The sequence below is a fragment of the Pristiophorus japonicus genome, chromosome 9 (genome assembly GCF_044704955.1).
Source record: "Pristiophorus japonicus isolate sPriJap1 chromosome 9, sPriJap1.hap1, whole genome shotgun sequence".
NCBI classification, from domain to species: Eukaryota; Metazoa; Chordata; class Chondrichthyes; family Pristiophoridae; genus Pristiophorus; species Pristiophorus japonicus.
Window position 1 is genome coordinate 7,338,332 of NC_091985.1, and position 72,089 is coordinate 7,410,420.

The following is a 72,089-nucleotide window of genomic DNA, read 5'->3' on the forward strand; positions in this document are numbered from 1 at the left end:
ACCTCCACCACTGTGAAGTACCTTAGAACCATGTTTGCAACGCACGGCATTCCTGACATATTGGTCAGTGATAATGGTCCAAGTTTCACCAGCGCAGAATTTCAAGATTTTATAGTTGACCATGGCATAAATCACGTTAAGACGGCACCTTTCAAGCCGGCCTCCAATGGCCAGGCAGAGCAAGCAGTGCAGATCATTAAACAAGGCATGCTCAGAATCCAAGGTCCCACGCTGCAGAGCCACCTGTCGCGACTGCTGCTGGCATACAGATCTCGTCCGTATTTGTTGACTGGGGTTCCCCCCGCGCAACTATTGATGAAACGAACCTTAAAGACCAGGCTCTCGTTAATCCTCCCAGACATGCATGAAATTGTTGAGGCTAAGCGTCAAAAGCTAACTGAGTACCATGACCGAAATTTGAGGGGGAGGTGGAATGAGATAGGGGACAAAGTGTTTGTACTAAACTATGGCCGGTGTCCCAAATGGCTTGCAGGGACAGTAACAGACAAAGAGGGAAATAGGCTACTGGTTGTACAAATGGACAATGGCCAAACCTGCCGGAGGCATGTAGACCAAGTAAAAAGTAGATTCACTGATAACACTGAAGAACCAGAGGCAGACTACAATGTGGAACTCCCACCACACCTGGTGGACAGACAGGTGGAGCAACCTGAGGAAAGGGCAGTCTCAACAGACAGCCCAGGCGAGATACCAGCAATCATACTGAACGTAACAGACAGTCCAGGCGAGATACCAGCAATCATACTGAACAAAACAGACAGCCCAGGCGAGATACCAGCAATCACACCAAATGAAACACAGGCACCAAGGCAAACAACTGAACCACAACTAAGACGCTCCACGCGAGAGCGCAGACCACTTGAGAGACTGAATCTATAAAGGCAATAAGACCTTGGGGGAGGGTGATGTCATGTATCTCACATTACTGTATATAACTGTATCTTACCATGCTATACATGACTGTAACTGGATATGACCTGTAACAATAAGCATAGCTTACCACCAGGGGTGCACTTGCAGGAGACACTCCATACCTGTCCCACTGATGTATATAAAGGGAGGTCTCAGGCAAGTGCAGCACTGGAGAGCTGGAATTAAAGGTGCAGGTCCTGAGTGACCTTGACTTCAGCATGTGTCTTCTGTCAGTCAGTACATCAGAGTCAGGACTTAACAGATATCGACTGCTGCTGGAGGGGCATCAACTCAGCGAAAGATGCCCTTTGGTCTGCCTGAAACTTGCTGGCCTTCCAGAGCAAGGAGCTGTCCACGGGCGAGGGTTGCAGACTGGCGCATTCCAAGGTGGAGGAGTACGTGCTGAGGGACACACTGAAGTTTGGTGCAGCCGTCACAAAGGCACGATGGGAAAGGGTCATTGTCTAAGGCCCTCCCACCACTGTACACCCGGGGGTTAGAACCCGTATAAAGCACCCCTCGGGCTGTCTGAACATAGTGAACATGTAATCAGTTTGTGTAAGTAGAACTCGGCGCGCTGATTTCACGTGTATCACGCTGTATGTAATGTGATTGCTCCATTGTACTGCAATGTACCTTGAAATGTAATGTAAATGTGTTCTTATTAGTTCCATGTCCTGCTTTCATCTGCATAGTGTTAATGTATCGTGATGTGTGGATTGTATTGCAATGTACCTTGAAAAGCTATGTATTGTATTTTGCCAGAATTCTATCAATAAAGTATACTTTTACATTCAAACAATAAATGAGCATGGATGTGCGATCCCCCCGCCCTGTACATTGCAGGGGGCTGACAGTCCTTCCAGCTGTCCCTCATATCAAAGAATCTATCTCTCAGATCGACAGTCTGCCCCTTGCTGACTAATCCCTTTTTAGAGGTTTCTGAAACTGTGTTGCAAGGATAGTGTCTGATATTCTAATCGACATCACCCCATCCGCCCCACCATTGTGTCCCCTCAGCATGGCTATAGGTAACCCAATCCACTTCACAGGAACGGGAGGAGGTCACAGAGCGACGAGGGGACGCCCTCGTCCCAAAATAAAATGTAAAAGTAAACTCAGTTCTGCTCCGGGCTCCGACCAGCAGAGGGAGCCAGAGATCAGGTGAAAGTGAAAGCAGTGACAATCTAACGTGATTTCCCGGAATACAGAGAGATTCCCGGACCCTCACTGCGGTGAGAAACACACACAGGAAAAGGGGGGCGGTGGGGGAGGGGAGAGAGGGTGTACGGGGGTGAGGGGGGGCCTGGGGGTGAGAGGTGCACAGGGGGGTGGGGGAGGGGCCAGGAGGGGGGATACAGATGGAATAAGAACGAGTCTCAGGAGGTCAGGAGCAGGCTGCCTTGGGCTGGAAAAAATCCATGAGAACAATGATCGTACAGATGTGTGGGTATATTCTGACTGGAAAGCTTTCAAACACCGAGCAAGGAAAGTGGAATCATAGAATCACCGATATTGATGGTACTGAGGCAGGCCATTCAGCACATTGTGTCTGTGCCAATCGAAAAAGAGCTATCCAGCCTAATCCCACTTTCCAGCTCTTGGTCCATAGCCCTGCAGGTTACGGCACTTAAAGAGCATTTCCAAGTTGTTCAGAGAAGGTTCATTAAGTTGATTCCGGAGATGAGGGGGCTGACCTATGAAGAAAGGTTGAGTAGGTTGGGAGTTCATTGGAGTTCAGAAGAATGAGAGGTGATCTTATCAAAACATATAAGATAATGAGGGGCTCCACAAGTGAGATGCAGAGAGGATATTTCCACTCTTCGGGGAAACTAAAACTAGGGGACATAGTCTCAGAATAAGGGGCCACCCATTTAAAACTGAGAGGAGGAACTTCTTCTCAGAGGATTGTGAATCTGTGGAATTCTCTGCCTCAGAGAGCTGTGGAGGCTGGGTCATTGAATACATTTAAGGCTGAAATAGACAGATTTTTGAGCGATAAGGGAATAAAGGGTAATGGGAAGCGGGCGGGGAAGTGGAGCTGAGTCCATGATCAGATCAATCATGATCTTATTAAATGGTGGAGCAGGCCTGAGGAGCCGAATGGCCTACTCCTGCTCCTATTTCTTATGTCCTTGTGTACTTTTTAAATGTGATGAGGGTTTCTGCCTCTACCACCCTTTCAGGCAGCGAGTTCCAGACCTCACCTCCATCTGGGTGAAAAATATTCTCCTCAACTCCCCTCTAATCCGTCTACTAATTACTTTAAATCTCTGGCTCTTGATTCTTGAACCCTCTGCTAAGGGAAAAAGATCTTTTCTATCCATTCCCACGAGATGCCTCATAATTTTGCACACTACAAATAAGTCCCCCATCAGCGTCCAAAGTAAACAACCCCAGCCTCTCCAATCTTTCCTCCGAGCTAAAATTCACCAGTCCAGGCAACATCTTCATAAATCCCTTCTTAGCCTCTCTAATGCAATCATATATTGAGACCCAACTGTGAGAGAGGCCAACATGTCATCAGCCTGATGTATTACTCTGTGCGCCTCACATTGTGTCAGTCTCTCCAGCTGTTGCACGCATCCGTGCAGGAATTGTTACACCTGGAAAGGAGGTAGAGATAGAGTTGGAGCAGGGAGCACGGCAAGAGTGAGGAAGAGGAAGTTCAGGTGCAAGCCTCCTGAAGGAGATCAGTGGGCACGCCCGCGGCCACATGTATTATGGCAGTCGTTTGATACATACAAAGATCCCAATACAGTACTGCTCCAGCTGTTTATGGTGCAGACGAGTGCCGTAGCATCAATGGTACAAGATCGGGGTCCTTGGAGAAGGACAGAGATGTCCCAAATACATATTGATCATCCTGGACACGCCCGCTATACATATTGATAACACTGGACACGCCCGCTATACATATTGATCATCCTGGGTACTCTCCCAGATACCCCCAATTCTGGACAGAAGCCTGGAAGGATCCCAGATGTCTAATACAAGGTCTCAGTGAAATAAATCTGTGGGGTGGAGGCGAAGGGCCCGAGCTCTGTCTGAGTCTCCAACACTCCAGCCGATCACCACCGCACTGCCCCAGACAACGCACCACTGGGCAAACGTGTAACAACAGCACTTAACTTCAGAATAACACACAGCCGCACAGATCCAGTCACTCAGAGTCTCAGTAGTTGAGCAATCGATGACAGCTGTACCTCCGAACAGTTCGAGAAACAAACAGAGAGGCACAGAGAGAGGGATACAGAGTGAGGGAGAGATACGGAGAAAGATGGACAAAGCGAGAGACAGATACAGAGAAACTAATTCAGACAGAGAGACGAATACAGGCAGAGGGACAGAGCGAGGGTGAAATAAAGAGAAAGATGGACAGAGCGAGGGAGAGAAAAAGGGAGAGATGAACAGAAAGAAGAAGAGCGGCAGATAGAGATCTGGGAGAAAAAGACAGAGACAGACGGAGAGAGAGATAGGGTGAGAGGAAGAGCAACACAAACAGTAAGCGAGACATAGAGTTGGACAGACAGAGAGAGAGAGGGAGGGAGTGAACCAGAGACAGGAAGGCAGGGAGTGAAAGAACGATGAAAGAGGAAGAGGGAGTGAAAGTGCAGCGAGGACAGGAAGAGGGAGAGATTCAGAGACACTGAGATGATCCAGACCTTGAGATGCTCTCCGATAAAGTGAAGACAGCTCTGGGACACTCTGCTCTCCTCCGATTCCCGGGATCTTTGCACACCCGCTGCACAGGGCAAGGAATCTCCCCGGCTTTGTGAAACCAGGATAATAGGGAAAATCCCGGGACGTACAACAACAGGAAATGTTGATCAAAATGCAAAACTGGAATGCCTCTGTTGTGGAAATGGATTTTATTTTTGTGTCAGAGACTGAACCAGACTGAATCAGAGTTTTTGCAATTTTACATGACTGAGAGAAGGGGAATAGTGTACAGTGGGGCAGCAGCAGAGGGAGATGGAGACAGGGACAGGGGAGCTGGAGGATCCCACTGCTGCCGGTGTACAGGTTTATAGAATGAGTGGGGGTGTCTAATCGACAGGCAGCATCATTGGTTCATATCCGAATACTTCGGACCCGATTGTAACCGAAAGGACCCGGTGGGGAAGGGGCGGGGCTGAGGGCAATGCTGAGCAAGATTGGGCGGGGCCTAAAAGGGGGGGGTGGTACAGTGGGGCGGGCGTTGGGGCCTGGGCGAATGCACAGGGTGGGGGACCAGGAGGGAGGTGTACGGGGGCGATGAGTAACCCAGCCCCGGGAGAGGGGTGTACGGTGGGTAGAGCTGGGTGTCATCAGCGTACATGTGGAAACTGACACTGTGTTTTCGGATGATGTCGCCAAGCGGCAACATGTAGATGAGAAATAGGAGGGGGCCGTGGATAGATCCCTGGGGGACACCAGAGGTAACGATGCGGGGGCTTGAAGAGAAGCCGTTGCAGGTGATTCTCGGGCTAGGATTAGATAGATAAGAGTGGAACCAGGCGAGCGCAGTCCCACCCAGCTGGACCATGGTGGAGAGGTGTTGGAGAAGGATGGAGTGGTGAACCATGTCAAAGGCTGCAGACAGGTCCAGAAGGACGAGGAGGGATAGTCTGCCTTTGGTCACAGTCACAAAGGATGTCATTTGTGACTTTGATGAGAGATGTTTCGGTACTGAGGTAGGCGCGGAAACTGGATTGGACGGATTCAAACATGGAATTGTGGGAAAGATCGGCATGGATTTTGGGGGGAGACAACACGTTCAAGGACATTGGAGAGGAAAGGGAGGTTGGAGATGGGGCGATAGCTTGCAATGACGGAGGGGTGGAGGGTTGGTTTTTTGAGGCGAGGGTGATGACGGCAGATTTAAAGGAGAGGGCTCGGGGAAGGAAGGGAAGGGGCAGAGGCAGCTGAACGGATGGTCTCAATCTTAGAGACAAAGAAGTCCATGAGCTCCTATTGTCGGAGGTGAGGGTGGAGACTGGAGAGAGGGGTTTAACAAGATGGTTAGTAGTAGAGAATAGAAGCCGGGGTTTATCTTTACATTCAAGTATAATTCTGGAATGGTGAGTGATTTTGGCAGACGAGAGCAGGACCCGATAGTTCTTTATGTGGTCCAGCCAGATCTGGTGGTGAATGGTAAACCAGTTGTCCGCCACATCTGTTCAAGTCTGCGTCGCTTGGAGTTAAGGGAGCGAAGATCAGGGCTGTAACAGGGGAAGGGCCAGGGTGAGAGAGAGTACTGGTTTTAACAGGGACTGGGGCATCAAAGGTTGGGGTGAGGGTGCGATTGAGCAGATCGGTAGCTGCAGAAATGTCCTGGTGAATGGAAGGCCAAAGGTTGGACAGTTGGGAGTTTATAAGTGCAGTTGTTAGAGAGTTGGGAGAGAGTTTCATCCAGGGGCAGACACAGAAGGAGGGAGGGATGGGGGGTGGGGGGTGGAATGGGGTTGTGGGTGGAGAGCGATACGAGGAAGTGGTCAGAGATGGCCTTATCTGCGATTGACACGATGGGAGTAGCAAGGCCACGAGAGTGACAAGGTTGAGGGGCTGGCCGTGAATATGGATTGGGGAGTTTACATGGAGGGAGGGATTAAGGGAGGACAGGAGGCGAGTGAACTCAGAGGAGAGAGAGTATGATGAATTGAGATGGAGGTTGAAATCACTGAGGATGAGAAACCGCTTGGTGCAGAGGCTGAGTGAGGATAGCAGTGACGATATATCAGTAATAAAATGTTTATGGTACTTGGGTCGGGAGGGTAGAGAATGATAATTTTAAATGAGAGGTGAGAGGGGTAGAATAAGGTGAGAGATTCAAAGGAGGAGAAAGTGCCGAGGAGTAAGGGGACAGACCAAGGTGTGATTTGATGCTGAGAGTCACACCGTCACCACGGCAGCCTGGACAGGGCAAGAGGTGGATGGTACAGCCGGGTGGGGAGGCTTCATTGAAGGGTAAGGTGTCATCGCCCCTCAGCCAGGCTTCCGTCAGGGCCATGATTTAAAACCTACAGTCTCTCTGTGCCTCTCTTGGCATCCTACGAGGAGCCCCTCGAGGCACTCGTCGCTGCCTCCTTACAAGCAGCAAGCAGCTGTCCCACTGTACTCTCTCACTGACCTCCCCGGCCAGCGCACCCACTGGGGGTTAACCTTGCCAATCTCCACCCCATCCAACTCACCCCCCCCAAAGTGGATAACCTCACACTTTCCCACATTACACTCCATCTGCTAGATTTTTGCCCACTCACTTCGCCTGTCTACATCCCTCTGCAGATTTTTTGAAACCCCTCACAGTTTGCTTTCCCACCCATCTTTGTATCATCAGCAAACTTGGCTACATTACACTCGGTCCCTTCATCCGTCATTAATATAGATTGTAAACAGTTGAGGACCCAGCACCGATCCATGTGGCACCCCACTACTCACTGTTTGCCAACCGGAAAATGACCCATTTATCCCGACTCTCTGTTTCCTGTTAGCTAGCCAATCCTCTATCCATGCTAATAAATTACCTCCAACCCCTGAACTTTTATCTTGTGCAGTAACCTTGTAACATTCAGCTCAGTTCCCATGGACGTTAATGACAAATATTGGATATAAGGACAAAAACCTGCTGAAAATTCAACAGCCTGGTTGTAAAGATGGGAGTGGCCCAGGTGAACTGTGATGGACAGAAAATCCCAACCGATGAAAGGGGATTGCTGTATAAACAGACTTCTTTGGGAAACAATGTCCCGAGAAGTCGACTCTCAACTGGTGAATAGCAGGAGATGGCTGGCCCATTGTCGGTATGGACATGAGCCAGTTAACTAGATCGGTTTGGAGATCAAAAGCCATCACCGACCATTAAGGACATTAAAACAAATCAAGAATACACCAAACCTGAATCACCTTTTGTTACCATAGAGGCCAGGGCCCAGAAGGTGGGAAGAGGCCACAAAGGACTCGAGTGGAAGACCCTGTGGGAGCCTGTGAACCAGGCCCTGAGGCCCTGCGTCCATTAAAACACAGACAGCGGTCTGTGTATTGGGGGGTGTATCAGAGAGCCGTTTTGGGCAGCTCTCTCTCTCTCTCTCGCTACTTCGCTCGCCTCATCGCCCTCACCAAGAAACCAGCGCTCTGCCACGGGACGGATGGACAGAACATCACAAAGAGCTGAGCCTTGCTCTTTCACGCCAATCCGGACCGCAACTCAAACTGGGACTCGAACACCGCATCGGCAGTACAGAACCAGGAGCCACGTCGTACAGGAAGAAGCTGCAAGCAAGTCCGCGATCAATCGGGGTCAGCACCGTCCACACCTACACATCCTTAAGACCACTTAGCTGTGTGAAGGGGCATTGTATGTCCTAGCCAAACCACAGGGGTTTAGTCTGGGAAGGCTCTTTTCTTGTGTACTGTATATTGTATGTTAGGCTGTGGTAACTTGACACGGCAGGGGCTTGTTGGACAAGCTAGGGTTGTACTTTTGTATTGTACTAAACTACTGTGTACTGTTTTACTAGTGGTGCGGTTGAACTTTATTAAACACTGTACGGTTCAGCCCACAAAACATTGTCCGTGCCAGATCTGTCCGTAGTAATCCCTATCGTCCAGAACTTGTAGTTGGAGGTATGTTTCAGTACGCCCGAACTTGTAAGATTGTGAATCTGTTTACTTCACATAGAAGTAAAAATTACCCGTTCACCATGCCATTACACACGGGAGATCACATGGCAAGTCCATCATCATCACCTTTCCACTCTGAAAGGCCACAAAGATCACACCGTTAGACTGTTACATTCAGGTAGTCGATAGAATCATATGTACAGATTCAATAGTAGTCATTGACCAACTAATCTTACCCAGGATTCTCTCTGCAGAAAAGGGAATTTGGAGACTGTTACATTTAGGCTAAAACTAACATTTAGGTTTAGAAGCATAGAAATTTACAGCGCAGGAGGAATCCATTTCGGCCCATCGTGTCTGCGCCGGCCGACAAAGAGCCGCGTGGCCCTTGGTCAGGTTACATAACATCATCATTATCATAGGCAGTCCCTCGAAATCGAGGAAGACTTGCTTCCACTCCTGAAGTGATTCTTAGGTGGCTGAACAGTCCGATACGAGAGCCACAGACTCTGTCACAGGTGGGACAGATAGTCGTCGAGGGAAGGGGTGGGTGGGACAGGTTTGCCGCACGCTCTTTCCGCTGCATGTGCTTGATTTCTGCATGCTCTCGGCGATGAGACTCGAGGTGCTCAGCGCCCTCCCGGATGCCACTTAGGGCGGTCTTGGGCCAGGGACTCCCAGATGTCAGTGGGGATGTTGCAATTTATCAGGGTGGCTTTGAGGGTGTCCTTGTAACGTTTCCGCTGCCTACCTTTGGCTCGTTTGCCGTGAAGGAGTTCCGAGTAGAGCACTTGCTTTGCGAGTCTCGTGTCTGGCATGCGGACAATGTGGCCTGCCCAGCGGAGCTGATCGAGTGTGGTCAGTGCTTCAATGCTGGGGATGTTAGCCTGAATGAGGACGTTGATGTTGGTGCGCCTGTCCTCCCAGGGGATTTGTAGGATCTTGCGGAGACATCGTTGGTGATATTTCTCCACCAACTTGAGGTGTCTACTATACATGGTCCATGTCTCTGAGCCGTAAAGGAGGGCAGGTATTACTACAGCCCTGTAGACCATGAGCTTGGTGGCAGCTTTGAGGGCCTGGTCTTCAAACATTCTTTTCCTCAGACGGCCGAAGGCTGCACTGGCGCATTGGAGGCGGTGTTGGATCTCATCGTCGATGCCTGCTCTTGTTGATATGTTCATATAAACCTATAAACAATGACGGAAAGGCAAAGAGCACCCAGCCCAACCAATCCGCCTCACACAACTGCGACACCCCTTATATTGAAACATTCTTCCCTCCACCCCAACCTGAGTCATGTGATCTCCTGGGAGAGGCAAAAAACAGATAAAAACCCGGGCCAATTTAGGGAGAAAAAAATCTGGGAAAATTCCTCTCCGACCCATCCAGGCGATCGAAACTAGTCCAGGAGATCACCTTAGCCGTATTCTATTCCCTGCAGTACTTACCATTATATCTGCTCCGTCCAACAAAAGGTCATCTAGTCTAATCCCAATTACCAGCTCCAGGACCGTAACCCTGCTGGTTACTGCACTTTAAGTGCTCATCCAACCATCTCTTAAAAGTGGTGAGGGTTTCTGCATCCAACTCTCTTCCAGGCAGCGAGTTCCAGATCTGCACAACCCTCTGCGTAAAGAAGCCCCCCCTCAAATCCCCTCTAAACCTTCTACCAACCACCTTAAAACTATGCCCCCTCATAATAGACCCCTCCACCAATGGAAATAGACCCTTACTATCCACTATGTCCAGGCCCCTCAATATTTTGCACACCTCAATGAGGTCTCCCCTCAATCTCCTCTGTTCCAATGAGAACAAACCCAGCCTATCCAATCTGTTCTCATAACTAAGATTCTCCATTCCAGTCAGCATTCTAGTAAATCTCCTCTGCACCCTCTCTAGTGCAATCACGTCCTTCCTATAATACGGCGACCAGATACTCCAGCTGTGGCCTAACCAAAGTATTATACAATTTAAGCATAACCTCCCTGCTCTTATATTCTATGCCTCAGCTAATCAAGGCAAGCATTCCGTATGCCTTCTTAACCACCTTAATCACCTGGCCTGCTACTTTCAGGGATCTGTGGACAAGCACTCTAAGGTCACTTTGTTCATCTACACTATTAAGTGGCCTACCTCTTAATGTGAACACCCTTTCTTTATTAGCCCTCCCAAAGTGCATCACCTCACACTTCTCTGAATTAAATTCCATTTGCCACTGCTCTGCCCACCTGACCAGTAGATTGATATCCTCCTGCAGCCCATGACTTTCCTCTTCATTATCTTACTTGTTTATTTACAAGTAAGATAATCACATAAAAGCAGACCTATACAGGGGATATTGCACAATACATAAATGGTTCCACAACAGTGTGAGGGTAAATATTGCTTGGAGTTGGTCTTGACTGGATCTCGGACGATGATAATGATGGGAGAAGTGATGCCAATGGGCCCCTGTTAACTGCCTCGTGTGGAACAGGCCGTGTGAAACAAGGAGCGCAGCACCCCAACACTGCTGTAGAATGATATTCTCCGATATTAAAGCAGGGTCATTGGAAGGTCAACCAGAAGCTTCTCAATGAGCAGGTAATTCAGACATTACCCATTTCCTGCAGTGAAGCGGACCGAGAGTAAACAGTGATCTGGCCAACTGCTTCATTTGCTTATCACACGAGAAATGAAAGGGAGTGGGTGCTACAGTGTGGGCTCAGAGACTGGGGAATAGTGTGCAGTGGGGCAGCAGGAATTGGAGATGGAGACTACCCTCATGGACAGGGGAGCTGGAGGGGCCCAGTGCTGCCGGTGTGCAGGTTTATAGAATGAGTGGGGGTGTCTAATCGACAGGCAGCATCATTGGTTCATATCCGAATACTTCGGACCCGATTGTAACCGAAAGGACCCGGCGGGGAAGGGGCGGGGCTGAGGGCAATGCTGAGCAAGATTGGGCGGGGCCTAAAAGGGGCGTCTGCTCTGAAGCCGGGAGGTGGTTCTAGTTAATAGTGAGCCTTTGGGGCCTGAGAATAGCGCTCCCCACACATTCCCAATACACAGGCACTTTACACCGCCCGCACCTCTCCCTCCACATTAGCATTGTAAGAAGGACTGGGTTCAGCCCGACTGCCTGCCTCTCTTCCGCGGTTACATCCGAGCCAGAGTGTCCCTGGTGATGGAGCACGTGGCGTCCATCGGTATGCTCACGGCCTTCCGTGAGAGGTGGGCGCCGGAGGGACTGGAGTGCATCATCACCCCCGGCAACCAAATTTAAATTTGATCCCTAATGTTTAAAGTTTAATTTGTCTATGTTTGTCGGTTTTAGTGCCCCCTGCCCCACACTTTTAGCCAGGGGGCGCTTGTATAAATTGTGTTTTTGGTGGCCTCAAAAAGAAAACAAAAAAACAAAAAAACAAGGGAGCACTTGAAAAGGTTTTGGAATGTGACCCCCCGGTTCCCCCCCCCCCCCCCTTTAATCTGGGGGCACTTAGTTAATTTTCACAACCAAAATAGTTGTAAAAAGGACTGGTATTAGAGAATTAGAGATTCGTAGTAGATAGGAATCATATGTGCAGATTCAATAGTAGTCATTGACCAGCTAATCTTACCCATGATTCTCTCTGCAGAAATGGGAATTGTGGAGACTGTTCAAAGGCAGTCAAAACAGCTTTTGACCGAACTCAAGCAAACAAGCAGGAAAACGCCGCGAGTGATAGTCAATATAAAGCAGTAAAATGAGACAGTTTGAAAGAGGCCCCTTGGTACAGCTTGGAGCTAGGAATGAGAGAGATTAGATAACTTCCAATGTGCTGGGGACAGGCGTGGCCAGGATGATACCTTTAGTGTGAGTGACTAGGATTTTTGAGCATTACAACTAATTAAAAAGGGTGATTTTCTTGAAAACCATATATGGACACTGGTCAAGCCAAACTTTGATAAGAAATAGGTTAAAACTTCGATATTCAAGAAATAGCTTTACACAGGGACTGCGGAAAGAACAAACAGACCAAAGATAACATCTCCTCGTGTCCGAGAAGTTCCAGGATAAAGACTGCCAGGGCATCTCGATAAACCTCGGCTGCTGTTAAGTACATTACGCTGTAAGCTTAATAAATCTTGATCTATTGCTCGAACATACTGGCTGCTGCCTAATTAGTGACCTGTCCAAGAATCTTTAAGTTCTACAGATTGTCACCCTCAGATGGGACTAAGACAAAGCGGTTGGCATTGTGTAGTAGATCGGACCTTGTGAGTGGCCTCCTGATCAGTTGCCACACTCGGAGGGATTAGCCCCTAGTGGGGAGTACCCGTGGATTGCATGCCGATAGTTATTGATGTTCGAGGTCCGGTAATAAAATGGGGGCTAGTAAGAGTTTGGTTAACGTGTATAAGAGTAAATTAGAGAAAGATGTATGTGAGGTTTGACAGAATGTTTAACCAAAGGAGACCGAGTCCCCTTTGAAGAAGCGATAAACTTTATTCAGGAACGTGCGTGTTTAAAAAAAGTTAAAGGCGATAAGGCTACTTGGCAATGCAATATTTTATTGTGCTCAAAGAGATGACGAGTACAGTAAGAAACAAAGCAAAAAGATAGAAGAGCTAACAGGAAAACATGGTCAGGAGGTGGAAGATCTAAAAGAAAAACAAGTTAAGGAAATGGGAGATTTGAGAAGGTGAATTACTGACTCAGAGAGCCAGACCTCTCAAGCTGTGATAGTCCTGCAGCAACAGAGCGTGTGGGCGATCCAAGCGGGACAAACTATACGTGAACTAGAAGAAACCAGACAGGCGTTTCAACCTTGTGAGATAGAGAGAGAGAACCTGACGTGTGATCTGCAAGATGCCAGAGGCGCCTTGAGGGAAGCGCTGCAGTGCCCTGATAGATGATATAAGAACTAGAGGAAAAGCTGGGGAAACAGGAGGCTGTTGTGGCTGACACTGCCATAGAAATAGAAATAGGATGCCAGATCATACACATCAATAGTAGGAGCAGCGGGCGGAGGAGAAATGATAGACTGGGACACACTGCTAGAACAGACATATCAGCATGGCCGGCGGCATCATCATCGTCATCATCATAGGCAGTCCCTCGAAATCGAGGAAGACTTACTTCCACTCTAAAAGTGAGTTCTCAGGTGACTGAACAGTCCAATACGGGAATTACAGTCTCTGTCACAGGTGGGACAGACAGTGGTTGAAGGAAAGGGTGGGTGGGGAGTCCGGTTTGAACGCATGCTCTTTCCGCTGCCTGTGCTTGGTTTCTGCACGCTCTTGGCGACGAGACTCGAGGTGCTCAGCGCCCTCCCGGATGCACTTCCTCCACTTAGGATGGTCTTCGGCCAGGGACTCCCAGGTGTCAGTGGGGATGTCGCACTTTATCAGGGAGGCTTTGAGGGTGTCCTTGCAACGTTTCCGCTGCCCACCTTTGGCTCGTTTGCTGTGGTCAAGTTCCGAGTAGAGCGCTTGCTTTGGGAGTCTCGTGTCTGGCATGCGAACAATGTGGCCTGCCCAGCGGAGCTGATCAAGTGTGGTCAGTGCTTCAATGCTGGGGACGTTGGCCTGGTTGAGGATGTTAATGTTGGTGCGTCAGTCCTCCCAGGGGATTTGTAGGATGTTGCGGAGACATCGCTGGTGGTATTTCCCCAGCGACTTCAGGTCGGCTTGCAGGAGGGTTGGGGAGACCCAGGGTGTCCCCCCGACAATAGTAAAAGGCAGGCCCCTGTGAGTGTCAGAGTTAGCACCCAGGCCTATAATGACAGGGGGAAAAAACCTCTCTGGGAAGCACTCCATTCCCCTCAATGCTTCCGAATTACAAGCTTGTGTTAATGAGTTAGGCCTCATAACCCTATCTTAATGCTCCATTGACGTGAAGGTTCGACGGGACACAACGGATTAGAGAACGCCGATTTGAAACTCATCCGCTTCGTCGCTACCAACCCTAAGCAACGGCAAAACCTTCCGTATCTGGTTTATAATATTGTCACTACCTCAAAAGGTCATGGATTCCATTCAGGAACAGTTAGGCATTCAAAGCATGGATATGGCTAAGAAATGTCATCAAACCTCAGAGAGACCAGTAGAACCACCCACTGTATATAGTGATAGGCTGAACGGCCTTTATGCTGGAACCCAAGTCCTACCTCTGAAGCAGAAGGGATGGACCAGGAACCGTTCAAGAAACAATTCTTGAATGGGTTACAGAACTCACTGAGGCACGCTCTAGGACACACTGTCTCGGCCGACACTGAGCTACTTCAGGCCGCTAATCAGGCATGAACTTTTGCAAGGGAGGAGTGTTTAGTTTGGGGGGAAGAGCCAGGAGTTAGGTCCTCTGCACCCCCTTTCCCATATCGATACGAGGGAAACTGTTACAACTGTGGGATACCTGGACACTATTCTAAAAATTATAGAAAACCTTGATAACAGGGTCAACGATACCCTCCCGTTCGAGGAAATTCACCCCCGCATGTGATAGTATCCGCTAATCCCCTGGAGACCAAGGTAGATCAATTGGCCAGAGAAATGAGTAAATTAGCAGCCATACTGAACACACACATGGTCACAAGGGCTAATCCAGTGCTGGCCATTTAGGGGTCTGGCGGGGCAACAGCCACAGGGATCCCAGCCCACGACACAATGAAGGAGACAGGCCCCCTCGTGGTGAGGAGTGGGGTTCCGCTGTGATCTTAACGGGCGACAGGAAATTTCGGTTGCTCTATCGGGGGGGCGGGGGGGCGGGGGGGAGGCTGGGGCCAACAACAAATTATGATTATTGATACAAAAATGTAGAAAGTGAGTTTGAAAGACAGAGGAAACAAGCAGGAAAAAAGGGAAATTAAAAGCTCTTTATCTGAATGCACGCAGCATTCGTAACAAAATAGATGAGTTGACGGCACAAATAGATACAAATGGGTATGATTTGATAGCCATTACAGAGATGTGGTTGCAAGGTGACCAGGACTGGGAACTAAATATTCAGGGGTATTTAACAATTCAGAAGGACAGACAGAAAGGAAAAGGAGGTGGGGTAGCTCTGTTAATAAAGAATGAGATCAGTGACTTAGAGAGAAACGATATTGGCTCAGAGGATCAAGAAGTTGAACTAGTTTGGGTGGAGATAAAGAATAATAAGGGAAAAAGTCACTGGTGGGCGTAGTCTATAGGCCCCTTAACAGTAGTTACACTGTTGGACGGAGTATAAATCAAGAAATAATGGAGGCTTGTAATAAAGGAACTGCAATAATCATGGGTGATTTTAACCTTCATATTGATTGGACAAAGCAAATTGGCCAGGGTAGCCTTGAGGAAGAGTACATAGAGTGTATCTGGGATAGTTTCCTTGAACAGTACGTTGTGGAACCAACCAGGGAACAGGCTATCTTAGATCTGGTACTGTGCAATGAGACAGGATTAATAAATGATCTTGTAGTAAAGGATCCTCTAGGAATGAATGACCATAACATGGTTGAATTTCAAATTCAGTTGGGGAATGAGAAAGTTGGTTCTCAAACCAGTGTCCTAAGCTTAAATAAAGGAGACTAAAAAGGTATGAGGGCAGTGTTGGCAAAAGTGGACTAGGAAAATAGATTAAAGTATGGGACGGTTGATGAACAGTGGCAGACATTTAAGGAGATATTTTGTAACTCGCAACAAAAATATATCCCAATGCGAAGGAAAGACTGTAAGAGAAGGGATAACCATCCGTGGCTAACTAAGGAAATAAGGGAAGGTATCAAATTGAAAACAAGGGCCTACAATGTGGCCAAGACTAGTGGGAGGCCAGAGGATTTGGAAACTTTTAAAAGCCAGCAGAGAAAGACTAAAAGCATGATTGAGAGGGAAGATAGATTATGAAAGTAAACTAGCATGAAATATAAAAGCAGATAGTAAGAGTTTCTACAGGTACATTAAAAGGAAAAGAGTGGCTAAAGTAAATATTGGTCCCTTGGAGGATGAGACTGGGGAATTAATAATGGAGGACAGGGAAATGGCAGAGATGTTGAACAAATATATTATATCGGTCTTCACGGTAGAAGAAACTAAAAACATCCGAATAGTGGATAATGAAGGAGCAATAGGGAGGGATGAATTAATACAATCACTATGACTAATGCAGTAGTCCTTGGTAAAATAATGGGACTCAAGGCAGACAAGTCCCCTGAACCTGATGGTTTACATTCTAGGGTCTTAAGAGAAGTGGCTGCAGAGATAGTGGATGCATTGGTTGTAATCTACCAAAATTCCCTGAATTCTGGAGCGGTCCCAACAGATTGGAAAATCGCAAATGTAATGCCCCTATTTTAAAAAGGAGGCAGACAAAAAGCAGGAAACTATAGACCAGTTAGTCTAACATCTGTCATTGGGAAAATGTTGGAGTTCATTATTAAGGAAGCAATAGCGGGACATTTGGAAAAGCGTGATTCAATCAGAGTCAGCGTGGTTTTATGAAAAGGAAATCATGTTTGACAAATTTGCTGGAGTTCTTTGAGGATGCAACGAGCAGGGTGGATAAGAGGGAACCAGTGGATATGGTGTATTTGGATTACCAGAAGGCATTCGATAAGGTGCCACATAAGAGGTTACTGCACAGGATAAAAGTTCGCAGGTTTGGGGGTAATATATTAACATGGATCGGGGATTGGCTAACTAACAGAAAAGAGAGTCAGAAAAAATGGGTCCCTTCCCGATTGGCAAACAGTGACTAGTGGGGTGCCGCAGGGATCGGTGCTGGGGCCTCAACTATTTACAATCTATATTAATGACTTGGATGAAGGGACCAAGTGTAATGTTGCCAAGTTTGCTGATGATACAAAGATGGGAGGGAGAGCAAATTGTGAGGAGAACACAAAAAATCTGCAAAGGGATATAGACAGGTCAACTGAGTGGGGGAACATTTGGCAGATGGAGTATAATTTGGGAAAATGTGAGGTTATCCACTTTGGCAGAAATAATAGAAAAGCAAATTATAATTTAAAAGGAGAAAAATTTGCAAAGTGCTGCAGTACAGAGAGACCTCGGGATCCTTGTGAATGAAACACAAAAAGTTACAGGTACAGCAAGTAATCAGGAAGGCAAATGGAATGTTGGCCTTTATTGCAAGGGGGATGGAGTATAAAAGCAGAGAAGTCCTGCTACAACTGTACAGGGTATTGGTGAGGCCACAACTGGAGTACTGCTTGCAGTTTTGGTCTCCGTATTTAAGCAAGGATACACTTGCATTGGAGGGTGTTCAGAGAAGATTCACTAGGTTGATTCCGGAGATGAGGGGGTTGACTTATGAAGATATGTTGAGTAGTTTGGGCCGATACACATTGGAGTTCAGAAGAATGAGAGGTGATCTTATTGAAACATATAAGATAATGAGGGGGCTCGACAAGGTGGATGCAGAGAGGATATTTCCACTCATAGGGGAAACTAAAACTAGGGGACATAGTCTCAGAATAACTAGGGGATATAGTCTCAGAATAAGGAGCCGCCCATTTAAAACTGAGATGAGGAACTTCTTCTCTCAATGGATTGTAAATCTGTGGAATTTTCTGCCCCAGAGAGCTATGACGGCTGGGTCACTGAATATATTTAAGGCTTAGATAGACAGATTTTTGAGCGATAAGGGAATAAGGGGTTATGGAGAACGGGCAGGGAAGTGGAGCTGAGTCCATGATCAGATCAGCCATAATCTTATTAAAAGGCGGAGCAGGCTCGAAGGGCTGTATGGCCTACTCCTGCTCCTATTTCTTATGTTCTTATGTCCTTATGATACCAGCTCGTCCGTTACCATCATCCGTACCCCACACCCTGAAACATAGAAACATAGACAATAGGTGTAGGAGTAGGCCATTCAGCCCTTCGAGCCTGTACCACCATTCAATAAAATCATGGCTGATCATTCCCTCAGTACCCCTTTCCTACTTTATCTCCATACCCCTTCATCCCTTTGGCCGTAAGAGCCATATCTAACTCCCTCTTGAATATATCCAATGAACTGGCATCAACAACTCTCTTCGGTAGGGAATTCCACAGGTTAACAACTCTCAGTGAAAAAGTTTCTCCTCATCTCAGTCCTAAATGGCTTACCCCTTATCCTTAGACTGTGTCCCCTGGTTCTGGACTTCCCCAACATCGGAAACATTCTTCCTATATCTAACCTGTCCAGACCCGTCAGAATTTTATATGTTTCTATGAGATCCCCTCTCATTCTTCTAAACTCCAGAGAATAAAGGCCCAGTCGATCCAGTCTCTCCTCATATGTCAGTCCAGCCATCCCGGGAATCAGTCTGATGAACCTTCGCTGCACTCCCTCAATAGCAAGAATGTCCTTCCTCAGATTAGAAGACCAAAACTGAACACAATATTCCAGGTGTGGTCTCACCAAGGCCCTGCACAACTGCAGTAAGACCTCCCTGCTCCTACACTCAAAACCCCGAGCTATGAAGGCCAACATACCATTTGCCTTCTTCACCGCCTGCTGTACCTGCATGCCAACTTTCAATGACTGATGTACCATGACACCCAGGTATCGTTGCACATCCCCTTTTCCTAATCTGCCGCCATTCAGATAATATTCTGCCTTTGTTTTTTTGCCCCCAAAGTGGATAACCTCACATTTATCCACATCTGCCATGCATTTGCCCACTCACCTAACCTGTCCAAGTCACCCTGCAGCCTCTTAGCGTCCTCCTCATAACTCACACTACCACCCAGTTTAGTGTCATCTGCAAACTTTGAGATATTACACTCAATTCCTTCATCTAAATCATTAATATATATTGTAAATAGCTGAGGTCCCAGCACTGAGCCCTGCGGCACCCCACTAGTCATTTAGTCACTCCCTGCCATTCTGAAAAGGACCTGTTTATTCCTACTCTTTGCTTCCTGTCTGCCAACCAGTTCTCTATCCACGTCAGTACATTACCCCCAATACCATGTGCTTTAATTTTGCACACCAATCTCTTGTGTGGGACCTTGTCAAAAGCCTTTTGAAAGTCCAAATACACCACATCCACTGGTTCTCCCTTGTCAATTCTACTGGTTCTCTCTTGTCAACTCATCCTCAAAAAAAAGATTTGTCAAGCATGACTTCCCTTTCATAAACCCATATTGACTTGGACTGATCCTGTCACTGCTTTCCAAATGCGCTGTTATTTCATCTTTAATAATTGATTCCCAACATTTTCCCCACTACTCATGTCAGGCTAACCGGTCTATAATTACCCGTTTTCTCCCTCCCTCCTTTTTTTAAAATGCGGTGTTACATTAGCTACCCTCCAGTCCATAGGAACTATCCAGAGTCAATAGACTGTTGGAAAATGATCGCCAATGCATCCACTATTTCTAGGGCCACTTCCTTAAGTACTCTGGGATGCAGACTATCAGGCCCCGGGGATTTATCAGCCTTCAATCCCATCAATTTCCCCAACACAATTTCCTGCCTAATAAGGATATCCTTCAGTTCCTCCTTCTCACTAGACCCTCGGTCCCCTAGTACTTCCGGAAGGTTATTTGTGTCTTCCTTCGTGAAGACAGAACCAAAGTATTTGTTCAACTGGTTTGCCGTTTCTTTGTTCCCCATTATAAATTCACCTGAATCCAACTGCAAGGGACCTACATTTGTCTTCACTAATCTTTTTCTCTTCAAATATCTATAGAAGCTTTTGCAGTCAGTTTTTATGTTCTCAGCAAGCTTCCTCTTGTACTCTATTTTCCCCCTCCGAATTAAACCCTTTGTCCTCCTCTGCTGAATTCTAAATTTCTTCCAGTCCTCAGGTTTGCTGCTTTTTCTGGCCAATTTATATGCCTCTTCCTTGGATTTAACACTATCCTTAATTTCCCTTGTTAGCCACGGTTGAGCCACCTTCCCCATTTTATTTTTACTCCAGACAGGGATGTACAATTGTTGGAGTTCATCCATGTGATCTTTAAATGTCTGCCATTGCCTATCCACCGTCAACCCTCTAAGTATCATTTGCCAGTCTATTCTAGCCAATTCACATCTCATACCATTGAAGTTACCTTTCCTTAAGTTCAGGACCCGAGTCTCTGAATTAACTGTCTCACTCTCTATCTTAACAAGGATTTCTACCATATTATGGTCACTCTTCCCCAAGGGGCCTCGCACAACAAGATTGCTAATTAGTCCTTTCTCATTATATATCACCCAGTCTAGGATGGCCAGCCCTCTAGTTGGTTCCTCGACATTATGGTCAAGAAAACCAACCCTAATACATTCCAGGAAATCCTCCTCCATCGTATTGCTACCAGTTTGGTTAGCCCAATCTATATGTAGATTAAAGTCGCCCATGATAACTGTTGTACCTTTATTGCACGCATCCCTAATCTTTTGTTTGATGCTGTCCCCAACCTCACTACTACTGTTTGGTGGTCTGTACACAACTCCCACTAGCGTTTTTTGCCCTTTGGTATTCCGCAGTTCCACCCATACCGATTCCACATCATCCAAGCTGAACGCCTGCTATGGTCCTCCCTGAAAAGACTCTCAAGTTTAAAAGTAACAAACATTCAAACCAAAATGCCGAGCTTTTAGCCCTCTTCATCGCCATTCAAGAAACCTCTGACTACCCGGCAAACATTTGGTCTGACAGTGCCTATGTCATCAATTTCATGCTGTCCCTTCCCCTCTACCAAAAGAATTCCTGCTTCCCGTCAGACGGTAAGCCCTTAACTCATGGGCCGTGGCTACATCTCCTGTGGCAGGCTCTGAAGGCATGCCAAATGCCCGGTCACATTGGCAAGGTTACTGCCCACAAGAGAGACCAGTGCGCTCACACCCTCGGGAACAATGCGGCACATGTAGCAGCTGGAGAAGCAGTCCGGACAGGCGACCCCCTCCCTTTACAAATTGAGGTGGAAGTCCCAGTTGCCATGGTTAGCTCAGCTCTCGATCTGGCCTCCCTTCAGACAGAGGATAGCCCCCATCAGATGGTCATCAATTGGCATGAACAAGGTGAACCCTTACCGGCGCCCACCGCATGGGCCTCCAAAACCCTTCTTACCACGCAAGGTACACAACCACTACTTATGCACCAACATGCCCCAGATAGGTGTCCAATTGTCTGTATTACCCCACACCTGGCAGACAAACTCTTGTCCCTATTTCACTCCCACGCGGTAGGAGGTCATTACTCCTTTGAAGTTAGCCGGGCCCTGATGGGCCTGGACACATGTTCAAATGGAGTTCATTGTTCCCCTCCCACAATCGCAGAGTAATTATAAACACACCCTTGTTGTTTGAGAGCACGAAAGTATGACTGATGGGACTTTGAATATATGGGCCAGAGAAGGCAAAGGGATTAAAGTAGTGTCTATACAGTAACCCCCGAGTTTCGCTTGGGAAAAGGAAAGTTTGTAAACCCAAGTTTTGGGTTCAATGAGATGTTTGGGGATCCCATATTTGGGACAGTGCTTGGATACACTGAATTGGCCCGAATGGGCAGCAAAACTCTCCTACCTGTAATGATTCACAACATTACCAAACTAGGAGTGAACTTTTCAATCCAAGCACAGGCCCTGAAAGCGGACATTCAGTTAACTTTGGACATTCAATTCCACCCTTATCCCGAAATCTTAAAAGCCATTGTAGCGAGAACTTCAACTTCACAATATATTTGGTTCAGATGCAACAAAGCAATGATAGAACAGAGAGAGTATGGCTCGAGGGAGCAGTAGTTGGTGGGTAACTACATATAACACGGGACAGCACCCATTGTACAGAATGATTTCTATGACAATCTTACCTCTCCAGATGACATTAACATTTATTGTATTGATTATATGCTCTCAGCGTAGTGTAATCCGTAAAGTTACTAGGCGTGCTAAGACTATTCATAATTTAGATTTACAGCAATGTTTATCAGAAGGTAGATTAAGGTAGTCAAGGAGTCAATGTTTAAAACATTTCATCCTTGAGGTGGGGACTTGTAAGAAGGACTGATATTAGAGAATTAGAGATTCGTAGTAGATAGGAATCATATGTGCAGATTCAATAGTAGCCATTGACCAGCTAATCTTACCCATGATTCTTTCTGCAGAAATGGGAATGGTGGAGACTGTTCAAAGGCAGTCAAAACAGCTTTTGACCGAACTCAGGCAAACAAGCAGGAAAACGCCGCGAGGGATAGTTAATATAAAGCAGTAAAATGAGACCGTTTGAAAGAGGCCCCTTGGTACAGCTTGGAACTAGGAACAAGAGAGATTAGATAACTTCCAATGTGCTGGGGACAGGCGTGGCCAGGATGATACCTTTAGTGTGAGTGACATGGGATTTTTGAGCATTACAACCAATTAAAAAGGGTGATTTTCTTGAAAACCATATATGGACACTGGTCAAGCAAACCTTTGATAAGAAATAGGTTAAAACTTCGATATTCAAGCAATAATTTTACACAGGGACTACGGAAAGAACAAACAGACCAAAGATAACATCTCCTCGTGTCCGAGAAGTTCCAGGCAAAAGACTCCCAGGACATCTCGATAAACCTCGGCTGCTGTTAAGTACATTACGCTGTAAGCTTAATAAATCTTGATCTATTGCTCGAACATACTGGCTGCTGCCTAATTAGTGTGTTGTCCAAGAACCTTTTAAGTTCTACAGCATGGATGTGCGAACCCCCACCACTCCCTGTACATTGCAGGGGACTGACAGTTCTTCCAGCTGTCCCTCATCTAGCGTTCAAATAGGGTGACCTCTGGCGTTTGACAAAGAATTGTAACGATTGGAACGATTGGATTCGAATAAAAAAAAATAGGCACTTTGCCCGTTGCTAACTTTGCCTGACTCCCAATCCCTTCTTTTTAAGGTTTCTGAAATTGTACTGCAAGGACAGTGTATCATATTCCAATAGATATTTCCCCATTGTAAGACTTATCTTTTATTAGAACAGGTTTTTAATCCTGTAAAATGTTGTCGTGTTCTTTTCACTCAACAGAGTCGAGACTTATTTACACTTTCGGAGTTGGAACTTGTGAGACAAAACAATGAAGACACAGAATGTTTCCTTTTCTCACCCTTCTCCAGGGTTTACCTTTATTTAAAATAATCAAAGAAAATACAAGCAATTTACGATAGCATAAATTGCACAATAATTTCTTAATTATTAGCTTGCACGAACCGATCGCGTTAAATCCCTTAGAACGGTTAAAATCGCCTATCCCCGAGGTGATTAAAAGCAACAAAGATACTCACACCAGAGCATGGTCAGCGATTGTGGGACTTAACCCCCGCCCCCCGGATTCTCTTGGCAACTAACCAGGTTGCCAGTTCTCCTGACTGCTCCCCGCACCCCCACCGCACGTTTTACAGACATTTTATACTATTTTTCTGGATGTCTGCCCAACATGTGTACACAATTGCTAAGTTTAAAACAAAGAAATATTCTTAAACGAATCCTTCCCATGAATAGATCTTCTCATTTCTTTATGGCCATAGTTGCAGCTTTCTTCACAGTCCGTTCAAGGACATTTCTTACTGCCTGTGAAAAATGTCTCTTCGCAGCTGTGAGATCACTCAAAAGTGACTTTAAAAAAGTCACTTGACTATTGCAAAGCATTATGGGTCATTAAAAATTGGTCAAGTCATGTTTTCTTGGAGCAGTTTGAAATTATAGTTATTAGCAGAAAAATGAGGCAAAAAAATGCTGTAGTCTTCCACCATCCGCTCCAGCCCACCTAGCCTTTCTATTGCATGACTATAGGTAACCCAATCCACTTCACAGGAACAGGAGGAGGTCACAGAGCGACGAGGGGACGCCCTCGTCCCAAAATAAAATGTAAAAGTAAACTCAGTTCTGCTCCGGGCTCCGACCAGCAGAGGGAGCCAGAGATCAGGTGAAAGTGAAAGCAGTGACAATCTAACGTGATTTCCCGGAATACAGAGAGATTCCCGGACCCTCACTGCGGTGAGAAACACACACAGGAAAAGGGGGGGGGGGGGCGAGTCAGCGGGGTGGGGGGGGGGGGGAGTTACAGGAGTGGGGTGCAGCACCGGGAGTGGGGAACAGCCCTGGGAGAGGGGTGTACGGGGGGCCAGATCCCCTGGGAGAGGGGTGTACGTGGGGTCATACCCCCGGGAAAGGGGAGTACGGGGGCCCAGCCCTGGGAGAGGGGTGTACAGGGGGGGGCAGACCCCTGGGAGAGCAGTGTACAGGGGGGGCAGACCCCCGGGAGAGCAGTGTACAGGCAGGACAGACCCCCAGGAGAGCGGTGTACAGGGGGGGGCAGACCCCCGGGAGAGCGGTGTACAGGGGGCGCAGACCCCTGGGAGAGGGGTGTACGGGGGCCCAGCCCCGGGAAAGGGCAGTATGGGGGGGTCAGATCCCCGGGAGAGGGGTGTACAGGGGGGGGCAGACCCCTGGGAGAGGTGTGTACGGGGGCCCAGCCCTGGGAAAGTGCAGTATGGGGGGGTCAGATCCCCGGGAGAGGGGTGTACAGGGTGGGGCAGACCCCTGGGAGAGGTGTGTACGGGGGCCCAGCCCCGGGAAAGGGCAGTATGGGGGGGTCAGATCCCTGGGAGAGGGGTGTACAGTGGGGGGTAGACCCCTGGGAGAGGTGTGTACGGGGGCCCAGCCCCGGGAAAGGGCAGTATGGGGGGGTCAGATCCCCGGGAGAGGGGTGTACAGGGGGGGAAGACCCCTGGGAGAGGGGTGTACAGGGGGGGGGGGGCAGACCCCTGGGAGAGGGGTGTACAGGGCGGGAGGTCCCATGTTTGTGTCCCTCTCTCCAACTAATGCGACGAGTTCCGCAATCAACAGCTCCTCTATTTACTTGCGAGGTGCCACTGGGCATTTGGCGTCAGCCATTGCTCAGTTAGCCGAGTGAGATAGGTTGCGGGTTCAACCAGAGACTTGAGCACATAATCCAGGCTGACACTCCCTGTGCAGTACTGAGGGAGTGCTGCACTGTCGGAGGTGCCGTCTTTCGGATGAGAACCCAATTAAACCGAGGCCCCACCTGCTCTCTCGGGTGAATGTAAAAGATTCCGTGGCCTCTATTTCCAAAAAGAGTTCTCCCCAGTGTCCTGGGCCCAATATTTATCCCTCAATCAAAATCACAAAAAAAAAACAGATTATCTGATCATTACCACATTGCTGTTTGTGGGAGCTTGCTGTGCGCAAATTGGCTGCTGCGTTTCCCACATTACAACAGCGACTACGCTCCAAAAGTATGTTGTTGTCGGTGAAGTGTTTTGGGACAGGAGTTAGGTGAAGTGGCAGATGTTGAGAGTCGTGTCACAGTAGATCCAAAAGGCCGGGTGCACGGGTTCGGTGAAGGCCGATTGGAATTGGTGTATGAGGGTGACCTGGTCGGTGACACCATAAAAGGACAGTGTGCCGGCTGGGCAGTTCAGACACAGGCCGATCCGCCCGTACCTCCCCACCTGCAGCCGAGTCTCCTTGTTGTTGTGCCAGGCAGACACGTTATTGTACCAGAACTCGACACACCAGGAGAAACTGTTGCGGCCGAGAATGCAGGAATTGTCCGATCCCTTCCTTTGGATCTGCTCGTGAGTGATCCCCACCATGGCGTCCCCGTCGTTCAGCTCCACTTCCCAGTAAAACTGTCCCGCGCTCAGACTTTCCCGGCACAGCACCTGGGAGCACAGGTCAAACCTTTCGCGGCATGGCTCGTAGTCCTGGGACTTGGGGTAGATGTTGGTCACGCACTGGTTCCCGTCGCTCAGGTACAGCTCCCTCTGCAATGTGCTGGGGTCCAACGTCATCCGGCAGCAATCTGCGGGAGATACAACACGTCAGGGCTGCTGGGGTTCTGAGACACAGGCTGCAGTCCGGGGCCCATATACTAACACGGGCCCAGCCCACACTGTGCGATATGTGTGTGCACACACTAGGTCCGTGCAGCAGAGCTGGTCTCCAGTCATCTTGGTTAACCCTTGCCACTGGACCAAGACCAAGCTCTGTCAAGCCCGTGTGGTGGCTGGTGTGCAACGGTCACCCCACGTTCAAAAAATCCACGCACAGGCATCTTCCACCCTTCAGGATGTAGTTCGGGATCAGGAATATTAGGTCCTTCATTGGAACACCTTTTTGGTGTGGAAGCAAGTCATCCTCGTCTCAAGGGACCGCCTACAGTGATATACTAACAACAACTTTCATTTACATATCGCCTTTAACATCATAGAATGTCCGAGGAGGGGCCTCACAGGAGCAATTATCTATTCAATTTTGACACATAAGGAGATATTAGGGCAGGTGAAAGAGACGGGTTTTAAGGAGCGTCTTAAATGAGGAGCGAGACGTAACGAGGCAGAGAGGTTTAGGGAGGGAGTTCCGGGGATTAGGGATCTCCTGTAGCTACATGAATGCAAGCCTTTCTTTCTCTCCAAGGACACGGTGCCCAGCAGGGTGATAATGAGGGGGCTGCCAGAACTAGCCAGGCGTGGTGGTGTGAGGGCCTGGGGCGGAGAAGGTCCACAGTTACCTCGCTGAGCCAGGGGAAGCACCCAACCATGTTTTAAAACCCATCCAACACGGGCCTCTTGGCCAGGTGGCCTCACAGACAGCACCGGCAAGGCACTGATTCATGTATTAACGTTAGAATAGCGCCAAGCTCCAAAGTGTGTTATCGGGCCCACACATTTAAACCTTTATGAGGCCCTCCCCTCCCCCTGCCGGCCTGAGATGGTCACAGCAGCCCCGGACACCCAAGTGTTAAAATTGCCGGGGGGGGCGGGGTGCGGTGGCAAACACTGCGGGTTGCGGCATTTTAATTTTTGACCCCCCCCCACTCCCCGCATACACTGCCCCCCCTCCCCACACACACACTGCCCCCCTCCCCACACACACTGAACCCCCTCCCCACACATACACTTCCCCCCTCCCCACACACACTGAACCCCCTCACCCCACACACTGCCCCCCTCTCCCCACACACTGCCTCCCTCTCCCCACACACTGCCCCCTTCTCCCCACACACTGCCCCCCTCCCCACAAACTGAACCCTCTCCCCACACACACTGACATCCCCTCCCCACACACACACTGCCCCCCCTCCCCACACACACACTGCCCCCCCTCCCCACACACACACTGACCCCCCTCCCCACACACACACTGACCCCCCCCTCCCCACACACTGCCCCCCCTCCCCACACACACTGACACCCCCTCCCCACACACACACTGCCCCCCCTCCCCACACACTGTCCCCCTCCCCACACACTGCCCCCCTCCCCCCCACACACACACTGCCCCCCTCCCCCCACACACACTGCACCCCCCTCCCCACACACACACTGCTCCCCCCCTCCCCACACACACACTGCCCCTCTCCTCCCACACACACTGCCCCCCTCCCCACACACTGCCCCCCTCCCCACACACTGCCCCCCCTCCCACCACACACACTGCCCCCACTCCCCACACACACACTGCCCCCCTCCCCACACACCCACTGCCCCCCCTCCCCACACACACACTGCCCCCCCTCCCCACACACTGCCCCCCTCCTCCCCACACACTGCCCCCCCCTCCCCACACACTGCCCCCCTCCCCACACACTGCCCCCCTCCCCACACACCCACTGCCCCCCTCCCCACACACTACCCCCCTCCCCACACACTGTCCCCCTCCCCACACACTGCCCCCCTCCCCACACACACTGACACCCCCTCCCCACACACACACACACTGACACCCCCTCCCCACACACACACACACTGACCCCCCCTCCCCACACACACACTGCCCCCCCCCTCCCCACACACACACTGCCCCCCCCATGTGCACATGGTAGATTCAGGGAGCAGTAAGTATCGGTAGGACCAGAGATGCTTTGATCACCATTAGTGCCCCCAGCCGGAGCTTCCCACAGATGTTATTTCCATGGCCCCAGCAGACTCCATGGTCCCTGGAGCGACAGATCGTACATTCCCATACCCCTCCCCCTCTCCCCCGTACGGCACCAATTAGGCGAGCCCTTATGGAAACGGCCGAATGTTGCTCACACTGCAGGAGGTCCTCCCTAGTCCTTGTTTCGGGGAGCACTGGCTGTTCTTGCGGAACTGCACTGGGTGCTGTGAACGTGTTTCTTCTTCATCTCTCAACACATCACAAGATAAATGGCTATTGGGGGAAGTTTACACAATTCTGTAATAATCAGCTGCTCAGAGAAAACCATTTGAACATAAGAACATAAGAAATAGGAGCAGGAGTAGGCCATTTGGCCCCTCAAGCCTGCTCCGCCATTTAATAAGATCATGACTGATCTGATCATGGACTCAGCTCCACTTCCCTGCCCTCTCCCCATAACCCTTTATTCCCTTATCGCTCAAAAATCTATCTCCTCCTTAAATATATTCAATGACCCAGTTAGCCTCTACAGCTCTCTGGAGCAGAGAATTCCACAGATTTACAACTATCAGAGAAGAAATTCTTCCTCATCTCAGTTTTAAATGGGCGGCCCCTTATTCTGAGACTATGTCCACTAGTTTTAGTTTCCCCTATGAGTGGAAATATCCTCTCTACATCCATCTTGTCGAGCCCCCTCATTATCTTATATGTTTCAAGAAGATCACCTCTCATTCTTCTGACATTCAAAGAGTAGAAGCCCAACCTACCTTCATAAGTCAACCCCCTCATCTCCAGAATCAACCGAGTGAACCTTCTCTGAACAGCCTCCAATGCAAGTATATCCTTCCTTAAATACGGAGACCAAAACTGTACGCAGTACTCCAGGTGTGGCCTCACCAATACCCTGTACAGTTGTGGCAGGACTTCTCTGCTTTTATACTCTATCCCCCTTGCAATAAAGGCCAACATTCCATTTGCCTTCCTGATTACTTGCTGTACCTGCATACTAGCTTTTTGTGTTTCATGCACAAGGATCCCCAGATCCCTCTGTACTGCAACACTTCACAATTTTTCTCCATTTAAATTATAATTTGCTTTTCTATTTTTTCTGCCAAAGTGGATAACCTCACATTTTCCCAAATTATAATCCATCTGCCAAATTTTTGCCCACTCGCTTAGCCTGTCTATATCCTTTTGCAGATTTTTTGTGTCCTCCTCACAATTTGCTTTCCCATCCATCTTTGTATCATCAGCAAACTTGGCTACATTACACTCAGTCCCTTCATCCAAGTCATTAATATAGATTGTAAACAGTTGAGGCCCCAGCGCCCCACTAGTTACTGTTTACCCTGACTCTCTGTTTTCTGTTAGTTAGCCAATCCTCTCTCCGTGCTAATATATTACTCTAACCCTGTGAACCTTTATCTTGTGCAGTAACCTTTTATGTGGCACCTTGTCAAATGTCTTCTGAAAATCCAAATACACCACATCCACTGGTTCCCCCTTATCCATCCTGCTCGTTACATCCTCAAAAAACTCCAGCAGATTTGTCAAACATGATTTCCCTTTCATAAAACCATGCTGACTCTGCTGGATTGAATTATGCTTTTCCAAATGTCCCACTACTGCTTCCTTAATAATGGACTCCAGCATTTTCCCGACAGACGTTAGATTAACTGGTCTATAGTTTCCTGCTTTTTGTCTGCCTCCTTTTTTAAATAGGGGCATTACATTTGTGGTTTTCCAATCTGCTGGGCCTGCCCCAAAATCCTGGGAATTTTGGTAGATTACAACCAATGCATCCACTATCTCTGCAGCTCCACCCCCCCCATGTGCACATGGTAGATTCAGGGAGCAGTTAGTATCGGTAGGACCAGAGATGCCTTGATCGCCATTAGTGCCCCCAGCCGGAGCTTCCCACAGATGTTATTTCCATGGCCCCAGCAGACTCCATGGTCCCTGGAGCGACAGATCGTACATTCCCATACCCCTCCCCCTCTCCCCCGTACGGCACCAATTAGGCGAGCCCTTATGGAAACGGCCGAATGTTGCTCACACTGCAGGAGGTCCTCCCTAGTCCTTGTTTCGGGGAGCACTGGCTGTTCTTGCGGAACTGCACTGACGGAGGGCTGTGAACGTGTCTCTTCTTCATCTGTCAACACATCAGAAGATAAATGGATATCATCAGGAATTCATTGGGGGAAGTTTACACAATTCTGTAATAATCAGCTGCTCAGAGAAAACCATTTGAACATAAGAACATAAGAAATAGGAGCAGGAGTTGGCCATTCGGCTCCTCGAGCCTGCTCCGCCATTCAATAAGATCATGACTGATCTGATCATGGACTCAGCTCCACTTCCCAGCCCGCTCCCCATAACCTTCGACTCCCTTATCGCTCAAAAATCTGTTTATCTCCGCCTTAAATATATTCAATGACACAGCCTCCACAGCTCTCTGGGGCAGAGAATTCCACAGATTTACAACCCTCAGGAAATAAATTCCTCCATCTCAGTTCTAAATGGGCGACCCCTTATTCTGAGACTATGCCCCCTAGTTCTAGATTCCCCCACGAGGGGAAATATCCTCGCAGATTATCTCTGGAAACTTATGACACATTCCTTCATTCAACAGTTTTGTGAAGCACTTTGTTTTTAGCTTGTCGAGCCCCTTCAGTATTTTATATGTTTCAATAAGATCACCTCTCATTCTTCTAAATTTCTATGTGAATCGGCCCAACCTGTTCAACCTTTCTTCATGTCAATCCCCTCATCTCCGGAATCAACCTAGTGAACCTTCTCTGAATTGCCTCCAATGCAAGTATATCCTTTTGTAAATACGGAGACCACAACTGTACGCAGTACTCCAGGTGTGGCCTCACCAATACCCTGTACAGTTGTAGCAGGACTTCTCTGCTTTTATACTCTATCCCCCTTGCAATAAAGGCCAACATTGCATTGGCCTTCCTGATTACTTGCTGTACCTGCACACTAACTTTTTGTGTTTCATGCACAAGGACCCCCAGGTCCCTCTGTACTGTAGCACTTTGCAATTTTTCTCCATTTAAATGATAATTTGCTTTTTTATTCCTCCTACCAAAGTGGATAACCTCACATTTTCCCACATTATACTCCATCTGCCAAATTTTTGCCCACTCACTTAGTCCGTCTATATCTCATTGCAGATTCTATTTGTCCGCTTTACAACTAGCTTTCCCACCCATCTTTGTATCAGTAGCAAATTTGGCTATATTATACTCGGTCATTTCATCCAAATCATTTATACAAATTGTAAATAGTTGAGGCCCCAGCACTGATCCCTGCGGCACCACACTAGTTACAGTTTTGAAAATTATTCATTTATCCCGACTCTCTGTTTCCTGTTAGTTAGCCAATCCTCTCTCCATGCTAATATATTACCCCGAACCCCGTGAGCTCTTATCTTGTGCAGTAACCTTTTTATGTGACACCTTATAGAATGCCTTCTGGAAGTCCAAATACACCACATCTACTAGTTCCCCCTTATCCACCCTGCTCATTACATCCTCAAAGAACTCCAGCAAATTTGTCAATCATGATTTCCTTTCATAAAACCATGCTGACTCTGCCTGACTGTATTATGCCTCTCCAAATGTCCCACTACTGCTCCCTTAATAATGGACTCCAGCATTTTCCCAACTACAGATGTTAGGCTAACTGTCTATAGTTTCCTACTTTTTGTCTCCCTGGGGTGTTACATTTGCATTTTTACAATCCGCTGGGACCTCCCCAGAATCCAGGGAATTTTGGTAAATTACAACCAATGCATCCACTATCTCTGCAGCCACTTCTTTTAAGCCCCGAGGATGCAAGCCAAAGGGTCCAGGGGACTTTCCGCCTTTAGTCCCATTATTTTACTGAGTACTTCTGCTTTAGTGATAGTGATTTTTTAAGTTTCCCCCTTTTTAATGTCCCTTGATTATCTATTTTTGGGATGTTTTTAGTGCCTTCTACCAATCTGATGTTAGCCAGGTTTTGCACTCAGTGAGGTAAAGTGTTCTTTATTTTATTTTACAAGTTTCCTAACATGCCCCCTCGCCCCGTCCCCTTACTCCCCAGGGGAAACATCCTCCCTGCATCTATCCTGTCAAGCCCTGTAAGAATTTTGTATGTTTCAATGAGATTACCTCTCATTCTTCTAAACGACTCCTAATCTCTCCTCATGGGACAATCCCCCCATCCCAGGATTCAGTCTGGTGAACCTTCGTTGCACTTTAGGTAAGGAGACCAAAACTGTGCACAATACTCCAGGTGCGGTCTCACCAGGGCCCTATATAATTACAGTAAGACGTCTTTACTCTTACATCAAATCCTCTTGTAATAAAGGCCAACATACCATTTGCTTAATTGCTTGCTATCCCTGCATGTTAACTTTCAGTGATTGGTGTACAAGGACACCCAGGTCCCTCTGAACACCAACATTTCCCAATCTCTCACCATTTATAAAACATACTCGGCTTTTCTATTTTTCCTACCAAAGTGGACAACTTCACATTTTCCATTTGCCCTGCTCTTGCCCACTCACTTAGCCTGTTCATAGCCCCTTGAAGTCTCTTTGCATCCTCCTCACAACTTACATTCCCACCTAGCTTTGTATCATCAGCAATCTTGGATATACAGGTATTACATTTGGTTACAAAATACAAGAGTTTTCATTCCCACCAATCCACTTACAAGCAGCAGTTGTGGAGAGCTGATTAATATTTATACAAGGATTAAATCAGCCCTCAGCAATTTGGACAACGTGCCTTATTTATGAAGAGAACGTGCCCACTGACTGACCTGCGGAGATCGTATTCTCCAGATTCTTCATCCACGCAGATTGGAAATGCTCTTTGATAAGAGCAGAGAGTCTTGCCACAGCTTTCTCGACCTTGCCAAGTTTTGTGTCCAGGCTTATTGTTAAAGGTGGTGAGGTGGGATTCTCTCCAATTTCCATAAATGTCAGATATTCCTGAGAATGACAGCCAAGTAGGAAATGTCAAAATGTCGCTAGATTCAGCGTTCTGTGCTAATGTTACTTGCACAGATAATTAAATGGTGCTTGCCACGGTCGTCCCAAATAACATGAGCCCCAAGCTGCCAAAATTACTCAAACTACAATTTAATGTAGGTGTCAGCCGTGGCTTAGTGGGCAGCACTCTGAGTGCTGCAGTGTCGGAGGGGCGTAGGTTTGAGCCTCACTCCAGAGCCTTGGGAGACGCAAGGCAGAAACTCCCAGTGCAGTGCTGAGAGAGCGCTGCACTGTCACTGGGGCAGTGCTGAGGGAGCGCTGTGCTGTCAGAGGGGCAGTGCTAAGGGAGCGCTGCACTGTCACTGGGGCAGTGCTGAGGGAGCGCTGTGCTGTCAGAGGGGCAGTACTGAGAGAGCGCTGTGCTGTCAGAGGGGCAGTGCTGAGGGAGCGCTGCACTGTCACTGGGGCAGTATTGAGGGAGTGCTGCACTGTCACTGGGGCAGTATTGAGAGAGCGCTGTGCTGTCAGAGGGGCAGTGCTGAGGGAGCGTTGTGCTGTCAGAGGGGCAGTACTGAGGGAGCGCTGTACTGTCACTGGGGCAGTATTGAGAGAGCGCTGCACTGTCACTGGGGCAGTATTGAGAGAGCGCTGTGCTGTCAGAGGGGCAGTACTGAGGGAGCGTTGTACTGTCGGAGGGGCAGTACTGAGGGAGCGCTGTACTGTCGGAGGGGCAGTACTGAGGGAGCGTTGTACTGTTGGAGGGGCAGTACTGAGGGAGTGCTGCACTGTCGGAGGGGCAGTACTGAGGGAGTGCTGTGCTGTCAGGGGCAGTACTGAGGGACTGTCACTGGGGCAGTATTGAGAGAGCGCTGTGCTGTCAGAGGGGCAGTACTGAGGGAGCGTTGTACTGTCAGAGGGGCAGTACTGAGGGAGTGCTGCACTGTCGGAGGGGCAGTACTGAGGTAGTGCTGTGCTGTCAGAGGGGCAGTACTGAGGGAGCGCTGTACTGTCGGAGGGGCAGTACTGAGGGAGCGTTGTACTGTCGGACGGGCAGTACTGAGGGACTGTCGGAGGGGGAGTAGTGAGCGAGTGCTGCACTGTCGGAGGGGTAGTACTGAGGGAGCCCTGCACTGTCGGAGGGGCAGTACTGAGGGAGTGCTGCACTATCGGAGGGGCAGTACTGAGGGAGCGCTGCACTGTCGGAGGGGCAGTACTGAGGGAATGCTGCACTGTCGGAGGGGCAGTACTGAGGGAGCGCTGCACTGTCGGAGGGGCAGTACTGAGGGAGTGCTGCACTATCGGAGGGGCAGTACTGAGGGAGCGCTGCATTGTCGGAGGGGCAGTACTGAGGGAGTGCTACACTATCGGAGGGGCAGTACTGAGAGAGTGCTGCACTGTCGGAGGGGCAGTACTGAGGGAGTGCTACACTATCGGAGGAGCAATACTGAGGGAGTGCTGCACTGTCGGAGGGGCTGTACTGAGGAAACGCTGCACTGTCGGAGGGGCAGTACTGAGAGAGTGCTGCACTGTCGGAGGGGCAGTACTGAGGAAGCGCTGCACTGTCGGAGGGGCAGTACTGAGGGAGTGCTACACTATCGGAGGGGCAGTACTGAGGGAGTGCTGCACTATCGGAGGGGCAGTACTGAGGGAGAGCTGCACTATCGGAGGGGCAGTACTGAGAGAGTGCTACACTATCGGAGGTGCAATACTGAGGGAGTGCTGCACTATCGGAGGGGCAGTACTGAGAGAGTGCTGCACTGTCGGAGGGGCAGTACTGAGGAAGCGCTGCACTGTCGGAGGGGCAGTACTGAGGGAATGCTGCACTGTTGGAGGGGCAGTACTGAGGAAGCGCTGCACTGTCGGAGGGGCTGTCTTTCAGCTAAGACATTAAACTGAGGCCCCGTCAGGTGGATGGAAAAGAACCCATGGCACTATTTCGCAGAAGAGCAGGGGAGTGTTCCCCGGTGTTCTGGGCCAACATTTATCCATCATCATCACAGGCAGTCCTTCAGAATCGAGGAAGACCGGCTTCCACTCTTAGCATGAGTTCTTAGGTGGCTGTACATCAACAAACATCTCTATCACAATGTCATCTGTGGGATCTTGCGATGCGTAAATTGACTGCCGCGTTTCCCACATTACACCAGTGACTGTTGGCGGTAAAGCGCTTCGAGACATCCTGTGATTGTGAAAGGCCAGTTCTTTCGTTTTATATTTGTGTTAGTATCTTCATATAATTTCTCTGGAAATTATTAATTTGATGTTATCTTTAACCTCACCACCAACTTGATCTAACTTCCCCTCTAAGCACCCATTTCCTGTCTCGTAAGAGTGGTCTGCCATTGTGTTTGGTTTCTTTAACTGCTCTCGCCTCTGGGTCCTTTTGGAACCTGCAGTATCGGCATGAACTCCCAGAGTTGGAAGCCCTGAAATTGCGGGGTTTTGGGGGTGGGGGTAATTTCAGCAGGTTGGAGCAGAAAGGAAGGCTGTTTGCCCCATTAATCAGAAATTCTGACAAAGGAGGTGCGGGTCATTCTTATCCCCCCTCCCCTCCCATTGTGATGTCAGTCTAGAGGCGGGGCTTTCAGGCTCTCCCAGGTGTGTAGGTGTGTCTCTGACACCCCCCATTATGATGCCATTCTGGAGGCGGGGCTTGCAGGCTCCCCTGGGTGTATGGGTGTGTCTATGACCCCCTCCCCCCCCCATTGTGATGCCATTCTGGAGGCGGGGCTTGCAGGCTCCCCCGGGTGTGTGGGTGTGTCTATGACACCCCCACCATTGTGATGCCATTCTGCAGGCGGGGTTTGCAGGCTGCCGGTCTCTCCAGGGGTGCTTGCCTTGTGGACCCCACAATCTCGTATCCAGGCGGCAATCGATCGGAGAGGATCAGCTGCACAGCAATGAAAGAAAGACTTGGATTTATATAGCGCCTTTCACGACCACCGGATGTCTCAAAGAGCTTTACAGCCAATAAAGTACTTTTTGAAGTGTAGTCACTGTTGTAATGTGGGAAACGCAGCAGCCAATTTGCGCACAGCAAGCTCCCACAAACAGCAATGTGATCATGACCTAGAGTGGGACTTGAACCCACAACCTTCTGACTCAGACGGAATAGGCAAGATGCAACTGCAACATCCCACTAGCCCACCCCAATACTCAAAATGACTCCGTACCTGTGAATTTGGGGAAGGGTTCAGAGGGAGGGGAGATGAGCGGGCAGAATTGCTGGAGGAATTTCAAGGCTAGAGTTTATTTGGAATAGAAAGTCCTGGATGCGGAGATTGTGTCCATGTGTGCAGCACTGTGCGTGGAGCTGAGGTAATATAAAAGTGACGTGAAATCTCTCCTTTACAAGATCCAGCTTGACTGTTCTCCTTGCTGATCCTTTACATTTCCACAAGGATCAGAACCTCCCAACATTACTGTTTCCTCCTCCCACAGGCTCCCTCTGCAACACACATACTCACTGACACACAGTTATATAACATCGCCAAACACTCCCCCACCCTGCCCCTTGTCCGGCTTCAGCCCATCTCACCTGTGAGATGGAGATGTTGTCGTTGGTCTTGGACAGAGTTTCCAGCCGCACCTTCTCCTGCCTCAGCTCCGTCCACTTCCGCTCCAGCTCTGTCTTGGCAGCCTCGGCCTGCTTCAGCTCAGCTCGCTGCTCCCCGTCGATAAACTCCGCCACTTCCCTCTGCGCCTTCTGCAGTGCTCGGGCCAGCTCGCTGAACTTGCTGGCAGTGTCATCCTTCACTCTTTGGGAAGATTCCTGTGGAGCAGGGGGATGGAACATTTGATTGGACCCCTCGAGCAGTGTGTTGGGAATGCTGGTGTGTGGGGCCCCAGTGATCGGACATCGGAGTGTGTGTTTCACGCTCACCAACAGTGCTCAGTTCCAACTCCCACCTCATCAGTCAGAGGAAGGGCAGTGCAGGCTAGGCATGTACATGATATTGAATGGCTGAGCCGGCTCGAGGGGCCAGGTGGCCTACACCTGCTCCTGTTTCTTATGTTACCCACTGGGCAGTATCATTCACTCCCAGTGATCGGTCAGTTACCCACTGGTCAGTATCATCCACTCCCAGTGATCGGTCAGTATTGTTCACTCCCAGTGATCGGTCAGTTACCCACTGGGCAGCATCATTCACTCCCAGTGATCGGTCAGTTACCCACTGGTCAGTATCATCCACTCCCAGTGATCGGTCAGTATTGTTCACTCCCAGTGATCGGTCAGTTACCCACTGGCCAATATCGTTCACTCCCAGTGATCGGTCAGCTACCCACTGGTCAGTATCGCTCCCAGTGATCAGTCAGTTACCCACAGTGGGGCACGTTAGACCAGAGTCGTTACTCATAGCCAGACACCCCCCATCAACTGGTCACTCCCCCCGCCCCCACTGTGTCACCCCCAGCCCAGTGACCCCCCGTGTCACTCCCCCTCCATCCACCATGTGTCACTCCTTGCCCCCCCGACCCCGCCCCGCGCAGTGTCCCTCTCCCTCCCAGCCCCCCCATTCCCCAGTTACCCACTGAGCAGTATCACTCGCTCCCAGTGATCAGTCAGTTACCCACTGGTCAGTATCGTTCACTCCCAATATTCGGTCAGTTACCCACTGGTCAGTATCACTCACTCCCAGTGATCGGTCAGTTACCCACTGGTCAGTATTACTCGCTCCCAGTGATCGGTCAATTACCCACTGGTCAATATCACTCACTCTCTGCGATCGGTCAGTTACCCATTGGTCAGTATCAGTTGCTCCCAGTGATCGGTCAGTTACCCACTGGTCAGTATTACTCCCAGTGATCGGTCAGTTACCCACTGGTCAGTATTACTCCCAGTGATCGGTCAGTTACCCACTAGTCAGTGTCTCATTTCTCCCAGCCACTGGTCAAAGCTCCACATCATCCAACCTCCGAGCTTCACTGCCTGGGCCACTGGGGAATTAAGAATTCCAGATCCTTTAGGGTTTAGGAGACAGAAAAGCATCTCACTCACACATTGAGCTCTGAATCTCAGTGAGGTATGAGGGGAGGCTTTGACAGCACCTTCATCGAGAGGGCCAGATCAGTTGGCGAACAGTTTAGGTCACCGAGGGGTAGCTCAGAAGTTAGGAGGGGCAAAGGGCAGGGGAGGGGCAAAGGGCGGGGGAGGAGCAAAGGGCCGGGGGAGGGGAGGGGCAAAGGGCACAAAGCAGGGGGAGGGGCAAAAGACAGGGGACGTGCCAAGTCCGGGACAGGGTCCGTGAAACACCCCTCCTTTTCCCTCCCCCTCACAGTGGCGACTGCTTTACATGTTTGAGGGCTTTAAATCTGGGATGACGATGAAGGATTTACAAAATGTGCTACAAAACAACCAGCCACTCACCTTGATGGAATCAATGTTTTGTTTCCATTGTCCAATCACACAGGCCGTGGTCTGGAGGTGTTCCTGTAATTCCATCTTCCGCTCAGTGATTAACTTCTGTACAAAAATACAGTAAAACATTACTGCGATAGTCAGTGCACAAGTTTCACGCCCCTCCCCCACCTCCCCTCCCCAGCCCCTTCCCCACACCCTCCCGCCCATTCCCACCCCTCCCCCACCACCCCGCCCATTCCCCCCCCACTGCCCCGCCCATTCCCACCCCTCCTCCACCTCCCCTCCTCGTCCCTGCCCATTCCCACCCCTCCCCCACCACCCCGCCCATTCCCACCCACTGCCCTGCCCCGCCCATTCCCACCCCTCCCCACATCCCTGCCTTACCCATTCCCACCCCTCTCCAACCTCCCCTCCTCGCCCCTGCCCCACGCATTCCCACCCCTCCCCATCTCTCCTCCCCGCCCCACCCCCTCCCGCCTATTCCCCCACCCCATGCATTCCCACCCCTCCCCTGCCACACCCCTCCCACCCCTCCCCCACCTCGCCCCGCCTATTCCCACCCCTCCCCCACCTTCCCGCCCCACCCATTCCCAACCGCCCCGCCCATTCCCACCCCACTGCCCCGCCCATTCCCACCCCTCCCCCACCTTCCCACCCCACCCATTCCCACCCCTCCCCCACCTTCCCGTCCCACCCATTCCCACCCCTCCCCCACCGCCCCGCCCATTCCCACACCACTGCCCCGCCCATTCCCACCCCTCCCCCACCTTCCCGTCCCACCCATTCCCACCCCTCCCCCACCGCCCCGCCCATTCCCACACCACTGCCCCGCCCATTCCCACCTCTCCCCCACCTTCCCGCCCCGCCCATTCCCACCCCTCCCCCACCTTCCCGCCCCGCCCATTCCCACCCCTCCCCCACCTGCCATTGCTTGCCCCTTCCCCACCCCTCCCCCCACCTGCCCTCCCTCTCAAACGCAGATTTGGGGAGTGCGTTGCTGAAGCCCTCCGCTCAGTCCGCAAGCGTGATCTTGAGCTTCCGATCACTTGCCATTTTAATTCTCCATCCAATCTCCCAAAACCAGATCGCACACCTTCAAAACATAATATTTTGTTCCCCTCCCTGGACCCAGCCCTTACCCCCACCTCCAGAGCCCAGCCCCTACCCTCCACTCCCAGTCCCCATCCCCACCTCCCCTCCACTCCCAGCCCTACCTTCTTCTCTCTTCCCATTTCATCCCCCCCCCACTCCAATCCCCTACCCCTCTCCACTACCAGAGCCCCTATACCCACCTCCCTCCCCTGCCCGCTGCCAGAACCCAGCCCCCGCCTCCCTCCTCACCACCAGAGCCTAGCCTCTGCCTCCCTACCCTCCCCTAGAGCCCCTACCACCACCTCCCTCCCCTCCTTTCGAGCCCCTCCCCCAGAGTCCACTCTCACCTCCCTAGCCCCACCTCCCTCCCCCCCACCCAACACTCGAGCCCTTCCCCACCCACAGAGTCCACTCTCACCTCGCCCCACCATCACCACTCGAGCCCCTCCCCACTTCCCTCCCCTCCCCCAGAGTCCACTCTCACCTCCACCCCCCCACCACACGAGCCCCTCCCCTCCCCCAGAGTCCACTCTCACCTCCACCCCCCACCACTCGAGCCCCTCCCCACCGCCAGAATCCACTCTTACCTCCCTCCCCTCCCTCCCTCCCTCACCTGTCTGCTCTCCGCCTCCTCCTCCACAGTGATGAGCTGGTGGCCGCCGTGCTCGGTGAGAGCGCAGACCCAGCACAGGCAGCTGCGGTCGGTGCGGCAGTAGGACTCGAGGGGCTTCCTGTGCTTGTGGCAGCGCCGCTGGGCCAGCTGGGGCACCGGCTCGGTGAGGCGGTGGTCGCGGAAGGCCGGGCTGAAGCGGTGCGGCCGCAGGTGGCCCTCGCAGTACGAGGTCAGGCACACCAGGCACGACTTGTCCGCCTTCAGCTTGTGGTGCTGGGGGCAGGAGTCGCAGGGCACGTCGGCGGCCCCGGCCAGCGACTGGGAGCCCCTCCTGGGAGCGGGACCTGCCTGGACCAGGCTGTGCACGATCTGACACAGCACGGTGTTCCTGCCCAGGCAGGGTCGCGGCTGGAAGGTCCTCCTGCAGTTTGGGCAGCTGCACAGCCCCGGGCTCACTTGTTGCTGGTCCCAGGTCTTCCTGATGCAGTCCTGGCAGAAGCTGTGACCGCAGGGCAGGGTGGCCGGCTCGCTGAACAGGTCCAGGCAGATGGTGCACCACAGGCTGTCCTCGGACACAGTGACAGTGGAGCCGGCCATCCCCTGCCCCTGCCTCTCCCTCCCCGCTATCTGCACCGCAACTCCTGCACTTCACAGAAATTGAAAGTGAAACGGCGCTGGGTGCTGCCGCTGCAGACCTGGGTTATTTATAACCAAACCCCCCGCTCGCTTCCTCTCGTCCCACAACAGCCCAGCCCCTGCGGTCTGTGCAAATTCGGTGCCGGGCAGGCGGGCGTCCCGTCTTAAAAGTGCAGTCAACCTCAGTCTGGCCACTGCAAAATGTTAATTCAACACACCGCACTTTGCAATGGGCATATAACATGTACACCAGTATTTGTACTTGTGTCTGTGTGTGTATGTGAGTCTGTATCTGTGAGTGCATGTGAGTCTTTGTGTCTGAGTGTGTGTGTATGAGTGTTTGTGTGTGTATGTGAGTCTGTGAGTGTGTGTGTACGTGAGTCTGTATCGAAGGCACCTCAAGTCGCTGGAGATGTATCACCAACGATGTCTCCGCAAGATCCTGCAAATCCCCTGGGAGGACAGACGCACCAACATCAGTGTCCTCGTCCAGGCTAACATCCCCAGCATTGAAACACTGACCACACTTGATCAGCTTCGCTGGGCAGGCCACATAGTTCACATGCCAGATACGAGACTCCCAAAGCAAATGCTTTAAGCGGAGCTCCTTCATGGTAAACAAGCCAAAGAAGGACAGCGGAAACGTTAAAAGGACACCCTCAAAGCCTCCCTGGTAAAGTGCGTCTTCTGACACCTGGGAGACCCTGGCCGAGGACCGCCCGATTTGGAGAAAGTACATCAGGGAGGGCGCTGAGTTCTTCGAGTCTCAACGCAAAGAGCATGAAGAGATCAAGTGCAGACAGCGGAAGGAGCACGCGGCAAACCAGCCCCACCCACCCCTTCCCTCGACTAATGTGTGTCCCACCTGTAACAGGGTCGGTGGCTCTCGTATTGGACTGTTCAGCCACCTGAGAACTCACTTTTAGAGTGGAAGCAAGTCTTCCTCGATTCTGAGGGACTGCCTATGATGTTGATGATGATGATGATGGTGAGTCTGTGAGTGTGTGTATGTGAGTCTGTGTGTGTTTGTGTGTGTGTGTCTGTGAATGTGTGTGTCTGTGAGTGTGTCTGTGAGTGTGTGTTTGTGTGTGTATGTGAGTGTGTGTGTGTCTGTGTGTTTGTGTCTGAGTGTGTCTGTGAGTGTGTGTCTGTGAATGTGTGTGTCTGTGAGTGTGTCTGTCTGTGAGTGTGTGTTTGTGTGTGTATGTGAGTCTGTGTGTGTCAGTGTGTGCGTTCCTCAGTGATTTCAACCTCCATTTCAATTCATTGTGCTCTCTCTCCTGAGCACTGCCCTCTTGTCCTCTCTTTAACTCACCCTCCATGTAAACTCCCCAACCCATATTCACAGCTAGCCCCTCAAGCTTGCCATCTCTCGTAGCGTCACTACTCCCATCGTGTCAATCGCAAATAAGGTCACCTCATCTCAGTGTTAAATGGGCGGTTCCTTATCCTGAGATTATGTCCCCTAGTTTTAGCTTCCCCTTATTATTCCTTATCTCCACCCAAACTGATTCAACATCTTGATCTTCTGAGCCAATATCGTTTCTCACTAACGCACTGATCTCATCCTTTATTAACAGAGCTCCCCCATGTCCTTTTCTTTTCTGTGTTTAATTAACTTGATTGAGTTTTTTGATGAGGTAACAGAGAGGGTTGATGAGGGCAATGCCGTTGACGTGGTGTACATGAATTTCCAAAAAGCGTTTCATAAAGTGCCACATAATAGGCTTGCCAGCAAAGTTGAAGCCCATGGAATAAAAAGGACAGTGGATGTGAAATTGGCTAAGTGACAGGAAACAGAGAGTAGTGATGAATGGTTTTCCAGACTGGAGGGAGATATACAGTGATGTTCCCCCGGGGTGCGTTCTAGGATCACGGCTTTTCTTGATTTTTATAAATGATTGGACGTGGGTGTACAGGGCACAATTTTAAAATTTGCTGACAACACTAAACTTGGCAGTATAGTGAAAAGTGAGGAGGAGAGTGATAGACTTCAGGAAGGCCCTCCATGGCCTCGTCCCTCCCTATCTGTGTAATCTCCTCCTCCAGCCCCACCCCCGCCCCGAGATATCTGCGCTCCTCTAATTCTGCCATCCCTGATTATAATCGCTCAACCATTGGTGGCTGTACCTTCAGTTGCCTTAGCCCTAAGTTCTGGAATTCCCTGCCTAAACCTCTCTCTCTTTACCTCCCTTTCCTCCATTAAGACGCTCCTTAAAACCTACCTCTTTGACCAAGCCGTTGGTCATCTGCCCTAATTTCCCCTTTTGTGGCTCAGTGTCAAATTTTTTGTAATTTAATACTCCTGTGAAGTGCCTTGGGACATTTTACTACATTAAAGGCGCTATATAAATATAAGTTATTGTTCTGTGTTCGTGTGTGTATGTGCCTGTGTGTGTCTTTGTGCGTGTATCTGTGTGTGTGTATGTGTTTGTTTGTTTGTGTTTGTGTATCTGTGTGTGTGTTTGTGTATCTGTGTGTATGTGTTTGTGTGTGTGTTTGTGTATCTGTGTGTATGTGTTTGTGTATCTGTGTGTGTGTTTGTGTGTGTGTTTGTGTGTGTGTTTGTGTATCTGAGTGTGTGTGTGTGTATGTTTGTGTGTGTGTTTGTGTATCTGTGTGTGTGTTTGTGTATCTGTGTGTGTCTGTGTGTATTTGTGTGTATCTGTGTATGTCTGTGTGTTTGTGTATCTGTGTGTGTGTTTGTGTATCTCTGTGTGTGTGTGTGTTTGTGTATCTGTGTGTGTGTGTGTGTTTGTGTATCTGTATGTGTGTGTTTGTGTGTGTGTTGTGTATCTGTGTGTGTTTGTGTATCTGTGTGTGTGTGTTTGTGTATCTGTGTGTGTGTTTGTGTATCTGTGTTTGTGTGTGTGTTTGTGTATCTGTGTGTGTGTTTGTGTATCTGTGTGTGTGTGTGTGTTTGTGTGTGTGTTTGCATGTATGTGTGAATCATAGAATCATTGAAATTTATGACACATAAGGAGGCCATTTAGCCCATATCTGCGCCAGTCGAAAAAGCTATCCAGCCTAATCCTATTTTCCAGCTCTTGGTCAATAGCCTTTTAGGTTAAAGCACTTCAAGTGCATAGCCAAGTACTTTTTAAAATGTGATGAGTGCTTCTGCCTCTACCACCCTTTCAGGCAGTGAGTTCCAGGCCCCCACTGCCCTCTGGGTGAAAAAGGTTCACCTCAAATCCCCTCTAAACCTCCTACCAATTACTTTAAATCTATGCCCGCTGGTTATTGACCTCTCTGCTAGGGAAATAGGTCCTTTCTATCCACTGTATCTAGGCCCTTCATAATTTTATACACCTCAATCAGTCTCCCCTCAGCCTCCTCTGTTCCAAAGAAAACAACCCCAGCCTATCCAATCTTTCCTCATTGCTAAGATTCTCCATTCCAGGCAACATCCTCGTAAATCTCCTCTGTACCCTCTCGAGTGCAATCACATCTTTCCTGTAATGTGGTGACCAGAACTGCATGCAGTACTCCAGCTGTGGCTTAATGTTTCATACAGTTCAAGCATAACCTCCCTGCTCTTATATTCAATTCCTCGACTATTAAAGGAAAGTATCCCGTATGCTTTCTTAACCACCTTATGTACCTGTCCTGCTACATGCAGCGATCTGTGGACCTGCACTCCAAGGTCCCTTTGTTCCTCTACACTTCTCAGTATGCTACCATTTAATATTGGGGCGAAGGAGTGGTGAGTGATCATGGAGCAACGTGATCGGGGCCCAGGAGAGGCGTGAGTTCGGGGCCCAGAAGAGTCGAAGACCCAGGGGGCAGCACGGGCCAGCCCACACTGCGATATGTGTGCGCACTAGGTCCGTGCAGCAGAGCTGGTGTCCAGTCATCCTGGTTAATCCTTGCCACTGGACCAAGACCTAGCTCTGTCAAGCCCGTGTGGTGCTGGTGTGCATCGGTTAAAAAAATCCACACACAGGCATCTTCCACCCTTCAGGATGTAGTTTAGGATCCGGAATATTAGGTACTTCATTGGAACACCTGTAAACTCATTCCTTTTTGGCGTGGAAGCCTAAGAAGAAGAAAGACCATTTAAAATGTATTCCCTTGCCTTGTTAGCCCTCCCCAAATGCATTAGCTGACACATCAGTCCACAATTTGAAGACTTTGCCAAACTGTCCATAAACAGCAGGACTGGTTTGACGAAAATGATGATGACATCGATGTGAAACACTCCCCGTGGTTAAAGTAGTCAAACTAAAAATGCAAATTTATGACAGCATTGGTAAACAGATCCAGATTGAGCCAAGGATGAGGTGTGGGTCCAGTTCTGCTGGATCATCTCTGGATTCCCTGCTTCCCCGAAAGACAACCGGCATCACCCATGCGTCCTCCAGCCTCACGCAGCTCCCTGCAGACAGACACTACAACACGGGGGAGCACTTCCAGCAGCGCGGTCCAGTCACAGGATCAACAGTCACTGAGTGAAGGTGCCGGAGACACGGTGTCCCATGGGTAACCATAGCACTCCACCCTGTGGGCCGGCAGCGATGCAGTATGCAGAGCCACCGTGTCTGACAGGCTGAGGGCTCACACACCAGCATTCCCCCACAAACAAGATCCAGCAGATTCCAATCGCAGGGCTACAATCCCGGCCGGCCCACACCTCAGCCTGCTGATCGCCCAGTGCATGCTCCCCAAACTGACCCTTCAACAGTCGTGGTTTGGCATTCCATGGCGCTGCTCATCTTGGCGGCTGAGTGAGAGAGGGTTCAAATCATAACTGCTGCTACAACTGTTCTGAATCAACACCCAGCCTGTGGGCAATGTGGGGCACCCAGCCTGTGGGCAATGTGACACCCAGCCTGTGGGTAATGTGACACCCAGCCTGTGGGCAATGTGACACCCAGCCTGTGGGCAATGTGGGGCACCCAGCCTGTGGGTAATGTGACACCCAGCCTGTGGGTAATGTGACACCCAGCCTGTGGGCAATGTGGGGCACCCAGCCTGTGGGTAATGTGATACCCAGCCTGTGGGTAATGTGGGGCACCCAGCCTGTGGGTAATGTGACACCCAGCCTGTGGGTAATGTGACACCCAGCCTGTGGGCAATGTGGGGCACCCAGCCTGTGGGTAATGTGACACCCAGCCTGTGGGCAATGTGGGGCACCCAGCCTGTGGGTAATGTGGGGCACCCAGCCTGTGGGCATTGTGACACCCAGCCTGTGGGCAATGTGGGGCACCCAGCCTGTGGGTAATGTGGGGCACCCAGCCTGTGGGTAATGTGGGGCACCCAGCCTGTGGGCAATGTGACACCCAGCCTGTGGGTAATGTGACACCCAGCCTGTGGGTAATGTGACACCCAGCCTGTGGGCAATGTGGGGCACCCAGCCTGTGGGTAATGTGGGGCACCCAGCCTGTGGGCAATGTGACACCCAGCCTGTGGGTAATGTGACACCCAGCCTGTGGGTAATGTGACACTCAGCCTGTGGGTAATGTGGGGCACCCAGCCTGTGGGTAATGTGACACCCAGCCTGTGGGTAATGTGACACCCAGCCTGTGGGTAATGTGACACCCAGCCTGTGGGTAATGTGGGGCACCCAGCCTGTGGGTAATGTGGGGCACCCAGCCTGTGGGTAATGTGACACCCAGCCTGTGGGTAATGTGACACCCAGCCTGTGGGTAATGTGGGGCACCCAGCCTGTGGGTAATGTGGGGCACCCAGCCTGTGGGTAATGTGACACCCAGCCTGTGGGTAATGTGACACCCAGCCTGTGGGTAATGTGACACCCAGCCTGTGGGTAATGAGACACCCAGCCTGTGGGTAATGTGGGGCACCCAACCTGTGGGCAATGTGGGGCACCCAACCTGTGGGCAATGTGGGGCACCCAGCCTGTGGGTAATGTGACACCCAGCCTGTGGGTAATGTGACACCCAGCCTGTGGGTAATGTGACACTCAGCCTGTGGGTAATGTGGGGCACCCAGCCTGTGGGTAATGTGACACCCAGCCTGTGGGTAATGTGACACCCAGCCTGTGGGCAATATGACACCCAGCCTGTGGGCAATGTGACACCCAGCCTGTGGGTAATGTGACACCCAGCCTGTGGGCAATGTGGGACACCCAGCCTGTGGGCAATGTGGGACACCCAGCCTGTGGGCAATGTGACACCCAGCCTGTGGGTAATGTGACACCCAGCCTGTGGGTAATGTGGGGCACCCAGTCTGTGGGTAATGTGACACCCAGCCTGTGGGTAATGTGACACCCAGCCTGTGGGCAATGTGGGACACCCAGCCTGTGGGCAATGTGACACCCAGCCTGTGGGTAATGTGGGGCACCCAGCCTGTGGGTAATGTGGGGCACCCAGCCTGTGGGCAATGTGACACCCAGCCTGTGGGTAATGTGGGGCACCCAGCCTGTGGGTAATGTGACACCCAGCCTGTGGGTAATGTGACACCCAGCCTGTGGGTAATGTGGGGCACCCAGCCTGTGGGCAATGTGACACCCAGCCTGTGGGTAATGTGACACCCAGCCTGTGGGTAATGTGACACCCAGCCTGTGGGTAATGTGGGGCACCCAGCCTGTGGGCAATGTGACACCCAGCCTGTGGGTAATGTGACACCCAGCCTGTGGGTAATGTGGGACACCCAGTCTGTGGGCAATGTGGGGCACCCAGCCTGTGGGCAATGTGACACCCAGCCTGTGGGTAATGTGACACCCAGCCTGTGGGTAATGTGACACCCAGCCTGTGGGTAATGTGGGGCACCCAGCCTGTGGGCAATGTGACACCCAGCCTGTGGGTAATGTGACACCCAGCCTGTGGGTAATGTGGGACACCCAGTCTGTGGGCAATGTGACACCCAGCTTGAGCCCAGCAATGTGCAGACACCCAGTCTGTGTGCAGCAGTGTGAAGGGTTACAGTTATGAGGAATTTTGGAGGGCATCTGTTACATAGATTTTTCAGAATACATTGAGGCGCAGAATAACCACGATCGGGAAATCCTAGTCATTGTATCTCTTGAATGAGGAATATGGAAATTAATGAAAATCCACGAATGAGTCACAGACTGGAATCTAATCATAGGTCTCAGCTGGTTTATATATAGAATATGCAATACCAATTGTCAAACCAGCAGGCCCCAAGAAACCTAATGGCCAGAAAGAAAACCCAGCAGACACCAGCACTGCGATCTCTACACAGACTAAAATGGTTATTCAATAGATACCTGGGAATGAGTTACAGGCTGGAATCTAATCGAGGGGTTCGGGGTTTATATATAGAATAATCGATACCTGGGAGTGAGTTACAGGCTGGAATCTAATCGAGGGTTTGAGGTGGTTTATATATAGAATAATGGATACCTGAGAGTGAGTTACAGGCTGGAATCCAATCGAGGGGTTCAGGTGGTTTATGTATCGAATAATGGATACCTGGGAGTGAGTTACAGGCTGGAATCTAATCGAGGGGTTCGGGGTTTATATATAGAATAATGGATACCTGGGAGTGAGTTACAGGCTGGAATCTAATCGAGGGGTTCAGGTGGTTTATATGTAGAATAATGGATACCTGGGAGTGAGTTATTGGCTGAAATCTAATCGAGGGCCTGAGGTGGTTTATATATAGAATAATGGATACCTGGGAGTGAGTTATTGGCTGAAATCTAATCGAGGGCCTGAGGTGGTTTATATATAGAATAATGGATACCTGGGAGTGAGTTACAGGCTGGAATCTAATCAAGGGCCTGAGGTGGTTTATATATAGAATAATGGATACCTGGGTGTGAGTTACAGGCTGGAATCTAATCGAGGGGTACAGGTGGTTTATATATAGAATAATGGATACCCGGGAGTGAGTTACAGGCTGGAATCTAATCGAGGGTTCAGGTGGTTTATATATAGAATAATGGATACCTGGGAGTGAGTTATTGGCTGAAATCTAATCGAGGGCCTGAGGTGGTTTATATATAGAATAATGGATACCTGGGAGTGAGTTACAGGCTGGAATCTAATCGAGGGCCTGAGGTGGTTTATATATAGAATAATGGATACCTGGGAGTGAGTTACAGGCTGGAATCTAATCGAGGGGTACAGGTGGTTTATATATAGAATAATGGATACCCGGGAGTGAGTTACAGGCTGGAATCTAATCGAGGGGTTCAGGTGGTTTATATATAGAATAATGGCTACCTGGGAGTGAGTTACAGGCTGGAATCTAATCGAAGGGTTGAGCTGGTTTATATATGGCTGCATTTATTTGTGCTAACTGAAAGAGGTGGTACTCAGTAAGATAATGGGACTAAAGGCAGATAAATCCCCTGGACCCTTTGGCTTGCATCCTGGGGTCTTAAGAGAAGTAGCAGCAGTGATAGTGGATGCATTGGGTGTAATTTACCAAAATTCCCTGGATTCTGGGGAGGTCCCAGCAGATTAGAAAACTGCAAATGTAACGCCCCTATTTAAAAAAAGGAGTCAGACAAAAAGCAGGAAACTATAGACCAGTTAGCCTAACATCTGTGGTTGGGAAAATGTTGGACTCCATTATTAAAGAAGCAGTAGCAGGACATTTGGAAAAGCATAATTCAGTCAGGCAGAGTCAGCATGGATTTATGAAGGGGAAGTCACATTTGACAAATTTGTTGGAATTCTTTGAGGATGTAATGAACAGGGTGGATAAAGGGGAACCAGTGGCTGTGGTGCATTTGGACTTCCAGAAGGCATTTGACAAGGTGCCACATAAAAGGTTACTGCACAAGGTAAAAGTTCACGGGGTTGGGGATAATATATTAGCATGGATAGAGGATTGGCTAACTAACAGAAAACTGAGAGTCGGGATAAATGGTTCATTCTCGGGTTGGCAATCAGTAACTAGTGGGGTGCCGCAGGGATCAGTGCTGGGACCCCAACTACTTATAATCTATAATAACTACTTGGATGAAGGGACAGAGTGTAACGTAGCCAAATTTGCTGATAATACAAAGATGGGAAGAAAAGCAATGTGTGAGGAGGACACAAAAAACCTGCAAAAGGACATAGATAGGCTAAGTGAGTGGGCAAAAATTTGGCAGATGGAGTATAATGTTGGAAAGTGTGAGATTATGCACTTTGGCAGAAAATAAATCAAAGAGCAAGTTATTATTTAAATGGAGAAAAATTTCAAAGTGCTGCAGTACAGCGGGATCAGAGGATTCTAGTGCATGAAACACAAAAGGATAGGATGCAGCTACAGCAAGTGATCAGGAAGGCCAATGGAATCTTGTCCTTTATTGCAAAGGGGATGGAGTATAAAAGGGAAGTCTTGCTACAGTTATACATACACCTGGAATACTGCATGCAGTTTTGGTTTCCATATTTAAGAAAGGATATACTTGCTTTGGAGGCAGTTCAGAGAAGGTTCACTTGGTTGATTCCAGAGATGAGGGGGTTAACTTATGAGGAAAGGTTGAGGAGGTTGGACCTTTACTCATTGGAATTCAGAAGAATGAGAGGTGATCTTATTGAAACGTATAAGATTATGAGGGGGCTTAACAAGGTGGAAGCAAAGAGGATGATGGGGGAGACTAGAACAAGGGGCATAATCTTAGAATAAGAGGATGCCCATTTAAAACTGAGATGAGGAGGAATTTCTTCTCTTAGAGGGTTGTAAATCTGTGGAATTCGCTGCCTCAGAGAGCTGTGGAAGCTGGGTCATTGAATAAATTTAAGATAGAGATAGGCAGTTTCTGAAATGATAAGGGGTTATGTGGAGTGGGCAGGGAAATGGAGATGAGTCCATGATCAGATCAGCCATGATCGTATTAAATGGCGGAGCAGGCTCGAGGGGCCGTATGGCCAAATCCTGTTCCTATTTCTTAAGTTCTTATGAAAGACAGCCATTTTTCTGATTGGCTCTCCATTTTCACATGACCTATTGCTGATATACATAAGAACATAAGAATGAGGAACAGGAGTAGGCCATCTAGCCCCTCGAGCCTGCTCCGCCACTCAGCAAGATCATGGCTGATCTGGCCGTGGACTCAGCTCCACTTACCTGCCCGCTGCCCATAACCCTTAATTCCCTTACTGGTTAAAAATCTATCAATCTGTGACTTGAATACATTCAATGAGCTAGCGTCAACTGCTTCCTTTGGCAGAGAATTCCACAGATTCACAACCCTCTGGGAGAAGAAATTCCTTCTCAACTCGGTTTTAAATTGGCTGCCCCCGTATTCTGAGGCTGTGCCCCCGAGTTCTAGTCTCCCCGACCAGTGGAAACAACCTCTCTGTCTCTATCTTGTCGATCCCTTTCATTATTTTAAATGTTTCTATAAGATCACCCCTCATCCTTCTGAACTCCAACCAGTAAAGACCCAGTCTACTCAATCTATCATCATAAGGTAACCCTCTCATCTCCAGTATTAGCCTAGTGAATCGTCTCTGTACCCCTTCCAAAGCTAGTATATCCTTCCTCAAGTAAGGTGACCAAAACTGCACGCAGTACTCCAGGTGCGGCCTCACCAATACCCTATACAGTTGCAGCAGGACCTCCCTGCTTTTGTACTCCATCCCACTCGCAATGAAGGCCAACATTCCATTCGCCTTCCTGATTACCTGCTGCACCTGCAAACTAACTTTTTGGGATTCATGCACAAGGACCGCCAGGTCCCTCTGCACCTCAGCATGTTGTAATTTCTCCCCATTCAAATAATATTCCCTTTTACTGTTTTTTTTTCCCAAGGTGGATGACCTCACATTTTCCAACATTGTATTCCATCTGCCAAACCTTAGCCCATTCGCTTAACCTATCCAAATCTCTTTGCAGCCTCTCTGTGTCCTCTACACAACCCGCTTTCCCACTAATCGTTGTGTCATCTGCAAATTTTGTTACACTACACTCTGTCCCCTCTTCCAGGTCATCTATGTATATTTTAAACAGTTGTGGTCCCAGCACTGATCCCTGTGGCACACCACTAACCACCGATTTCCAACCCAAAAAGGACCCATTTATCCCGACTCTCTGCTTTCTGTTAGCCAGCCAATTCTCGATCCATGCTAATACATTTCCTCTGACTCCGCGTATCTTTATCTTCTGCAGTAACCTTTTGTGTGGCACCTTAACGAATGCCTTTTGGAAATCTAAATACACCACATCCATCGGTACACCTCTATCCACCATGCTCGTTATATCCTCAAAGAATTCCAGTAAATTAGTTAAACATGATTTCCCCTTCATGAATTCATGCTGCGTCTGCTTGATTGCACTATTCCTATCTAGATGCCCCGCTATTTCTTCCTTAATGATAGCTTCAAGCATTTTCCCCACTACAGATGTTAAACTAACCGGCCTATAGTTACCTGCCTTTTGTCTGCCCCCTTTTTTAAACAGAGGCGTTACATTAACTGCTTTCCAATCCGCTGGTACCTCCCCAGAGTCCAGAGAATTTTGGTAAATTATAACGAATGCATCTGCTTTAACTTCCGCCATCTCTTTTAACACCCTGGGATGCATTTCATCAGGACCAGGGGACTTGTCTACCTTGAGTCCCATTAGCCTGTCCAGCACTACCCCCATAGTGATAGTGATTGTCTCAAGGTCCTCCCTTCCCACATTCCAGTGACCAGCAATTTTTGACATGGTTTTTGTGTCTTCTACTGTGAAGACTGAAGCAAAATAATTGTTTAAGGTCTCAGCCATTTCCACATTTCCCACTATTAAATCCCCCTTCTCATCTTCTAAGGGACCAGCATTTACTTTAGTCTCTCTTTTCCGTTTTCTATATCGGTAAAAACTTTTACTATCTGTTTTTATGTTTAGCGCAAGTTTACTTTCGTAATCTATCTTTCCTTTCTTTATTGCTTTCTTAGTCATTCTTTGCTGTCATTTAAAATTTTTCCAGTTTCCCACTAACCTTGGCCACCTTATATGCATTGGTTTTTAATTTGATACTCTCCTTTATTTCCTTGGTTATCCATGGCTGGTTATCCCTTCTCTTACCTCCCTTCTTTTTCACTGGAATATATTTTTGTTGAGTTCTATGAAAGAGCTCCTTAAAAGTCCTCCACTGTTCCTCAATTGTGCCACCGTTTAAGTCTGTGTTCCCAGTCTACTTTAACCAACTCTGCCCTCATCCCACTGTAGTCCCCTTTGTTTAAGCATAGTACGCTCGTTTGAGACACTACTTCCTCACCCTCAATCTGTATTACAAATTCAACCATACTGTGATCACTCATTCCGAGAGGATCTTTTTTACGAGGAGATCGTTTATTATTCCTGTCTCATTACACAGGACCAGATCTAAGATAGCTTGCTCCCTAGTAGGTTCTGTAACATGCTGTTCTAAGAAACAATCCCGTATGCATTCTATGAAGTCCTCCTCAAGGCTACCCCGTGCGATTTGATTTGACTAATCGATATGTAGGTTAAAATCCCCCATGACTATTGCCATTCCTTTTTTACATGTCTCCATTATTCCCTTGATTATTGTCCACCCCACCGTGAAGTTATTATTTGGGGGCCTATAAACTATGCCCACCAGTGACTTTTTCCCCTTACTGTCTCTAATCTCCACCCACAATGATTCAACATTTTGTTCATTAGATCCAATATCATCTCTCACAACTGCCCTGATATCATCCTTTATTAACAGAGCTACCCCACCTCATTTCCCTTCCTGTCTATCTTTTCGAATTGTCAGATACCCCTGTATGTTTAATTCCCAGTCTTGGCCACCCTACAACCACATTTCTGTAATGGCCACCAAATCATACCCATTTGTAATGATTTGTGCCATCAACTCATTTACTTTATTTCGAATGCTGCGTGCGTTTAGCTAGAGTGTTTTAATACTAGTTTTTAAACCATGATTTTTAGTTTTGACCCCTCCTGCAGTCCCTTTATATTCATACATATTGTCCCTTCCTATCACCTTGTGGTTTACACTTATCCCAGTGCTACTCTGCTCTGTTGCCTCCTGCCTTTTGCATTCTTTCTTGGGGTCCTGTTCATCTGAACTCTCACCCACTCTAACTAGCTCGGAGCCCTCTCCTGGGTTCCGAATACTCCCCGCATTGAGGCACCGAGCTTTCAGGCTTGCCTTTTTATTACACTTTGACACTTTAAAATTTTGCTGTACAGTGGCCCTTTTTGTTTTTTGCCTTGGGTTTCTCTGCCCTTCACTTTTACTCATCTCCTTTCTGTCTTTTGCTTCTGTCTCCCTTTTGTTTCTCGCTGTCTCCCTGCATTGGTTCCCATCCCCTTGCCATATTAGTTTAACTCCTCCCCAACAGCACGAGCAAACACTCCCCCGAGGACATTGGTTCCGGTCCTGCCTAGGTGCTGACCATCCGGTTTGTACTGGTCCCACCTCCCCCAGAACCGTTTCCAATGCCCCAGGAATTTGAATCCCTCCTTGCTGCACCACTGCTCAAGCCATGTATTCATCTGAGCTATCCTGCGATTCCTACTCTGACTAGCATGTGGCACTGGTAGCAATCCCGAGATTACTACTTTTGAGGTCCTACTTTTTAATTTAGCTCCTAGCTCCTTAAATTCATCTCGTAGGACCTCATCCCTTTTTGTTAACCAATATCGTTGGTCCCCTTGGAGGGTAAGCCACACTCAAAGTTCCTCTGGAATCTGTAACTGGAACAGCCCAAGTTCTGAGTGACTTTCCAATTTTTAATTCGATGTATTTTGACTTCAGAAGCCAGAGGATAGATCTCCCCAAAAGCCACTAAGTTCTAGCCGAAGTCAATTACCGCAGTGTAGGTGCATCCCACCACCAGCTGAAACATAGAAACATAGAAAATAGGTGCAGGAGTAGGCTATTCGGCCCTTCGAGCCTGCACAACCATCTGATAAGGTCATGGCTGATCATTCCCTCAGTACCCCTTTCCTGCTTTCTCTCCATAGCCCTTGATCCCATTAACCGTAAGGGCCATATTTAACTCCCTCTTGAATATATCCAATGAACTGGCATCAACAACTCTCTGCGGCAGGGAATTCCACAGGTTAACAACTCTCTGAGTGAAGAAGTTTCTCCTCATCTCAGTCCTAAATGGCCTACCCCTTATCCTAAGATTGTGTCCCCTGGTTCTGGACTTCCCCAACATCGGGAACAATCTACCCGCATCTAACCTGTCCCATCCCGTCAGAATCTTGTAAGTTTCTATGAGATCCCCTCTCATCCTTCTAAACTCCAATGTATAAAGGCCCAGTTGATCCAGTCTCTCCTCATATGTCAGTCCAGCCATCCTGGGAATCAGTCTGGTGAACCTTTGCTGCACTCCCTCAATAGGAAGAACGTCCTTCCTCAGATTAGGAGACCAAAATTGAACACAATATTTCAGGTGAGGCCTCACCAAGGTCCTGTACAACTGCAGTAAGGCCTCCCAGCTCCTATACTCAAATCCCCTAGCTATGAATGCCAACATACCATTTGCCTTCTTTACCGCCTGCTGCACCTATCTGCCAACTTTCAATGTGCCATGACACCCAGGTCTCGTTGCACCTCCTCTTTTGCTAATCTGCCACCATTCAGATAATATTCTGTCTTTGTGAATAACCTCACATTTATCCACATTATAATGCATCTGCCATATATTTGCCCACTCACCTAACCTGTCCAAGTCACCCTGCAGCCTCTTAGCGTCCCCCTCACAGCTCACACTGCCACCCAGTTTAGTGTCATCTGCCAATTGGAGATATTACACTCAATTCCTTCATCCAAATCATTGATGTATATTTTCCCAGCACTGAACCCTGTGGCACTCCACTAGTCACTGCCTGCCATTCTGAAAAGGACCCATTTATCCCGACTCTCTGCTTCCTGTCTGCCAACCAGTTCTCTATCCACGTCAGTATATTACCCCCAATACCGTGTGCTTTGAGTTTGCACACCAATTTCTTGTGTGGGACCTTGTCAAAAGCCTTTTGAAAGTCCAAATACACCACATCCACTGGTTCGCCCTTGTCCACTCTAACAGTCACATCCTCAAAAAATTACAGAAAATTTGTCAAGCATGATTTCCCCTTCATAAATCCATGCTGACTTGGACCGATCCTGTCACTGCTTTCCAAATGTGCTGCTATTTCATCGTTAATAATTGATTCCAACATTTTGTCCACCACCGATGTCAGGCTAACCGGTCTATAATTACCCGCTTTCTCTCTCCCTCCCTTTTTAAAAAGTGGTGTTACATTAGCTACCCTCCAGTCCATAGGAATTGATCCCAAGTCGATAGACTGTTGGAAAATGATCACCAATGCATCCACTATTTTTAGGACCACTTCCTTAAGTACCCTGGGATGCAGACTATCAGGCCCTGGGGATTTATCGGCCTTCAATCCCATCAATTTCCCTAACACAATTTCCTGCCTAAAAAGGATATCCTTCAGTTCCTCCTTCTCACTAGACCCTCGGTCCCCTAGTACTTTCGGAAGGTTATTTGTGTCTTCCTTCGTGAAGACAGAACCAAAATATTTGTTCAATTGGTCTGCCATTTCTTTGTTCCCCATTATAAAATTACCTGAATCCGACTGCAAGGGACCTACATTTGCCTTCACTAATCTTTTTCTCTTCACATAGCTTTAGAAGCTTTTGCAGTCAGTTTTTATGTTCCCGGCAAGCTTCTTCTCGTACTCTATTTTCCCCCTTTGTCCTCATCTGCTGAATTATAAATTTCTCCCAGTCCTCAGGTTTGCTGCTTTTTCTGGCCAATTTATATGCCTCTTCCTTGAATTTAACACTATCTTTGCTTTCCCTTGTCAGCCATGGTTGAGCCACCTTCCCCGTTTTATTTTTACTCCAGACAGGGATGTACAATTGCGGAACTTCATCCATGCGATCTTTAAATGTTTGCCATTGCATATCCACCGTCAACCCTTTAAGTATCATTTTCCAGTCTACTCTAGCCAATTCACGCCTCAAATCATCGAAGTTACCTTTCCTTAAGTTCAGGACCCTAGTTTCTGAATTAACTGTGTCACTCTCCATCCTAATAAAGAATTCTACCATGTTATGGTCACTCTTCCCCAAGGGGCCTCGCACAACAAGATTGCTAATTAGTTCTTTCTCATTACACATCACCCAATCTAGGATGGCCTGCTCCCTGGTTGGTTCCTCGACATATTGGTCTAGAAAACCATCCCTAATACACTCCAGCAAATCCTCCTCCACCGCATTGCTACCAGTTTGGTTAGCCCAATCAATATGTAGATTAAAGTCACCCATGCTAACTGCTGTACTTTTATTGCATGCATCCCTTATTTCTTGTTTGATGCTGTCCCCAGTCTTACTACTACTGTTTGGTGGTCTGTACACAACTCCCACTCGCGTTTTCTGCCCCTTGGTATTCCGCAGCTCCACCCATACCGATTCCACATCATCCAAGCTAATGTCCTTTCTTACTATTGCATTAATTTCTTCTTTAACCAGCAATGCCACACCGCCTCCTTTCTGCCTATCCTTCCTAAATTTTGAATACCGCTGGAGGTTGAGTTCCCAGCCTTGGTCACCCTGGAGCCATGTCTCCGTGATGCCAATTACATTATACCTGTTAACTGCTATCTGTGCAGTTAATTCGTCCACCTTATTCCGAATACTCCTCGCATTGAGGCACAGAGCCTTCAGGCTTGTCTTTCTAACACATTTTGCCCCTTTAGAATTTTGCTGCAATGTGGCCCTTTTTGCTTTTTGCCTTGGGTTTCTCTGCCCTCCACTTTTACTTTTCTTCTTTCTATCTTTTGCTTCTGCCCCCATTCCACTTCCCTCTGTCTCCCTGCATAGGTTCCCATCCCCCTGCCATATTAGTTTAACTGAAGACCCTTACCCCAGCACATGTGCTGCCTCCCACAGCCAACGTCCCTTACCCCAGCGCAAGACATTACCCCCCTTAGATGGGACATTGTGTGTGGATTGTTAACAGGTTTATTTGGTATGAAGTGGATAGTGACAGTGTCGTGACTTCTGGATTGCATCCACCCCAAAGATGTCCCTTGTGACACACGCATCGAGCTTGCATGCACCAGGGGGTTGGAAGACAATGATCCATCTTCTCTGAGTTCCCTCTCTTCCCTCCGATCCCCGCTCCCCACCTATGTCTCTCTCCCCTCCACCCCCCAAGCTCTCTCTCTGCCCCCCCCAAGCTCTCTCTCTGCCCCCCCCAAGCTCTCTCTCTCTCTTCCCCTCACCCCCACCCCGTTCCTTCCCCCCCCAAGTTCTCTCTCCCTCTCCAAGATCTCTCTCTCCCCCCCCAAGCTCTCTTCCCCACGCAGCTCTCTCCCCCACCAAGCTCTTTCCCCCCCAAGCTGTCTCTCTCCCCCCAAGCTCTCCTCTCTCTCCCCAAGCTCTCCCCCCACCCCGCTCTCTCCCCAACCCCCCAAGCTCTCTCCACCTCCAAGCTCTCTCTCTCTCTCCCCCCAAGCTCTCTCTCCTCTCCAAGATCTCTCTCTCTCCCCCCAAAGCTCTCTCTTCCCCCCCCCCCCAGCTCTCTCCCCACCCCTCAAGCGCTCTCTCTCTCTCTCTCCCCCCCCCGCCCCCCCCAGCAGATGCTTGTGTTGCTGAGGGTGTCTCGGAGGCTCGGTAGATGCATTCGGCGGATGCTGGATGGATCGGAGACAACGTGGTACTGGACGCATGCTCAGAAAAGGGTTACTGGGAATTGTGCTGGGTTAGGACAAATATCACCGACCCAGACCCCCCCCCAACCCTCCTAACTCTTGCTTCTGCGCATGCGTCAGGAGATTTAGTACAGATAGTTACTCCATTTATGGCTATATATACACAACAGCAACATAGGAATGGTGGTACAGTAGTTATGTTACTGGACTAGTAATCTAGAGGTCTGGACTAATAATCTGCAGACATGAGTTCAAAATCCCCCCATGGCAGCTGGGGAATTTAAATTCAGTTAATTAAGTAAATCTGGAATAAAGAGCTAGTATCAGAGGGGTGTGGATAGAGAGAAACTGTTCCCATTGGCAGAAGGCTCGAGAACCAGAGGACACAGATTTAAGGTGATTGGCAAAAGAACCAAAGGTTACATGAAAAACCTTTTCACGCAGCGAGAGGTTAGGATCTGGAATGCACTGCCTGAAAGGGTGGTGGAAGCAGATTCAATAATGGCTTTCAAAAGGGAATTGGATAAATATCTGAAGGAAATAAATTTGCAGGGCTACAGGGAAAGGGCGGGGGAGTGGGACTAGCTGAAGTACTCTCACAGGGAGCCGGCACGGGCTCGACGGGCCGAATGGCCTCCCTCCGTGCTGTAACCATTCTATAATTCTATGATTCAGTAATGGTGACCATGAAACTACTGGATTGTCATAAGAACCCATCTGGTTCATTAATGTCCTTTAGGGAAGGAAACGCTGTCCTCATCTGGTCTGGGCCTATATGTGACTCCAGACCCAGAGCAATGTGGTTCATTCTTAACTGCCCCTCGCTCAGTTGTCAAGAAGGCAGCTCACCACCACCTTCTCAAGGACAATTAGGGATGGGCAATAAATGCTGGCTTTGCCGGCAACCCTTCAAGGAATAAAACAAAACTTGCATTTACATAATGCCTTTATCATAGTAAAACATCCCAAGGAGCTTCCATCATCATAGACAGTCCCTCGGAATCGAGGAAGACTTGCTTCCACTCTATAAGTGAGTTTTCAGGTGGCTGAACAGTTCAATTCAGGAATTACAGTCTCTGTCACAGGTGGGACAGACAGTGGTTGAAGGAAAGGGGTGTGTGGGGAGTCTGGTTTGCTGCGCGCTCCTTCCGCTGCCTGCGCTTGGTTTCTGCATGCTCTTGGCGACGAGACTCGAGGTGCTCAGCGCCCTCCCGGATGCTCTTCCTCCACTTAGGGTGGCCTTTGGCCAGGGACTCCCAGGTGTCGGTGGGGATGTTGCATTTTATCAAAGAGGCTTCACAGGAGCGTTATCAAACCAAATTTGACACCGAGCCACATAAGGGGCTGGATTTTATGCTTCTCTGTTTTTGGGGCGCTAATGGCGGTGGGGCGGGAAAGTTAGGGGCCGGGAATAGTTTGTGCTTTAGTAGTTAAGTTTGTGCAGCTGGGCCCTGCGTCAGGGGGCAGAGCGCTAAGGGAGGCATTGTGCACTTCTCAGCGCAAGGATGGGAAACTCCTGAGCTAAAGAGCAGGGCCGGGAGCGCTCGAGAAACCCCACCACAAAAACATTCCAAAACATAGCCCACGCCACCACAACGCAAATCGCCATTAAAAAAGCAATAAGGGGTAAGCCATTTAGGACCGGGATGAGGGGAAACTTCTTCATTCAGAGAATTGTGAACCTGTGGAATTCTCTACCACAGAAAGTGTTGAGGCCAGTTTGTTAAATATATTCTAAAAGGGAGTTAGATGTGGCCCTTACGGCTGAAGGGATCAAGGGGTATGGAGAGAAAGCAGGAATGGGGGACTGAAGTTGCATGATCAGCCATGATCATATTGAATGGCGGTGCAGGCTCGAAAGGCCGAATGGCCTACTCCTGCACCTATTTTCTATGTTTCTATGTTACCTCAGGAGTCCATGACTCACCTCTTCTCTGACGGGATGGTTGGACTGCCTGATTCCCCAGGCGGTCAGTGCGGGGCGCGCTGCGGGACAGATCGGTTGGGCAGGAGCTCAAGCTCGCGCCAGTGTCACAACCAGGGGGCGTTGCACACTTGGCGCAGCTCTTCCCGGCGGGGCTGCTCCGCGCCGCCGCAAAACCCGGCCTGAGGATCGCTGCGAGGCGCTAGAGGCTGACCGCCCGCCCAGAACACCTCACCCCCACCATTGCCTCCGCTCCGGGGAGAAAAACGGAGCAGAGAGGGGCTGAAAGTCCAGCCCAAGGCATTGCTAGGACAGATGATCAAAAGCTTGGTCAGAGGTAGGTTTCAATGACCATCTTAAAGGAGGAGAGGTGGAAAGGTTTAGTGAGGGAATTCCACAGCCTCGGGCCCAGGCAGCTGAAGGCACAGTGGTGGAGATTAAAATTGGGGAGGCACACATTTGAGGTTGTTTGTCTGGAGGAGGCTACAGAGATAGGGAGGAGCGAGACCATGAGTGATTTGACAACAAGGATGAGAATTTTGAAATCGAGGCGTTGCCGGACCGGGAGTCAATGTAGGTCAGCGTGCACAGGGGTGATGGGTAAACGGAACTTGGTGCGAGTTAGGACACGGGCTGCAGAGTGTTGAATGAGCTGAAGTTTATGAAGGGTCGGAGCCAGGCCGGCCAGGAGAGCGTTGGAATAGTCAAGTGTGGAGGTAACAAAGGCATGGATGAGGGTTTCAGCAACAGATGAGCTGAGTCAGGGTTAGAGTTGGGTGATGTTATGAAGGTGGAAATAGGTCTTGGTGATGGAGAGGCTAGGCGGTCGGAAGCTCATCTCAGTGATGTTAAAGTTGCAAATACTCTGGTTCAGTTTCTGACACAAAAGCTGCTTTGCGGTTTTGAATTTTGATCAGCATTTCCTGCTATTGTACATTGAAGGATTGTCCATACTCTTATCCAGGTTTCACAGGAGGGTATTGCAATAGTCAAGTCTGGAGGTAACAAAGACACGGGTGAGAGTTTCAGCAGCAGATAGAATAATAGACCTCCAAAGGTGAATTGTTAGTGGGTTGCCTGCTCTGGGGCCTGGGTTTGAAGCAGATAAATCGTGCACTGACCGTTTTCTCTCTCTGCTGCCTGTACAGGATTTATGTGTAATGTACTTTGCCAATTTCAATTCCGTTCCCCATGCAAGCTAACCTACAAATGTCACAAAAGCTGACAGACAGATTTCAAAGAGCTGAGGCTGCATCAAAAAAAAGCTTAGAATTCAAAAGTCAGCTTGCAACTTAAAACATTGCTGAATAAAGCGTTATGACAGAGAGCCGCGTTTCACAATGAGTGAAATATTTCTATTGCTTCTCGTTACATTAGATTTCAGGATTTTTACTCGTGATTTTGCAACTCAGTTTTTGTGTGAAAACTGAAAGTCAGTGATCTCACTGGGGACAAGCAGCAATAGTTAGTTACACTGGACGTGCAGTGGGACATGAAGTTGTCATGACATCAGCTGGAACAATATCAATAAAGGGGAACCAGTGGATGTGGTGTATTTGGATTTCCAGAAAGCATTCGATAAGGTGCCACATAAAAGGTTACTGCACAAGGTAAAAGCTCACGGGGTTGGGGGTAATTTTTGGTACGGATAGAGGATTGGCTAACTAACAGAAAGCAGAGAGTCGGGATAAATGGGTCATTTTCTGGTTGGCAAACTACCACAGTGCTGGGCCTTCAAATATTTACAATTTATATTAATCAAAAGGCTGCAATACAGAGGGATCTGGGGGTCCTTGAGCATGAAACACAGTAATTAGGAAGGCAAATGGAATGTTGGCCTTTATTGCAAGGGGGATGGAGTATAAAAGCAGGGAAGTCCTGCTACAACTGTACAGGGTATTGGTGGGGGCACACCTGGAGTACTGCGTACAGTTTTGGTCTTCATATTTAAGGAAGGATATACTTGCTTTGGAGGCAGTTGAGAGAAGGTTCACTCGGTTGATTCCTGAGATGAAGGGGTTGTCATATGAAGAAAGGTTGAGCAGGTTGGGCCGAGACTCATTGGAGTTTAGAAGACTGAGAGGTGATCTAATTCAAACGTATAAGATTTTCAGGGGGCTTGACAGGGTAGATGCAGAGAGGGTTTTTCCCCTCGTGGGGGAATCTATAACTAGGGGGCATAGTTTAAGAATAAGGGGCCACCCATTTAAAACTGAGATGAGGAGGAATTTCTTCTCTCAGAGGGTTGTAAATCTGTGGAATTCCCTGCCCCAGAGAGCTGTGGAGGCTGGATCATTGAATATATTTAAGGCGGAGATAGACAGATTTTTGAATGATAAGGGAGTAAAGGGTTATGGGGAGCGGGCAGGTAAGTGGAGCTGAGTCCATGATCAGATCAGCCATGATCTTATTGAATGGCAGAGCAGGCTCGAGGGGCCAGGTGGTCTACTCCTGCTCCTATTTCTTATGTTCCTTTATGTTATGTTCAATAAAACAGCTGTAATAGGGGGAAAAAACCTGAGTCATAAAACATTTGAAAGGGATAGTGAGTTCTGATGGTGTAACAAATATATTCTACAGGGGGCCGAGAGCCATGTTGACCCCCCCCCCAAAAATGTTGACACAGTTTGATGTTGCATTTTCCAGCATTTTGAAGTGTATTAAGATTCAGCGTTATATAGATGTAGAGGTGAGTCTGACAATAACTCAATGTCACCTGTGAAAAGAAGTAATTTCAGAGATGCCCAGTGCACAAGTACAACAAGGTCATCCCTAACCATCCGATTCAACACACTGTGGGTGAAGATATCAAATATCATCATAGGCAGTTCCTCTGAATTGAGGAAGACTTGCTTCCACTCTTAACATGAGTTCTTAAGTGGGTGAACAGTCCAATACGAGAGCCACAGTCTCTGTCACAGGTGGGACAGACAGTCATTGAGGGAAGAGGTGGTTGGGACTGGTTTGCCGCACGCTTGTTCTGCTGCCTGCGCTTGATTTCTGCACGCTATCGGCGCCGAGACTCGAGGAGCTCAACGCCCTCCCGGATGCTCTTCCTCCACTTGAGGCGATCTTGGGCAAGGGACTCCCAGATGTCAGTGGGGCTATCACACTTTATCAGGGAGGCTTTGACAGCATCCTTTTAACATTTTCTCTGCCCACCCTTGGCTTGTTTGCCGTGAAGGAGTTCCGAGTAGAGCGCTTGCTTTGGGAGTCTTGTATCTGGCATGCGAACAATGTGGCCCGCCCAGTGGAGCTGATCGAGTGCGGTCAGTGCTTCAATGCTGGGGATGTTGAACTGGTTGAGGACACGAACGTTGGTCCTCCCAGGGTTTAGAATGGGTGATCGTAGACAATCGTATTAGACTCCTTTTTTGAATGAGGTAGGTACAGGTGAATCTCGCAGTCACACTTAGACAGATCCTGAGAGCTGGAACACAGTCTAATTAAAATCCAAGAGATGGTTACCCAAAGTTTTCAGCTTCTCCATGATGGTGGGGCAAGTCACTCAGCTGACAGCCTTACAACCATCAGTGCGCACATGCCTCTACACTTTACAATATTCTACAAAAGAATGACTTGGATTTAAATAGCGCCTTTCACGACCACCGGACGTCTCAAAGTGCTTTACAGCAGAGTAAGTACTTTTGGAGTGCAGTCACTGCTGTAATGTAGGAAACACAGCAGCCAATTTGCACACAAGCAAGCGCTTACAAACAGCAATGTCATAATGACCAGATAATCTGTTTTTTTGTTATGTTGATTGAGGGATATATATTGGCAACATTCGCGGAACCTCCGTCACAATCACCCACCAAATCTCAGCCACAATCTCTCATCACTCCTCCGCCCCCCGATCACTTGTCGCAAGTCCGCCACAACCTTCCCGCTCCGCTGCTGTACCAGGGCCCTGCCGCTGTTCCTGCCCACGCTCCAAACCGCGACCTGGGTCCTGATGACATCATCCAGTCACCCACCTCGAAGCCGTTGCAAAGTTGCGTCATCGTGGGCCACCCTGACCTGTATGAGAACATCTGCGCAGGTCGGGGCTATAAAAAGAGCTGGAGCGCTGGGCCCTGGGACATTGTGGGCAACCCGGACCTGTGTGGAGGGAGATCGTGGCAGAGGTGTGGCGAGCGTTTTTGTGGCGGAGCAGTGGCAAAAGATCGTGTTGGAGGTGCGGCGAATGAGGGTATGGGGCCCAGAAGAGCCCAGGGCCCAGGGGCAGCACGAGCCAGCCCACACTGCGATATGTGTGTCCACTGGGTCCGTGCAGCAGAGCAGGTCTTCAGTCATCCTGGTTAACCCTTGCCACTGGATAAAGGTCTCGCTCTGTCAAGCCCGTGTGGTGACTGGTGTGCAACAGTCAGCATACATTAAAAAAATCTACGCACAGGCATCTTCCACCCTCTCAATTGGAGTTCAGGACTGGAACATCGGGTCCTTCATTGAAACGTGCGTAAGCTCGTGGAAACAAGTCATCCTCGGTTTGAGAGACCGCCTATGATGATGATGATGCTATATTGGCAATCACATAAAACCACAACTTGGCACACACATTGCTCAGAAGCAGAATGTAGGTTGTACACAATATAAACCATTTGAAGCCCTCGATGGGACACACCCCAAGCTGTGTGTTATCCCTAATATTCAATAACATCTCTAGCTGTTTAAACATTCTGATCCTTGTTTTTAAATCCCTCTGTGGCCTCACCCCTCCCTATCTCTGTAACCTCGTCGAGCTTCCCAACCCTCAGATATCTGTGCTCCTCCAATTCTGCCCTCTTGCACATTTCTGATTTGAATCACTCCAACATTGGTGGCCGTGCCTTCAGCTGTCAAACCCCTAAGCTCTGGAATTCCCTCCCTAAACCTCTCCACCTCTCTACCTCCCTTTCCTCCCAGGAAATTAGGGGTGCATGCAATAAAGGTGTAGCAGTTATAATGGGTGACTTTAATATGCACATAGATTGGGCTAGCCAAACTGGAAGCAATACGGTGGAGGAGGATTTCCTGGAGTGCATAAGGGATGGTTTTCTAGACCAATATGTTGAGGAACCAACTAGGGGGGAGGCCATCTTAGACTGGGTGTTGTGTAATGAGAGAGGATTAATTAGCAATCTCATTGTGCGAGGCCCCTTGGGGAAGAGTGACCATAATATGGTGGAATTCTGCATTAGGATGGAGAATGAAACAGTAAATTCAGAGACCATGGTCCAGAACTTAAAGAAGGGTAACTTTGAAGGTATGAGGCGAGAATTGGCTAGGATAGATTGGCGAATGATACTTAGGGGGTTGACTGTGGATGGGCAATGGCAGACATTTAGAGACCGCATGGATGAAGTACAACAATTGTACATTCCTGTCTGGCGTAAAAATAAAAAGGGGAAGGTGGCTCAACCGTGGCTATCTAGGGAAATCAGGGATAGTATTAAAGCCAAGGAAGTGGCATACAAATTGGCCAGAAATAGCAGCGAACCTGGGGACTGGGAGAAATTTAGAACTCAGCAGAGGAGGACAAAGGGTTTGATTAGGACAGGGAAAATGGAGTACGAGAAGAAGCTTGCAGGGAACATTAAGGCGGATTGCAAAAGTTTCTATAGGTATGTAAAGAGAAAAAGGTTGGTGAAGACAAACGTAGGTCCCCTGCAGTCAGAATCAGGGGAAGTCATAACGGGGAACAAAGAAATGGCGGATCAATTGAACAAGTACTTTGGTTCGGTATTCACTAAGGAGGATACAAACAACCTTCCGGATATAAAAGGGGTCAGAGGGTCTAGTAAGGAAGAGGAACTGAGGGAAATCTTTATTAGTCGGGAAATTGTGTTGGGGAAATTGATGGGATTGAAGGCAGATAAATCCCCAGGGCCTGATGGCCTGCATCCTAGAGTACTTAAGGAGGTGGCCTTGGAAATAGTGGATGCATTGACAGTCATTTTCCAACATTCCATTGACTCTGGATCAGTTCCTATGGAGTGGAGGGTAGCCAATGTAACCCCACTTTTTAAAAAAGGAGGGAGAGAGAAAACAGGGAATTATAGACCCGTCAGCCTGACCTCAGTAGTGGGTAAAATGATGGAATCAATTATTAAGGATGTCATAGCAGTGCATCTGGAAAATGGTGACATGATAGGTCCAAGTCAGCATGGATTTGTGAAAGGGAAATCATGCTTGACAAATCTTCTGGAATTTTTTGAGGATGTTTCCAGTAAAGTGGACAAAGGAGAACCAGTTGATGTGGTATATTTGGACTTTCAGAAGGCTTTCGACAAGGTCCCACACAAGAGATTAATGTGCAAAGTTAAAGCACATGGGATTGGGGGTAGTGTGCTGACGTGGATTGAGAACTGGTTGTCAGACAGGAAGCAAAGAGTAGGAGTAAACGGGTACTTTTCAGAATGGCAGGCAGTGACTAGTGGAGTGCCGCAAGGTTCTGTGCTGGGGCCCCAGCTGTTTACATTGTACATTAATGATTTAGACGAGGGGATTAAATGCAGTATCTCCAAATTTGCGGATGATACTAAGTTGGGTGGCAGTGTGAGCTGCGAGGAGGATGCTATTAGGCTGCAGAGTGACTTGGATAGGTTAGGTGAGTGGGCAAATGCATGGCAGATGAAGTATAATGTGGATAAATGTGAGGTTATCCACTTTGGTGGTAAAAACAGAGAGACAGACTATTATCTGAATGGTGACAGATTAGGAAAAGGGAAGGTGCAACGAGACCTGGGTGTCATGGTACATCAGTCATTGAAGGTTGGCATGCAGGTACAGCAGGCGGTTAAGAAAGCAAATGGCATGTTGGCCTTCATAGCGAGGGGATTTGAATACAGGGGCAGGGAGGTGTTGCTACAGTTGTACAGGGCCTTGGTGAGGCCACACCTGGAGTATTGTGTACAGTTTTGGTCTCCTAACTTGAGGAAGGACATTCTTGCTATTGAGGGAGTGCAGCGAAGGTTCACCAGACTGATTCCCGGGATGGCGGGACTGACCTATCAAGAAAGATTGGATCAATTGGGCTTGTATTCACTGGAGTTCAGAAGAATGAGAGGGGACCTCATAGAAACGTTTAAAATTCTGACGGGTTTAGACAGGTTAGATGCAGAAAGAATGTTCCCAATGTTGGGGAAGTCCAGAACCAGGGGTCACAGTCTGAGGATAAGGGGTAAGCCATTTAGGACCGAGATGAGGAGAAACTTCTTCACCCAGAGAGTGGTGAACCTGTGGAATTCTCTACCACAGAAAGTAGTTGAGGCCAATTCACTAAATATATTCAAAAGGGAGTTAGATGAAGTCCTTACTACTCGGGGGATCAAGGGTTATGGCGAGAAAGCAGGAAGGGGGTACTGAAGTTTCATGTTCAGCCATGAACTCATTGAATGGCGGTGCAGGCTAGAAGGGCTGAATGGCCTGCTCCTGCACCTATTTTCTATGTTTCTATGTTTCTATGTTTCTATGTTTAAAACGCTCCATAAAACCTACCTCTTTGACCAAGCTTTTGGTCATCTGCCCTAATATCTCCTTATGTGGCTTGGTGACAAATATTGTTCGATAACGCTGCTGTGAAGCACCTTGGGACATTTTACTAGCTTAAAGAAGCTATATAAATGCATGTTGTTTCAATGCAAAGCGTTGGGTTACATGTTGATTTTGCTGTACAGGGCGCATTCTCTAATTGCACTCCATCCATCGACTGCTAGGAATGCTGTCTAAGCTCTCCGTCCACTCACTGGTGTGGATGCTGAGCTCTCTGCGGGGTTATCCTAGCTTTACTGAATGTCGGTGTGGTCATTTGCCCGCAGAATGTGGTACTCTGATCATAGTCATCAACACAGCTACTGTCGGGACAGTACAAGTGGTGAGCTCTTCAGGCATGTGCTCAGTGTGGGGAGAGTGGCCACACCATCAGCATAAGTATCATGCCACCCACCCTTCTGTCAGCGTTGGGGTCCGCCTGAAGTACTGGTGCAGACACAGAGCTCAAGGAGGTGAGGCCTCGTGTCAACATGGGTATTAAACTATCCCTCTATCCATGAGATGTGAGTATCTGACCATGGCACCAAGCTCACTGCCCGTGGATATTGTGTCGACCACACAGTCATACTCCCAGATACAGCAGATGGAATATTCATACCCCTAGATACAGAAGATGGGATGATAAGCTTGATACCCAGTGTGACCAAGAACCTCACAATGAAGCGATAGATGAATGGATAGATAGCTTGGTACTGCATACAGCATTATCCTTGTGCGAGGGACCGCCTATGATAACTACATAGAAAAAGGTCATAGCTCATGTGCTATTGGGACATTAGAGGGAGCTGTAACCTACATTTAGCCGAGGTTTTGTCGGACTGTTTGATGAGGCAGCGCGCAGAAGGAAAACTTTTCAAAAGCAATTTTCCCACAATGCTCTTTATCATTATTGACAAATGCTCAGGCCAGGTGGCAATTGTTGTGTACCCAGGTACAGGTTAAGACTAGAGAACTAGCAAAAAATGAGGCAAAGGATAATACTGATGGTGCTGAAATTCACCTTCAATATTCTGCAACAATTTTCTGGAACTCATGAGTCTTCATGAAACTGGGATCAATTACTGATTGGGACCATTTTATTGTTTTACGTTCATTCTCAAATACATAAATAATTTAAAGTAACATTTTGATTTTTACACATTTAATATTCAATATTTTTTGATTTGCAGCTAATGTGTCAAATTAACATGTCTATAGAAAATACAATAAATATTAGAATGTTAATAAGATAGCCCAATAATTGCACCATAATCAGATTTACTACAATTCAATAATCGGTGCTGATTTATAATTTATTTCAAGGCACAACAGGTTACTGTTGAAGACAATCACCAGTAGGTGTCTGATAAATCTGGCCATGGTGGCATCAGAGAGTACTGGAAGACGAGGGGACAGTGTGGTGTCAACCAGTAACCAGAGAGAAAGGTCGACTCAGTAACATCCCATTACAGACACAGGGTGAGCCATCTTCACTGATCTCCCTGGCTCTACTCTAGCCCAACTCCAGGCAAAAACCACAAAGAGAGCTACAATATGCCACCAGGTCGAGACCTTATGGAATTGCTTACCGTGGCGATTTGACTCAGCTTTCCTAGTCTTGCATGTTTTCCAATCATTGTCTGGCCTATTATAAGCTTGGAGCCAAGTCACCCAACCCAAGAAAGCTTTGTACTCCTGTACGATGGGAGCACAAAAGATCAAGCTCAACCATTCAACAATGACCACAGCACGCCACTGATATTTGGCCCACTTCCGTCTATGGCCGCACACTGCCATTTGGCCGCTGCTCAGGGTCAAGATAATGATGGTGCAGAGATTGGAGTGATCAGCAGAGACATCACCTTTGGTGACATTCACCAGGCCACTGACAGCAGCAGCCAAGTGACCTTCCCTCAGGCACATACAGGGGATGCTCGAAGATGACCATAGCCTGATTATTTCCCCATTCTCAGTTGTGTCCTGTTCATGCAGTGCATCAGCTGTGCCACAAGAGGCCAATGTCCAAACCAAGCTGACATAATATCCCCAATCAAATGTCAAGATGCATCTTTGTATTGGGCCGACTGTAAAACAAAGCAAAACCACTTCCTCTGGAATTAAATTGGAAACCAGCTAGCTCCAGGATTGGAATGTTGGAAAGTCTGCTCAGTCTCTGGTTTTCATAAGGTTAGTCACAATTCGCAAAAGAAACACAGGCCTTTAATTAATCAGGATATGACTCTGATCTGATTCAGTCATTTTACACAATTAGATGCAATGCCCCAATTAAAGCATCCAATGACAGACAAGGATCAGATTCAAACCCTTGGCCTGCCTCGCACGACAGATGACTAACCCAACTCACAGGGCTTGTGGCACTGGCACTCTTCAGGGCCAACTCCTGGATTTCACAGAACATTAGTCTATCTGGCCCTTAACAACTGCACCATGTAGTATGAGAGAATTATTTCCTAGACATGGCGCGGACTCAATAGTGGAATGGCCATGAGGACAGGGCATGGATTTTGTCCTGGAACAGACAGTCCTAGCAAAGCAGGAGAAATAAACTAGTTTCCTCTGACAAAATAACAGGATTATGTTGGCTTGACAGTACCTGCTTATAGAAGAAATATTGCCCATTATCATAGAAAATTATGACAGGCCATTCGGCCCATCGTGTCCGTGCTGGTCGAAAAAGAGTTACCCAGCCTAATCCCACCGTCAAGCTCTAGGTCCGTAGCCCTGTAGGTTACGGCACTTCAAGTGTATTTCCAAGTACCTTTGAAATGTGATGAGGGTTTCTGCCTCTACCACCCTTTCAGGCAGTGAGTTCCAGACCCCCACCACTCTCTGGGGGAAGAAATGTTTCATCTCCCCTCTAATCCTTCTACTGATTACGTTAAATCTATGCTCCCTGGTTATTGACCCCTCTGCTAATGGAAATAGGTCCTTCCGATCCACTCTTTCTAGGCCTCATAATTTTATACACCTCAATTAAATCTCCCCTCAGCCTCCTCTGTTCCAAAGAAAACCACCCCAGCCTATCTAATCCTTCCTCATAGCTGAAGTTTTCCAGTCCTGGCAACATCCTCGTAAATCTCCTCTGCACCCTCTCCAGTGCAATCACATCCTTCCTGTAATGTGGTGACCAGAACTGCACGCAGTATTCAAGCTGTGGCCTAACTAGTGTTGTATGCAGTTCTAGCGTAACTTCCCTGCTCTTGTATTCGATGCCTCGGCTAATAAAGGAAATCTTTCCGTATACCTTTTTAAACCACCTTATCTACCTGGTCTGCTACCTTTAAGGATCTGTGGACATGAACACCAAGGTCCCTCTGTTCCGCCACCCATCTCAGTAACCTCACATTTATTGCTTATTCTCGTGTCTTGTTGCCCCTCCCCAAATGCATTACCTCACACTTTTCCGGATTGAATCCCATTTTCCATTTATCTGCCCAACTGACCAGTTCATCGATATCTTGCTGCAGTCTAGAGCTTTTCTCACTGTCAACTACACGGCTAATTTTTGTATCATCTGCAAATATCTTTATCATACCCCCTACATTTAAGTCTAATCGTTAATATATACTATAAAAAGTAAAGGACCGAGTACTCATCATCATAGGCAGTCCCTCGAAGCGAGGATGACTTGCTTCCAGGCCAAAAAGGGATGAGTTCACAGGTGTTTCAATGAAGGACCTAATATTCCAGGTCCCGACCTACCTAGTGTTGTATGCAGTTCTAGCGTAACTTCCCTGCTCTTGTATTCGATGCCTCGGCTAATAAAGGAAATCTTTCCGTATACCTTTTTAAACCACCTTATCTACCTGGTCTGCTACCTTTAAGGATCTGTGGACATGAACACCAAGGTGGAAGATGCCTGTGTGTTGATTTTTTATTTTAACGTGTGGTGACCGTTGCACACCAGCCACCACACGGGCTTGACAGAGCTCGGTCTTGGTCCAGTGACAAGGGTTAACCAAGACGACTGGAGACCAGCTCTGCTGCACAGACCTAGTGTGCACACATATCGCAGTGTGGGCTGGCCCCTG

The 72,089-nt window shown here is 48.8% G+C and overlaps 2 protein-coding genes across 2 annotated transcripts in view; both read right to left on the reverse strand.

The window, feature by feature from the left end:
* LOC139272553 (interferon-inducible GTPase 5-like) overlaps positions 1 to 4,693 on the reverse strand; it is a 20,008-nt gene extending 15,315 nt beyond the window's left edge. Inside the window, exon 1 of the mRNA XM_070888611.1 lies at positions 4,599 to 4,693. The gene's annotated coding sequence lies outside the window, so the exon portion shown is untranslated. The remainder of the gene's footprint in view (positions 1 to 4,598) is intronic.
* Positions 4,694 to 23,855: 19,162 nt separating this feature from the next.
* On the reverse strand, positions 23,856 to 41,050 carry LOC139272554 (tripartite motif-containing protein 16-like). Its single transcript, XM_070888612.1, has 6 exons — positions 40,404 to 41,050; positions 38,705 to 38,800; positions 36,875 to 37,108; positions 33,165 to 33,336; positions 30,403 to 30,498; positions 23,856 to 26,268 (listed from the first exon to the last, which is right to left on the reverse strand). The coding sequence occupies exons 1-6, from the start codon at positions 40,998 to 41,000 to the stop codon at positions 25,736 to 25,738; spliced, it is 1,728 nt and encodes a 575-aa protein (XP_070744713.1). The 5' UTR covers positions 41,001 to 41,050; the 3' UTR covers positions 23,856 to 25,735.
* Positions 41,051 to 72,089: the final 31,039 nt, after the last annotated feature.

What these genes read in the sequence shown, in the direction of transcription:
- LOC139272554 (XM_070888612.1), bottom strand. Translation starts at nt 41,000, where the DNA reads ATGGCCGGCTCCACTGTCACTGTGTCCGAGGACAGCCTGTGGTGCACC. An exon ending in AGGAGGCGGAGAGCAGACAG is followed by an intron (nt 38,801 to 40,403) that starts GTGAGGGAGGGA and finishes ATTTTTGTACAG; the next exon opens with AAGTTAATCACTGAGCGGAA. An exon ending in ACAACATCTCCATCTCACAG is followed by an intron (nt 33,337 to 36,874) that starts GTGAGATGGGCT and finishes TGTCATTCTCAG; the next exon opens with GAATATCTGACATTTATGGA.